At 43.9% G+C, this 72089-nt stretch overlaps 1 protein-coding gene and 1 long non-coding RNA gene across 2 annotated transcripts; both read left to right on the top strand.

Annotated features, from left to right (window-relative positions):
* The first annotated feature begins 18721 nt into the window (after positions 1-18721).
* Positions 18722-26073, top strand: LOC122939889. Its single transcript, XR_006390203.1, has 3 exons — positions 18722-18754; positions 25636-25785; positions 25915-26073. It is a non-coding gene; the product is annotated as an uncharacterized LOC122939889 (long non-coding RNA).
* A 346-nt stretch (positions 26074-26419) lies between these two features.
* Positions 26420-63052, top strand: LOC122942335 (zinc finger protein 84-like). Its single transcript, XM_044299896.1, has 3 exons — positions 26420-26475; positions 32922-33024; positions 61228-63052. The coding sequence occupies exon 3, from the start codon at positions 61374-61376 to the stop codon at positions 62661-62663; it is 1290 nt and encodes a 429-aa protein (XP_044155831.1). The 5' UTR covers positions 26420-26475; positions 32922-33024; positions 61228-61373; the 3' UTR covers positions 62664-63052.
* The last annotated feature ends 9037 nt before the right edge of the window (positions 63053-72089 follow it).

The raw sequence follows: 72089 nt of genomic DNA, 5'->3' as shown, positions 1-72089 counted from the left end.
ACAACCACATATGAGGTGTTTCTGTAAACTACAGAATCAGGGCCATAAATAATGAGTTTTGTTTGGCTGTTAACCCTTGCTTTGTAACTGGAAAAAAAATATTAAAATGGAAAATCTGCCAAAAAAGTGAAATTTTGAAATTGTATCTCTATTTTCCATTAAATCTTGTGCAACACCTAAAGGGTTAACAAAGTTTGTAAAATCAGTTTTGAATACCTTGAGGGGTGTAGTTTCTTAGATGGGGTCACTTTTATGGAGTTTCTACTCTAGGGGTGCATCAGGGGGCTTCAAATGGGACATGGTGTCAAAAAACCAGTCCAGCAAAATCTGCCTTCCAAAAACCATGTGGCATTCCTTTCCTTCTGCACCCTGCCGTTTGCCCGTACAGCGGTCTACAACCACATATGAGGTGTTTCTGTAAACTACAGAATCAGGGCCATAAATAATGAGTTTTGTTTGGCTGTTAACCCTTGCTTTGTAACTGGAAAAAAAATATTAAAATGGAAAATCTGCCAAAAAAGTGAAATTTTGAAATTGTATCTCTATTTTCCATTAAATCTTGTGCAACACCTAAAGGGTTAACAAAGTTTGTAAAATCAGTTTTGAATACCTTGAGGGGTGTAGTTTCTTAGATGGGGTCACTTTTATGGAGTTTCTACTCTAGGGGTGCATCAGGGGGGCTTCAAATGGGACATGGTGTCAAAAAACCAGTCCAGCAAAATCTGCCTTCCAAAAACCATGTGGCATTCCTTTCCTTCTGCACCCTGCCGTTTGCCCGTACAGCGGTCTACAACCACATATGAGGTGTTTCTGTAAACTACAGAATCAGGGCCATAAATAATGAGTTTTGTTTGGCTGTTAACCCTTGCTTTGTAACTGGAAAAAAAATATTAAAATGGAAAATCTGCCAAAAAAGTGAAATTTTGAAATTGTATCTCTATTTTCCATTAAATCTTGTGCAACACCTAAAGGGTTAACAAAGTTTGTAAAATCAGTTTTGAATACCTTGAGGGGTGTAGTTTCTTAGATGGGGTCACTTTTATGGAGTTTCTACTCTAGGGGTGCATCAGGGGGCTTCAAATGGGACATGGTGTCAAAAAAACTGTCCAGCAAAATCTGGCTTCCAAAAACCATATGGCGCACCTTTCACTCTACGCCCCGCTGTGTGGCCGTACAGTAGTTTACGGCCACATATGGGGTGTTTCTGTAAACGGCAGAGTCAGGGCAATAAAGATACAGTCTTGTTTGGCTGTTAACCCTTGCTTTGTTAGTGGAAAAAATGGGTTAAAATGGAAAATTAGGCAAAAAAATGAAATTCTCAAATTTCATCCCCATTTGCCAATAACTCTTGTGCAACACCTAAAGGGTTAACGGAGTTTGTAAAATCAGTTTTGAATACCTTGAGGGGTGTAGTTTATAGAATGGGGTCATTTTTGGGCGGTTTCTATTATGTAAGCCTCGCAAAGTGACTTCAGAGCTGTAGTGGTCCCTAAAAATTGGGTTTTTGTAAATTTCTGAAAAATTTCAAGATTTGCTTCTAAACTTCTAAGCCTTGTAACATCCCCAAAAAATAAAATATCATTCCCAAAATAATTCAAACATGAAGTAGACATATGGGGAATGTTAAGTCATCACAATTTTTGGGGGTATTACTATGTATTACAGAAGTAGAGAAACTGAAACTTTGAAATTTGCAAATTTTTCCAAATTTTTGGTAAATTAGGTATTTTATTATGCAAAAAAATTATTTTTTTTGACTTTATTTTACCAGTGTCATGAAGTACAATATGTGACGAAAAAACAATCTCAGAATGGCCTGTATAAGTAAAAGCGTTTTAAAGTTATCAGCACTTAAAGTGACACTGGTCAGATTTGCAAAAAATGGCCTGGTCCTTAAGGTGAAAATGAGCCTGGTCCTTAAGGGGTTAAAACAATAAAAGGCTTGAACTACTTCAGTTGGTGTGTAATGAATCTAAAATATATGAAAGTCTAATGTTTATCAATACATTACAGAAAATAATGAACTTTATCACAATATGCTAATTTTTTTAGAAGGACCTGTATATTTGTGTGTGCTTGTGTGTATATGTGCTTTACCTTGTGCTCGCACCATGTGTGCACATACGCACATACTGATGTATCTATACAATTTTAGTTTCACATTGTAGTAGTTTTAGTTTTCATTTTAATATTGGTTTTATTTTAATTTCGTTTTCATATATTTATTTCATGAGAATGGACAATCCGGTGACTACTATATACACTCACCTAAAGAATTATTAGGAACACCATACTAATACGGTGGACCCCCTTTTGCCTTCATAACTGCCTTAATTCTACGTGGCATTGATTCAACAAGGTGCTGGCCCATATTGATAGGATAGTATCCAGGGCACGAAGCTCCCTTTCCACCACATCCCAAAGATGCTCTATTGGGTTGAGATCTGGTGACTGTGGGGACATTTTAGTACAGTGAACTCATTGTCATGTTCAAGAAACCAATTTGAAATGATTCGAGCTTTGTGACATGGTGCATTATCCTGCTGGAAGTAGCCATCAGAGGATGGGTACATGGTGGTCATGAAGGGATGGACATGGTCAGAAACAATGCTCAGGTAGCCCGTGGCATTTAAACAATGGCCAATTGGCACTAAGGGGCCTAAAGTGTGCCCAGAAAAAATCCCCCATACCATTACACCACCACCAGCCTGCACAGTGGTAACAAGGCATGATGGATACATGTTTACGCCAAATTCGGACTCTACCATTTGAATGTCTCAACAGAAATCGAGACTCATCACACCAGGCAACAGTTTTCCAGTCTTCAACAGTCCAATTTTGGTGAGCTCGTGCAAATTGTAGCCTCTTTTTCCTTTTTGTAGTGGAGATGAGTGGTACCCGGTGGGGTCTTCTGCTGTTGTAGCCCACCTTTCTTTCCCATTCTGACATTGAGTTTGGAGTTCAGGAGATTGTCTTGACCAGGACTACAACCCTACATGCATTGAAGCAACTGCCATGTGATTGGTTGACTAGATAATCGCATTAATGATTAGGTGTTCCTAATAATTCTTTAGGTGAGTGTATACATGTTACAACTTACCTCAACTTTTCTTGAATCGTATAGGCTCGGCTTCGCTTTTGGCTTTTCAGACTCATGAAGAATTTGCATACATTTTTTATTTTTTACACATGATTGTATGGTATATTTTATTATGAATTAATGCTCTTTTTATATATATTATATTTATATATATATATTTATGATCACATTCAATTAGTATTATCGTATTTTATTTTCAGCACATTAGTTATAGTTTTTATTTTTTATAATATAATTTTAATTTCATAATTATGTATTCAGTGATGGTTAGGATGTAATGGTTATAGGGTTAATATAATTTATTTAATCATGATTTTGACATAATGAATTTATTTACTCCATTCACTCATTGCATTTATTCCCTTACACTTTGTCTTTTGTTGCATGTTCACTCTCACTTTATTCTTTTTCACCATTGCACTTGCACTTTATGTTTTAGTCAATTTGAATCACTCATCAATAACATTTGTTTTTATATATGAAGTTATATTTCCTAAGTTGAACGCAGTATTGCACGTTTCTAATCTGTGTACCGTTGCTAGGGATGAGCGGTTGGCTTGTCTCCACTGATGTCCACGAAGTCTCGCGATACCTCGGGGGCGCCGCTGTGGAACGCACACCTGAAGTTCGGGTGTGCATTCCACAGCTGAGCGCAGCTCGGTGGCATATTGACCTTTTTATTTGGGGCTGATTTATTGTTTATTCAATTATATGGGGCAATCGGAATGTGTAGTCAACCTAAATATTCACTTCGGTATCTATATATGCTAATATAAAAACATTGTGTATAATCCACTGGCCATGGATAATTGGGAGGAAGTGACATGCGCTCCAATGTGGAATGCATGTGTGATCACATTCCTAGTCCAATCACAGTCCACCTCTCTCATCTGTTTTTAATTAAACAGCAATTAACTAGGTATATAGAGGCATAGGAACCAATATTCTGTTATCCCCTGAGGAAGCTAACAAGTGAAACGTACGTCGGGTCGAGGACACACTGGTCTGTCTACTATATAGGGTTATACTTGGTTTTCCTGATATGTGCAATTACTTTGATCCTTTATACTATCCCTGTCTTCATCATTATTGTCTGGGAATTTGAATTTTTCCAGCAGCACTAAGCAGTTTATATTCAATGAATTATGTGTACCTATTGTGGATGACAGACTTGAATAATCTAATCAAGACTGTAAACCCTTGATATATGGGACTTTTCACTACAGGACCATTGTTATCCCTTTTTCATATGTGCATGTCGTTGCTGTTACTGATTTTAGATGTCTATTATTTTGTTGTTAAATTAATAAAGATATTGTTACCAAGTATCTATTTATGACTCATTGTGGGGGTTTGGTTCTCCGTTTGGTGTTTGACATTTCACATTGGGGAGCTGATAAAATTCTCACAAACTGATCCCAGGATGGCATTTTTGCTCAGGAGGAATACTCAGGCACATGCTACAGGACCAGTTATGGGAGGGGAAATACTGTAGAACTTGGTAAGATTGTAAGCTGTTGTGCTGCACCGCAGGCTAGCCCGTACCACACACCTATACAGTGGTTCTTGTTTTTAGGGTAATAACACGTAAGATGTGGCAGTTACTTGTGTCCGCCAGTAGGTAAATTACTGCTCTTTCCTCCTTCATCCATCGGAGGGTGCCGTGCTGTGCAACACAAGGGTCTCAGCTTTCGGGCTGGGTGTATGTAAATTTATTGTATGTTGTGTTTTTTTCAAATATCATCTTTATTGAGATTGACAAATCTTATATTTTCAGTGCAGGTTGTTACATTTCCATAAGTAAACTGTGCATGACACATGTAACATAGTAACATAGTACATAAGGCCGAAAAAAGACATTTGTCCATCCAGTTTGGCCTGTCATCCTGCAAGTTGATCCAGAGGAAGGCAAAAAAACCCTGTGAGGTAGAAGCCAATTTTCCTCACTTTAGGGGAATGAAAATTCCTTCCCGACTCCAATCAGGCAATCAGAATAACTCCCTGGATCAACGACCCCTCTCTAGTAGCTATAGCCTGTAATATTATTACGCTCCAGAAATACATCCAGGCCCCTCTTGAATTCCTTTATTGTACTCACCATCACCACCTCCTCAGGCAGAGAGTTCCATAGTCTCACTGCTCTTACCGTAAAGAATCCTCTTCTATGTTTGTGTACAAACCTTCTTTCCTCCAGACGCAGAGGATGTCCCCTCGTCACAGTCATCGTCCTGGGAATGAATAGATGATGGGATAGATCTCTGTACTGTCCCCTGATATATTTATACATAGTAATTAGATCTCCTCTCAGTCGTCTTTTTTCTAAAGTGAATAACCCTAATTTTGATAATCTTTCAGGGTACTGTAGTTGCCCCATTCCAGTTATTACTTTAGTTGCCCTCCTCTGGACCCTCTCCAGCTCTGCTATGTCTGCTTTGTTCACAGGAGCCCAGAACTGTACACAGTACTCATGTGTGGTCTGACTAATGATTTGTAAAGTGGTAGGACTATGTTCTCATCACGGGCACCTATGCCCCTTTTGATGCAACCCATTATCTTATTGGCCTTGGCAGCAGCTGCCTGACACTGGTTTTTGCAGCTTAGTTTGCTGTTTATTAAAATTCCTAGATCCTTTTCCATGTTAGTGTTACCGAGTGTTTTACCATTTAGTATGTACGGGTGACTTGCATTATTCCTTCCCATGTGCATAACTTTACATTTGTCAGTGTTAAACCTCATCTGCCCCTTATTTGCCCAAGCCTCCAATCTATCCAGATCCCTCTGTAGTAGTATACTGTCCTCATCAGTGTAAATTACTTTACACAGTTTAGTGTCATCTGCGAAAATTGATACTTTACTATGCAAGCCTTCTACAAGATCATTAATAAATATATTGAAGAGAATAGGGCCCAATACTGACCCCTGAGGTACCCAACTAGTGACAGTGACCCAATCTGAGTGTGTACCGTTAATAACCACCCTCTGTTTTCTATCATTGAGCCAGTTACTTACCCACATACAGACGTTTTCTCCCAGTCCGAGCATTCTCATTTTATATACTAACCTTTTATGTTGTACAGTGTCAAATGCTTTGGAGAAGTCCAGATACACGACATCCATTGATTCGCCGCTGTCAAGTCCAGAACTTACCTCCTCATAGAAACTGATTAAATTTGTTTGGCATGACCGATCCCTCACGAAGCCATGCTGATATGCCGTTATTTGCTTATTTCCGTTAAGATGCTCTAACATAGCATCTCTCAGAAAACCTTCAAACAGTTTACCCACAACAGATGTTAAACTTACCGGCCTATAGTTTCCAGGCTCTGTTTTTGGCCCCTTTTTGAATATTGGCACCACATTTGCCATGCGCCAATCCTGTGGGACATTCCCTGTCAATATAGAATCTGCAAATATCAGAAATAAGGGTCTGGCTATGACATTACTTAATTCCCTTAGGATACGGGGGTGTATGCCATCCGGTCCTGGCGATTTGTCTATTTTAATCTTTTTAAGTCGCTGTTGTACTTCTTCCTGGGTCAGACAGGACACTTTTAAGGGGGAATTTATTTCAACATTCGGCATGTCATCTGACAGTTTATTTTCCTCAGTGATTACATTGGAGAAAAAAATATTTAACAGCTTTGCTTTCTCCTCGTCGCTCTCTGCGACTCCCCCTCATTACTCTTTAATGGGCCGACACCTTCAGATTTATACTTTTTAACATTTATATAATTGAAGAACATTTTACGGTTAGTTTTACTCTCTTTGGCAATTAATCTCTCGGTCTCTAGTTTGGCCGCTTTTATTTGTTTTTTACATGTTCTATTTTTTTCCTTATAGTTTTTCAGTGCTTCCGTGCTACCCTCTTGTTTTAGTGTTTTATATGCTTTCTTTTTGTCATTTATTGCTTTCTTTACAGTTCTGTTTATCCACATTGGTTTCTTTTTGTTCCTTAACCTTTTATTCCCATACGGTATGTACCTCTCACAATGAGATTTTAGGATGCTTTTAAAGATATCCCATTTTGTGGCTGTATTTTTATTTGTGAGGACTTTATCCCATTTAGTTAGGCCTATGGCCTCTCTTAGTTGGCTAAATTTAGCTTTTTTGAAGTTTGGTATTTTTGTTCCTCCCTGTAGAAACGCTCTTTTGAATGATAATTGGAAGGTTATTACTTTATGGTCACTATTTCCCAGGTGTCCCCTAACCTGCAGGTCTGTTGTTCTGTCAGGCCTATTGGTTAATACTAAGTCCAGTATGGCCGTCCCTCTAGTCGGGTCCTGAACCAGTTGGGAGAGGTAATTGTCTTTGGTTATTGCCAAGAACCTGTTTCCTTTATGAGATATACAAGTTTCAGTTTCCCAGTCTATATCTGGGTAGTTGAAGTCCCCCATAATAACCACGTCATTATGATTTGCCGCCTCGTCTATCTCGTTTAGTAGTAGATTTTCTGTGGACTCTGGTATGTTAGGTGGTTTATAGTAAACTCCTATTAGTAATTTATTATTGTTTTTAGCGCCATGTATCTCTACCCACAGTGACTCCACATGTTCATATCCCTCACTTATATCTTCACGGAGTGTGGGCTTTAGACCGGACTTTACATAAAGGCAGACCCCTCCCCCTCTCCGGTTTTGACGATCCTTTCTAAACAGACTGTAATCCTGTACATTAACTGCCCAGTCATAGCTATCATCCAGCCATGTCTCAGTTATTCCCACTATGTCATAGTCCTCCTCACACATCACTAATTCCAGTTCCCCAGTTTTATTAGTCAGGCTTCTGGCATTAGTATACATACATTTGAGAGGTTTTTGTATATTTTTTACTCTACACCTTTCCTTCTGAACTGTTCTAGTCCCTCCTTCCATTCCTCCCCCAGTCTCACTACCTTGCCCCCGGTCTCTATCTGCACTATCTTCCCATTCTATAACATAATTACCCTCCCCCCCAGTCCCTAGTTTAAACACTCCTCCAACCTTCTAGCCATCTTCTTCCCCAACACAGCTGCCCCTTCCCCATTGAGGTGCAGTCCGTCCCTACGATAGAGCCTGTAGCCGACAGAGAAGTCGGCCCAGTTCTCCAGGAACCCAAACCCCTCCTTACTACACCAGTTCTTGAGCCACTTGTTAATTTCCCTAATCTCCTGCTGCCTTTCTTGTGTGGCCCGTGGTACAGGTAGTATTTCGGAAAATACTACCTTTGAGGTCCTTGCCCTCAGCTTTTGACCTAAATCCCTGAAATCATTTTTAAGGACTCTCCACCTACCCCTAACTTTGTCATTGGTTCCGATATGGACCATGACCGCTGGATCTTCTCCAGCCCCTCCCAGTAATCTGTCAACCCGATCCGCGATGTGTCGAACTCTAGCGCCAGGAAGACAGCACACTGTTCGGCGATCACGGTCTTTGTGACAGATTTCCCTATCTGTTCCCCTAATAATTGAGTCTCCCACTACCAGCACCTGTCTGGCCTGCCCTGCTCTCCTGGGCCCCTGCTTACCGGAGCTGACATTCCCCTGACTGGCAGAGAAAGTGTCTGGCTGCGGCAGTGCCATCCCTGGACTGACATCCCCCTCATCTGCCAAACGTGCAAACTTGTTGGGGTGTGTCAGATCAGGGCTAGCCTCCCTGGCACTCTTCCCTCTACCCCGCTTTCTTAATGTTACCCAGCTAGCTACCTCACTTTCCTCAGCCTCCTCTCTGTCACCCTCCCCCTCATCTACCCCAAAGAGTGCTTGTTCAGTGAGAAGCAAACTCTTTTGCAAATTGTCAATGCCTCTCAGTGTTGCAATTTGCCCATTTAGAGACTCGATTTGTGATTCCAAACGGGTAATTTGCTCACATCCTGAACAAAGATATACACCCTTGAACGGCTGTTCCAGGACTGCATACATCATGCAAGATGTGCACTGGACTGCGTTGTCAATTGTGCAACACATACTAAATGGGGATTACACAGCAAAGCAAAAATACAATATAATGTAGTACTAAGAAACTGGCTAATTGCAGTCCCCCACTGAAGTCCCTGAATCTAAAGTCACTTAATCTTAAGTCACACACTTATGCAACCACACTTAAATCAACCACGCGTCGCGGTCAAACTCGCGTTATATATCTCCTTATATAACTAAATATAGATGCAGCTCACTACACCAGCCTGGTTTGTTTCCCCTCTGGAATCAAAGAGGCTGTGCTACTCACACTGCTGAGTTTTTATAGTCTCCTAATTAGACAACCACACCCGAATTAGACAGCCACACCCTAATTACTCACCTGTGCAACCCCTGGAGAAGGAAAAAAAAAGTCTTATCACAGCATACAATACAGTCAAATACATATCAAATAGTACATATGATAGATGCATCATTAATACAAGCCCCCACATTGGTGTGAAGTATTACGGATATGACATTATCTCCTTTCTCCTTTTATATTAGCTAACTATAACCAATACTAAACATCCCCGAACGACCCCCCCCCCTCCCTCCCCCCCTCTCACTTCGTGGTCCTTGATGCAATCAATCATCATCTCTAATGTCTGACAGTTGGCCTTTCTCCGTTAATCCATCTATCTGTAATTTTCCCAGGGAGTTTAATAGTTTCTTTTTCAGGTACCATTCCGAGTATATCAAGGGCTTCATTGTCTCTACTAATTCTTCGTTGCTTAGGGCTATTTTTATGAATACTTCCCATCTACTGAAGAAGGTATCAATACATTTCTCCTTGTATTGTTCTGCTTCCGCCCTCTCGTACAGAAAACATGACTTAGTGTGCAGAAAAACACTACTCATTGAAGGTACTATAGGTTTGAGCCATTCTCTAAAAATACATCTTTTAGCTGCTAGTAACAGGAGATGTATGAGTGGGGTTAGTTTTTGCCTCTCGGGGGCCACCTGAAATAGCAGAAGCTCTGGAGTGGGTGAGATTTCAACTTTTAGGTGATGTTTAAGTTGAGATATAACCAATGTCCAGAATTTTTTCGTCTCCGGGCAAGACCACACGACATGGTAGAGATCTGTACCTCCCTCATGGCACTTAGGACACTCTGTGAGCCTGTCTGGTTGAGGTGTTCGAGAGGCAAAACGAAAGCCATAAATAGCCTTATGTATCATCCTGAAGTAAGTCTCCCTCCAACCCTCATTCGGTGTTATTTTTCTAATTGTCTCCCACCCTTTCAGAATAGTCTGTCTTATATCCACTGATGGGAATTCTTTCCCCCCATTGTGAAAAAAGGCTTTCAGCTATTTGTCTCTGCTTCATATCTCTTATTCCCCCATACAACTCTGAGAGCGATTTTTTCCCGAGTCCCTGACCCATCAGTAGATCGAAATCCTTCATTCCCATTTCCCTTGTTAGGTTTAAGGCCCAATTAGTTAGAAATTCCTTTTTTTTTTTTTTTTTTTTTTTTTTTTATCAATTGTCTTTTTATTGACGATTTTTCCAAGAATAAATATGTACATACACAAAAGAAAACATGACTTTGGTGTACATTATTTCTCATATAAAGATACAATTGAAGTCATTTTAACAGGAAAGAGAAAATTAGCATATATCCTATTTTCGTGTATGCATATTTCCACATTGAGTAGTTTTAAAGAAGTACATACATGGTGTTTAACCATGCACAGCTATATACAGTATACTGTATGAAGGATTCAGACACACATAGGGGAATGACAAGACTCGACACACTAGGGTTGGGATGGGTAAGGTAAGGTATGGATTAGATCAACATGAGACGTCAAACACCAGGTCCCACTGCTTCCAGACCCGGTCAAACTGGTCAACTGAAGCAAGCACCGTAGCCGACATATGTTCGAGACGTCTCACTTCCAGTATACTATTTATGAGTTCAACCCGTGATGGGCAATCTACTCTTTTCCAGAATCTTGCCAACAAACGTCTAGCCGCAGTCAGGACATATAACATTAGCTTTAATAAATGTTTCTTCAAAGGTATGTGCGGAACATTTAATAAGTATATGTAAGGGTCCAATGGAAATCTTATTTCAAACAAGCTGTGTAGAATTTCCTGTACCATACTCCAGAATGGATTTAAAATCTGGCATTCCCAAAAAATATGGATATGTGATCCCACCTCCGCGTTACATCTCCAGCAACGGTCCGAAATATCAGGGTTAAACTTATGCAATAACTGGGGGGTGTGGTACCAAAACATCATTATTTTGTAAGTATTTTCTCTATGTATAGTACATGTTGATGTCATCGCAGCTCTTTGCCAAATTATCCTCCATTCTTCTACTGAAATAGAACGGTGCAAGAGCAATTCCCACTTAGACATATATAGATGACGCACAGAAGCTGGAGAGGCCGGGGAGGAAAGGAGCACATATATCTCAGATATAAGACCCCTAGTAGACTCCGAAAGTTTACATGTCTTCTCAAAAGACGTAGGGATAGATACCTGTTTTGAATGAAACAATGTAGTGAACAAATGTTGTATCTGCATGTATTGATATTCAGTGACTTCCGTAAGTGACCTAGAACTTCTAAGCTCATCTAGTGAAAGTAATTGTAACGTTCTATAGTCGATCATATCCGCAAACCTAAATATCTTCTTTGAAAACCAAGGTTTAAAAAAAGAGATTTGAGTTCCCGCATCAAAAAGCGGTGTAAACAGAAAAGATGTCATGGAGGACTTCTCAGAAACCAAGGAGAAGCGGTGTTTACAATGCTGCCATATTTTGTATGTATGCAACATTGGTCCTAATAGCTCCGGTAATTGAGCGTGTGATATTGGGGACCATAACAAAGAGTTAGGATGTAACGGAGCAATCCACAATTTTTCAATTTCCATCCACCTGGAATAGGCATAAAGTTTAGACCATGCTGGTATCCGTCTAAGATGTGTGGCCCAGTAATATTTGGTAATGTCTGGAACTGCTAACCCCCCTTGAGATTTCAGGGCCATAAGGGTACTACTTGCTATCCTATGTCTCTTCCCATTCCATATGAATTTAAATATACCAGCCTGTAATGCTCGTAGTTCCGTCCTTGGTACATGTACCGGGAGGGTCTCAAATAAATAGAGTAATTTTGGCAGAATGGACATTTTAACTGCCGCTATGCGACCAAACATGGATATGGGAAGAGACATCCATTTAGCCATCAAACGTTTAAGCTCTCTAAAAAGGGCAGGGAAATTATGGGAATATGTAGAAGAATATGTTGCTGCTAGATTCACTCCTAGATAACGCAGGGTAGCATCTTGCCAATGAAAGCGGTAGTTAGATCGTAACGGAGCTAATACATCTACCGGTAAGTTTAGGGGAAGGGCTTCTGTTTTCGAGGAATTAATCTTATATCCGGAGAGTCGACTATACAGTGTCAACATGTTAAATAAGTTGGGCAGAGTAATATGTGGGTCTGATAAGGTAAGCAAAACATCATCCGCAAATAATGATATCTTGTATTCTACTCGGTTAACCATAATTCCATGAATATCTGGGTGGGACCTAATTGCTGCGGCTAAAGGTTCAATGCAAAGCACAAACAGGAGAGGAGAGAGCGGGCATCCCTGCCTGGTGCCGTTTTTTATCGGGAAAGGAGCTGAATTTGCATATGGTAATTTAATTGTCGCTGTAGGATGACTATATAACGAGTTGAGGGCTGAGATAAAAGGACCAGAGAATCCAAAGGCCCGCAAGGTGGAAAACATAAACGGCCAGCTTAAGCGATCAAACGCTTTTTCAGCGTCTAAACTCAATAATAGTGCCTGTTGATGTTTCCTATTGACAATATCTATCAGATTAATAAGTCTTCTCGTGTTGTCTCCACCCTGCCGGCCCCTCACAAAGCCAACTTGATCCGAGTGTATCAGTCGCGGGAGCCAATATGCCAACCTATCTGCCAATATCTTGGTGAATATTTTTAAATCCGAGTTTAGAAGAGCAATAGGGCGGTAGTTTGCGCACTCTAGAGGATCTCTTCCCGGTTTTGGAATGAGCGTTATATGGGAATGCAGCATGGTCTCTGGTATGGCTGAGCCTTGTAGAAATGAGTTAAAAAGTGTATATAGATGAGGTGTAAGGAGAGATGAGAAAGTCTTATAATAAGAATAGGGCAACCCATCTGGTCCAGGCGACTTGCCATTAGGTAATTTGGAAATCACACTCTGAATCTCCTCAGCCGTGATCTGAGCATTAAGTGCAGACCCTGCCTCTGGTGATAATTTGGGTATATTACTTTGAGCCAAAAAAGAGTCAAATAGTGCTTGGCGGTCGACTGGGTCAGAGGGCGCCTGTGGTGTAAGAGAATATAAGGAAGCATAGTATTGCTGAAATTGATCAAGTATCGCTTTAGGGTCATATACCATGTCTCCACTGTTCGCTCTCAGAGACATTAGAGCATTAGTCGTGGTTGACTCTCGCAACTGGCGAGCTAAGATAGTATGTGATTTATTCCCCCACATATAAAACCGTTGGCGTGAATATAATAGGAGTTTGCCAGTTTTTTCAAAAGCCATTTCACGCAAACGAGCACGGAGAAGTACTATACGCCGTAATAAGTGACAAGAGCGATGAGTCCCCAAACGGCTTTCTAACTGTTTTAATTGGCCAAGGGTGTTATTATATCGGAGATTATAGTCTCTTTTCAATCTAGTGCTTACACTAATACATTTGCCTCTGAAAACGGCTTTATGTGCCCCCCACAATATAGCTACAGACGGGGCCGTGGATTGATTAAAAGTAAAATATTCCTCTAAGGAACTTCCCAGTTCCTGTCTGGTCGGCAATTTAGTTAATAAAGATTCATTAAGCCGCCAGTGGCATATCCTAGTACGAGCATTCTTTGGGTTAAACGTGACCGAGATTGGCGCGTGATCTGACCACGTGATATTTCCCAATTCCGCATCTGTTAGCATCCTAAGGGCAGGTGCATTCCCAAAGAAACAATCTATTCGAGTATGAGTTCTGTGAGGGTGAGAATAAAACGAATATGTCCTAGCCGAAGGATTATTGACCCTCCACAAATCATATAGGGCATATTGTCTAATGAGTTTTCTAAAGAGACGTGATAATTTTCGCTGGGCTCTAGATGGTGTCGCCTCTCCTAGTGTCAGTCTATCCCAATGCTCTGAAAAAGCGACATTAAAATCTCCGCCTATAACAAGTGTTGCCGGCAGATATTTTTCCAATTCTCGAAACACCTTCCTCAGGAATGGAATCTGGTTTGAATTTGGGGCATAAATATTGCATAAAATAAATGGAGCACCATGGAGAGAGGCCTGAAGTATTACATATCTACCATGATCATCAATCTGTGCAGTTTCCACTTGTACAGGACATGTAGTGGATAAAAGGATAGCAACTCCAGCAGTTTTTGTATCAGCATTAGCTGAATATATTCGCGGGTAGGATCTAGCCGCAAACTTAAAGGAGCCCTCTCTATCAAAATGTGTCTCCTGCAGGAAAACAACGTCTGCTCTGTGGGATTTACACTCAGTGAGAGCTAGGCGTCGCTTTGCATTAGAGTTGAGTCCCTTAACGTTCAAGGAAATGCACTTAATCATGAGTGTATGTGGTGTAACAGTACTTGCCAATGACCAGAGTGACATCCCCTAACGAACATCCATCTCCATATACTGAAATCCGTCCCAATATACCAGCAATAAGGATCCTGAAAGGAAAAAACATTGGGGAAAAGGGGGAGACAAAAGACAACATATACAACAAAGAACATGGTATACAATTCTGAACAATGGGTGTGACCACCCAGTCAAGACTCAATATGATGTGAGCAAAAACGAACAGTAAAGCCCACGTCCGTCCCACCTCAAAATCTAGAGTGAGGGATAGAGAGAGGGCAACAAATAGAGTCCTGTTGGTAGGGACCTGACTGAACGCCATAGCAGGCAAGGCCAGAATGATAACTCAGAGAATATCTGAGATAAGAAAGATCAAACAAAAAGAGAAAAACAATGCAATGAAAATGCTGCTCAAAAAATCAGTTAACTGAAGGCCTCAGAGGGATTCAATCCCTTAAATATAAGCTTTCAAGGAGGCGCGTCACGTAGGGGAGATCCATATACTCCCGGTTGAGACGGAGGTCGGTTTCATTTCCTCTGTACCCCAGCTTCTCTACCTCCCGTGCGCGCGCTCCACTATCTTCATAGTGGAGCGCGCGCACGGGAGGTAGAGAAGAGAAGCAGGCAGGAACCACGTACGGCGCATGCGCTATTCTCTTACATGGTTGCGCTTGTGTCCGCAAGAAAGACGGGAGCGAGCGGCGAATGAGGAGGACGGCGCATGCGCAGGATTCAGAAGCGCCGTCCCTGCGAGTGAGCCTGCTGTCAATTACATGGCATAGAGGTGGCGTTAGGGCAGGGGCGGTACGGCCAGAGGAGAGGAACGGGCTACCCCCTTGACTTGTTGCTTGACTGTTACAGCACAAAATTTGAACTTTATAAGCCGATTTCTGGATGAATAAAGAGCGCAGGAAAGCGCACCTAACATGGATAACAACACACTAAAGGTAATCTATAACGTACTGTTGATAGTTTAAAAAGTGAAAATGAGGTGAAAGGTTCGCTTTAACGATTACTTGACGTGCGCTGGCGTTGTTTCTAGGAGCGTTTGGAGCCTTGTCGCGTCTGTCAGACCCATAATGCGGGTTAAATGGACAAACTCTATGCGCTCTCTCAACTTTGCAGCTAGACTCGAGGCCCAGAGCCTTTGGAATTTCACGGGTGCAAATGGTCTCCACCTCCTTGGCCTAGAAGGTTCAGGGAGGCCCACTATACGTAGACTGCTCCTTCGAGAGCGATTCTTTAGGTCGTCCACTTTATCCCATAATTTGGAATTTTCCGATAGAGCTCTTTTCAGCTGTTTGCGAATCTCCTCATATTCACTTTCCACCATCGCCATTCTCTTCTCCAGCATTTCCAGCCGCGAATCGTGCTGCACAACTTCTGCCTTTAGCTCGTTGAACGAGTGTACCACATCCTCTCACTGCTTACCAGAGTTGATGTCTCCTCATCCGGTGGCTGCGCCATATTGCTGTCAGTTTGCGCTTTACCAGGCTTCACCGGGTTTTTCTTAGATTTGCTCCCCATCTGGACAACGTATCGGTCCATAGACCGTTCATGCACTTAGGTGGTAATGTGGTAGTCTGGTCTGTGTCTCTGACCAGTCCGTTTGCAGGGGATTTGTGCGGAAAACGGTGTATCTCGGGACAGAGCTTTCAGTGCACGCTTCTCATAATGTCGATGCCGGAACCGGAAGCCAAATTTATTGTATGTTATCAGCATTTGTGGCTGTGTTTATTGTCACATTTAAGTAAAATTATGTTTTGGCAAAAGCTGGTGTTGGGGTTGCTTTCCTCGTTCGTGACTTCACTGTATCCTGGGGAGTCCACCCCGGTACATGGCTTACAGCTGCATGGAGAAGAATCAAAGGCGCCCATACATTCTAGCATACCTCCCAACCGTCCCGATCCAGTGGGATAGTCATGCCCAAAAAAACTGCCATGAATAAAGAATGGTACCAAAACACCCTCCAACAGCAACTACTTCCAAAAATCCGACAACAGTTTGGTGAAGAACAAACAGCATTTTCCAGCACGATGGAGCACCGTGCCATAAGGCAAAAGTGATAACTAAGTGGCTCGGGGACCAAAACGTTGACATTTTGGGTCCATGGCCTGGAAACTCCCCAGATCTTAATCCCATTGAGAACTTGTGGTCAATCCTCAAGAGGCGGGTGGACAAATAAAAACCCACTAATTCTGACAAACTCCAAGAAGTGATTATGAAAGAATGGGTTGCTAATTATCAGTCAGGAATTGGCCCAGAAGTGGATTGAGAGCATGCCCAGTCGAATTGCAGAGGTCCTGAAAAAGAAGGGCCAACACTGCAAATACTGACTCTTTGCATAAATGTCATGTAATTGTCGATAAAAGCCTTTGAAACGTATGAAGTGCGTGTAATTATATTTCACTACATCACAAACAACTGAAACAAAGATCTAAAAGCAGTTTAGCAGCAAACTTTGTGAAAACTAATATTTGTGTCATTCTCAAAACTTTTGGCCATGACTGTATATCCGTGCTCTTTTTTTCTAGCGGTACTTCCGCATGTCTACCCCTCACTGCGTCCACAACTGCATCTCGTCTCCCACAAAGCGGCACTAGTCTGATGAAGGCACGGATGTGCCGAAACGTCACTTCGCCGCAGCAACCACCATTGTGTATGCAAAATAAACAAAATTGCACAAAATACTACTTGGCTGGAGTCTTTGAATTGATTGTATATCCACTTAAAGGGGTTGCCCAGGTTCAGAGCTGAACCTGGACATACCTCCATTTTCACCCCGGCAGCCCCCCTGACATGAGCATCGGAGCAGTTCATGCTCCGATGCTCTCCTTTGCCCTGTGCTAAATCGCGCAGGGCAAAGGCATTTTTCTGAGTTCCGGTGACGTACCGGGGCTCTCTATGGGGCTGACAGGCAGCCCGGTGACGTCACCGGCACTGATGGGCGGAGTTTGGCTCTGCCCTAGCCAGTAAAACGGCTAGGGCAGAGCTAAAGCCCGCCCCTCAGAGCCGGTGACGTCACCGAACACACTGCTGGGCGGAAGTTACCGCCCGGCAGTGTGTTATTGTAAACACAAGAGCTTGTGCCCTGCGCGATCTAGCGCAGGGCACGGGAGCGCATCGGAGCATGAGATGCTCCGATGCTAGGCTCAGGGGGGCTGCCGGGGTGAAAATAAGGGTATTTCCGGGTTCAGAGCTGAACCCGGACAACCCCTTTAATTACATAAAAATCTATGTACACAATATATAACAAGATAATAGTAATAAAACAAAATGACAGATGTATGAAGGTGCCAGAATCACCTGACTTATGCTGCTACTACCCAATATTTATTAGGGAGTGTCATTATACACTTTCTAGAAGTGAACTTAATATAGGTATCTGCCCGTACTGAGGGATATACCCATGCATGGAGTAATAGGTAGGCCGTTTTGTGATATTCATATTTTATAGTGTATATTTTTGGGATATGGTGACACTTGACATGTGGAAGATCTTTTTGGGGGTAGTAGCAGCATAAATCAGGTGATTCTGGCATCTTCATACATCTGTCATTTCCTTTTATTGTTACTATTATATTGTTATACATAGTGTACATGGGTTTTTATGTAATAAAGTGGATATATTTTTGACTATATTCGGTATGTCTTTGTTGTTTTTGAATAAGCAACAATATAGGTAAATGTGTCCCTCTCTGTTCTGGGATTTCAGCTCTGAAGCCGCTAGACTGTATGGGCTGCAGTGCGAGACTCCCAGAACTGGGCACATTCTAGACACGTCACTGCTGAACTGCCTAGAATGTATGGGCTGCGGGGAGCAACCCAACCAGCACAGCAGGCTCCTGGGGAAACTGGTCATGTGACCCCCGACTCCTCCCACACATGGTCACATGGCCATGACATCACAGGTTAGTTTATCTCCTCCAGCAGTACAGCCTGGAGCCTGACTCCTCCCACAGACAGTCACATGGTCAGCCATCACCACAGGTCCTTTACCCCCTCCAGCAGCACATCCTGGAGCCTGACTCCTCCCACACATGGTCACATGGCCATGACATCATGAAAGGTCCTTTAGCCCACCAGTCTCTGGTCTCCAGTGGAGGTATGTGCACTTTCCTCCTGTCTGTCAGGATTAGGCCTCGGTCACACAGTCAGTGTTTGGTCGGTGACTTCTCTTCCGTTAGTTTCACACTAGAGGAACATTCTGCCGGAGCCCAGTGACTATAATGGGACGGGCAGCGATTGCCTTTATTTCCAGTGTCAGTGCTGGGATTGGGCTGAACCCCCCCAGGTCCTATAGTTAGGGCTCGTTCACACGACTGTGTGAAGCCTGTGCCGTGGACTGCAAATTGTGGTCTGCAATGCACAGGCACCGACCGTGGCCCAGCCGTATTGGGATCGTGGACCTATTCACTTGAAAGAGTCCGCAATCCCTCCGTTCCGCAAAAAGATAGAGCATGTTCTATCTTTTTGCGGTGCGGAGGCACGGAACGGAACCCCAGGAAGCACTCAGTAGTGTTCCGTACCTCCGGATTTGCGGACCCATTGAAGTGAATGGGTCCGCATCTGTGATGCAGAATGCACACGGAACGGTGCCCATGTATTGCGGATCCGCAAATGCGGTCCGCAATACGACAACGTGCAGCACACATTTGTGTGAATGAGCCCTTAGTGAGGCCTGGGGGTGCTCTTGCCTTTTCCAGCTATTTCTAGCAGGATGATGTCTAAATATACTATCAATGGCCGGCTTATCACAAATCTGCAAACATATGTAGACAAATCTAAAACCTCGAACATATATACTAAGAATATGTATAGTTTCACCACGCATGGATTACGTATAAAGACAACTTCAAGTCACGATCCCTTCCTCCTATCTTCTGCGGAGCTCACGCAGCTGCTTTCACTCTTTATATGGCGGTCTTATATACATGGACAATCCTGCAATTGCAGTGTTTAATGTCCCGTTGTGTAATGATTAATGCAGCCCCTTGAGATGTTTAGATGCCTCCAATAGAGTTGGCACTTTGTGTACCAGCATGTGCAGATTTGGCACAGTGTATTATCGCTCAGTAACACCAAGAGTCACTTGTAATAGTAGTCTCGCTTACCAGCGCGTGGACCCGATCAGATGGTGTTCTGATACATACGTGGCTGCGCGTCTCTCACAGCTGCTTCGTCTCGTAGCTGGTCTTCAGCGCTAGTGTCGACACTTCATCGCTCATGCGGACTCAGAGTTCTGAGATGCCTGATTAGCTGTATATATCGGTATCTATGTTCTTTAAAGAGAACCTTTCACCAGAATAAAACTTCTAAACTAACTATACAGGCATGTAGAGCGGCGCCCAGGGATCTCCCTGCACTTACTGTTATACCTGGGCGCCGCTCCGTTCTCCCGGTATTGCCTCCGGTATCTTTACAGTTAGGCTCCACCCAGGGGAACCTGCCGGCTCCTCCTTCTCCCATGCTGCAGCGCTGGCCAATCACAGCGCTCAGCTCATAGGGGGGTCCCTGGGCGCCGCTCTACATGCCTGTATAGTTAGTTTAGAAGTTTTATTCTGGTGAAAGGTCCTCTTTAATGTAAGGGGTCTTTTCCACTTGGATTCCAATGTGTTGCCGCCAATGTCACCATGCGCTTTTCAAAACCTATACTGGTTTCTAGTGAGGAGCGGCATAGGCAATATTCGAATTTGCGATATTTAGCTAATTTTTGGCTGAATATTTGCCATAAATTGGCAAATTTGACAATTCGTGATCTCCAGTCGTTGTTTACTTGATTGCGAAAATCGGCAATGTAATATGTTCATGATTAGAATATTCAACACTATTCGCGAATACAAATATATAGCACTATATTATAAATATTCTCGAATTCTCGAAGTGGCGATATTCGCGATTAAAATTCTCTATTCGAATATTCGCGCTCAACACTACTGGTTTCTTCCTCAGTAGTATTTTTGAAATATATTTAGTTCACCTCTTCATCTAAAATCGATGATTGGACTAAATTAACTGGATATATTAAACTGGACCGAACCATCATTCACATTAACTTATTACCATTTTTGTCCATATGCGCCATATAGTAGTACACTCCCATTCATACGTTGCAATTTCTTTATGTACTATAATTTCCCATTATACCCTCCTATTTAGTGTTGGAGACCGATATATGTCACCATACACATATTGCAATTTTCCTGGGGAAGGGTCTATAGAAAATGTTGTATATCGCTATTCACATATTGCGATTTCTTCACATATTGCGATTATATAGAACATGTTGAGCAATTTGTGTATATATGAAAGGGACTGTGACTAGTGTTGAGCGAACTTGTGTTTTAAGTTCGGAGTCTAAAGTTCGGGTTATCGAAGAATCGCGTTATGGATTCTGCTACCACGGACCATAACAGAATTTAGAATCCATAATGCGATTCTTCGATAACCCGAACTTGAACTTTAGACGCCAAACTCAAAACACAAGTTCGCTCAACACTAACCGTGACTATCGTTCAATTACAGGAGTTAAATAGTTTTTATAATCCATGCGTGGTGAAACTATACATATTCTTAGTATATATGTTCGAGGTTTTATATTTGTCTACTTATGTTTGCAGATTTATGATTTAATAAATAATTGATATTAAAGCCGGCCGTTGGTTGTATATTAGAATATCGTAGCTAAGTGGTAAAGCAGGCTCTGCTTGTGTCCCGGTTGAGCTCCTTTGAACACGTTGTGTATAATTATAGATCATATCTAGAATGTACAGGCTCCCCTGAGGTCATGTGACTGTGAGGTCAGTGTAGCATTCAGGTTCTGGCTCTCAGTGATTGGGTAGAAGGCTTGTATAAGGAGCCGTACAGTCGGCTTCTAGTGACCGGGACGAGGCTGCCGGACTCAGAATAGGGGGTATTAGGAGACAGGAAGATGCCGGATGGCGCCAGGTGAAGGTGCAGACTTGTAGGACGGGTGAATAAAGAGCAGTTTGGAGGGTGACATGGGACCAGGACAGTCAACTCCAAAATTATCATTAATGAGTCATTTTCCCTGATTTCCCCGTCTTTCCACCAGCCTCGGCTTCTGCTGTTGTCTGTCTGACATTTATGGAGATCACCAAACTCCAGTCCTGTCCATTCTCAGTGCAGCAGTCAGTTCCCTCCAGATGTACCGGGCTGAGAACCAGAGAGCGAGGGCCCCTTTCAGAGACGGGCGTGTCCTCTGCAGAAATCACGCTCCATTTGTCAGCGTGATCTCCCATTCTGGACACTGCTTGTTTCCCAGAAGCGCACGGCATTATACTGATTTATAATGCTGTGTGTCTCTGCCTGACCTGTATCTACTGAATTATACTGATTTATAATACTGTGTGTCTCTGCCTGACCTGTATCTACTGAATTATACAGATTTATAATGCTGTGTGTCTCTGCCTGATCTGTATCTACTGAATTATACTGATTTATAATGCTGTGTGTCTCTGCCTGACCTGTATCTACTGAATTATACTGATTTATAATGCAGTGTGTCTCTGCCTGACTCGTATCTACCGAATTATACTGATTTATAATGCTGTGTGTCTCTGCCTGACCCGTATCTACTGAATTATACTGATTTATAATGCTGTGACATTCGCTTCTACTAAACGCCTATTGTCCAGAACAAGGAAGCACGCTCACACATGGAGCATGATTTCCGGCCTAAGGCCCCTTTCACACGAACGATCTGGATTTGGTCCAAAAACTCGCACCATTTCGCAAGCAATTTCAGTCAGTTTTGTCTGTGATTGCGTTCAGTGGTTCAGTTTTTGTCGCACGGGTAAAATGCGCATTGATGCGTTTTTCATGCACATGATAAAAACTGAATGTTTATAAACAACATCAGTGAAAAACGCATTGCATCCGCACTAGCTTGTGGATCCGATACGTTTTTCACACAGCCCCATTCACTTCTATAGAGCCAGCGTTGCGTGAAAAACACAGAATATAGAACATGCTTCAATTTTCACGCAACGCACAAGTGATGCGTGAAAAACAACTATCATGTACACAGACCCATTGAAATTAATGGATCCGGATTCAGTGCGTTCGCATTGCGCATTGTACCCTTGCGGAAAACTCGCTCGTGTGAAAGGGGCCTAACCCTGGGTTCACACCTGAGCGTTTTACAGCGCGTTCAAACGTGCTGTAAAATGCTTAAGACATGAAAACCAATGCTTCCCTATGGGAAGGGTTCACACCTGGGCGTTTTACAGTGCGTACGAACGCGCTGTAAAACGCCCGACGCTCAAACAAGTACTTGAGCTTCTTTGGGGCGTTTTGACGCGCGTTTGTGGCCATAGGACACTGCAGTCAATGACACAAACGCGCGTCAAACGCGCGTTTACTATTATGAAAAACGCACATAAAAACGTGCGACAAAAACGCGCGTAAAACGCGCGTTTGAGGAACGCTTAGGTGTGAACCCAGGGTAAAAGATTTACAAATCCAAAAGATCTGCCAGATTGTCCTTTGGTTTACTTTGTACCAAAATTTAGTGCTAAAATTTTAGTGCTCCTCTTAAACCTTCACCATGAGGTCACACCCATTTTCCGCAATGCCGTTTTTCATAAATATTATGAGATCTGCCAAAATGTGTCCTAAATGCAGCAGATTTTGATGCCAATTTTGCCAGAATTCACACCCAACATAGGAATTGTGGGACGTGGTTTATGTGATTAAATTGCCCAGCAGTCAAAAAAAGTGTCAGCTTTATGTGTGTTAAAGAGGTTCTGCAGTTCTAACACCCCAGACCATTATTTTAACTGATCGGCGGGTGTCCTACACCCGGTACCCCCTCCGATCATCTGTTTGAGAAGCCAGCGGTGCTCCCGGAGCACTGTGGCTTTCTCTCTGTTTCCCTAAGGCCCAGTGACGTCACGACTAGTACAGTCCTGATCAAAAGTTTAAGACCACTTTTAAAATGGCAAAAAAATCATATTTTACATTGTTGGATCTTAACAAGGTTCCAAGTACAGCTTCAACCTGCAACAAGAAGAATGAGAGTGAGACAAAAAAAAATTTGAGCATTCAATTAATTGAAAATAACGATTAAACTGAAACAGGCTGTTTTTCAGCTGATCCAAATTTTAGAACTACATGCCTTTAAAAGGTCAAATCTGTGCAAAGATGTGGATTCATTGTCATTTTCTGTCAGGTAGTCACACGTTGTGATGGCAAAAGCAAAAAAACTCTCCCTTTTTGAACGTGGTCGGGTTGTTGAACTGCATAAGCAGGGTCTCTCACAGCGCGCCATCGCTGCTGAGGTGGGACGCAGTAAGACAGTCATTTGGAATTTCTTAAATGATCCTGAGGGTTATGGAACAAAAAAGAGTCAAGTGGAAGACCCAAAAAAATTTCATCAGCACTGAGCCGGAGGATCCAATTGGCTGTCCGTCAAAACACTGGACGATCCTTAACCCAAATTTAGGCCCTTACTGGTGCTGACTGCAGCCCCATAACCATCTGACGGCATCTGAGACTGAAGGGCTTCAAAAACAAAAAACGTCTTCAAAGACCTCGTCTCCTTTAACGCCACAGAACTGCTTGTTTGGACTTTGCAAGAGAGCACCAAACATGGGACATTCAAAGGTGGAAGAAAGTTTTATTCTCTGATGAGAAAAAATGTAACCTTGATGGTCCTGATGGTTTCCAACAATACTGGCATGACAAGCAGATCCCACCTGAGATGTTTTCTACGCGCCACAGTGGAGGGGGCGCAATAATTGTCTGGGGTGCTTTTCCCTTCAGTGGAACAATGGAGCTTCAGGAAGTGCAGGGGTGTCAAACGGTTGCTGGCTATGTCCAGATGTTGCAGAGAGCATTCCTCATGACCGAGGGCCCTCGTCTGTGTGGTAACAACTGGGTTTTTTAACAGGACAACGCTACAGTACACAATGCCCGCAGGACAAGGGACTTCTTCCAGGAGAATAAAATCACTCTTTTGGCCCATCCTGCGTGTTCCCCTGATCTAAATCAAATTGAGAACCTTTGGGGATGGATGGCAAGGGAAGTTTACAAAAATGGACAACAGTTCTAGACAGTAGATGGCCTTCGTGCGGCCGTCATCACCACTTGGAGAAATGTTCCCACTCACCTCATGGAAACGCTTGCATCAAGCATGCCGAAACAAATTTTTGAAGTGATAAACAATAACGGCAGAGCTACTCATTATTAAGTTCATGTTTTGGGGGGGCTTTAGTTTTTTTTTTGGAGGTGTGGTCCTAAACTTTTGATCAGCTGAAAAACAGCCTGTTTCAGTTTATTCGTTGTTTTCATTAAATTGAATGCTCAAATTTTTTTTGTCTCGCTCCCATTTCTTCTTGTTGCATCTTGAAGCTCTACTTGGAACCTTGTTAAGATCCAGCCATGCTAAATATGATTTTTTGCCATTTTTCAAGTGGTCTTAAACTTTTGATCAGGACTAGCATCAGTGGCCTGGGAGGGGCTCGGCTCTGTTCACTTGAATGGGGTTTAGCCGCGCCCAGGCCAGTGATACTTGTCATGTCGTCACTGGGCCTGAGGGAAACAGAGTGAGGGCCGCGGCGCTCCTGGAGCGCTGCTGCCTTCTCAAACAGATGATCGGCGAGGGTCCCGGGTATCGGACCCCTACTGATAAGATTCTGATGATCTATCCAGAGGATAGCTCATCAGTTGAAAAGAACTGCAGAACCCCATTAAATCCCTCTCCGTTCCTGTGCTGATGCTTCCATGGATCCTTTCAGTTTCTTCACATCGCTGCAGTGACAACATTGGTTACATAGATGTCAGTATGTATGAACACCTCAAAGATGGGACCAACACCTCGTTATTGTGGAGTCCTGAGATGTAGACACATTGACCACTATCAGGGTCTATTCACTGCTGATGTGTCCTCTTATTATTTCCAGTAATTGTATTTTATATGGGATTTTGTAGGCTTTTACATCGTCTCATCTCCTTTCCATTCAGGTTCCTACACTATAGGATCTGCTCAGTGGATATCTTCTATATAAGATTCTTCTCCTGATTGACCCATCAAGGAAGAATAGGAACAGAGACAAGATGGCGGAGAGTATAATAAATCTTACCCTAGAGATCCTCTTCCAGCTTACTGGAGAGGTGAGAGATTCTGATGATGTCACATTGCATCATCTTATCTATGTTACTAACAGATGAACATGACTGGAGAGGTGAGGGACTCTGGAGATGTATGGAGTGATATTTATTACTGTGTTTCTCCATAACCAGGACTACACAGTAGTGAAGAAGACCTCTAGTGAGAGCTGTCAGGTCCCTGTCTCTGAAGGATGGGGAAGAACCCTGAGCCCAATCACAGGGCCTCCACCTCACCCCCATAAACATGGGGAAATCAATAGAGAGAAGATCCTAGAACTCACCAACAAGATGATTGAGCTGCTGACTGGAGAGGTGACATTACTAGGACATTGAGCAGGAACGTTATGAAGGGATCTGGGTGATGACTGTATCATTGTGTTGTCAGGTTCCTATAAGGTGTCAGGATGTCACCATCTATTTCTCCATGGAGGAGTGGGAGTATTTAGAAGGACACAAAGATCTGTACAAGGACTTCATGATGGAGGATCACTGGCCTCTCACATCACCAGGTAATAGACATGACAAAATACACACGTCCTCCCATTATCTGTATGTAAGGAATGAACTCAGTCACTGAATGTGTTTCCTACAGTTAGATCCAGTAAGATGACAACACCGGAGAGATGTCCCAGTCCTCTTCTTCCACAGGATGGTTCAGAAGAACATCACAATGTCCCACGGAATGATGATCAGGTAGATGGAGATAATGTCTCATGAAATGTTCTCCATGATCTGTAGAAAGGCTGTAAAGATCTCGTGTTCAGTCTTGTTTTATGTAACATGTTTTTGTTATGGTGGCGCTCCATGTCCACTGCCATCCCGCCATCTGGGGTGGACATGGGCGCTGCATCACTCACCCTATCACTGTCTGGTGGCCAAGCCACGATGATACTTTCTTGCCGCCAAGTAACAGGGCTGGCCGTTGGAGTTTTGTGTCCCTCATTGGAGGCTGCAGCCAACATCTGGCTGCCAGGCCACCTTAACTGACCCATAAGGTGCGTGAGCACCCTGCCTCTTAAAGAGCCAGTGCACCTGTACTCCACTCTTTACCAGCCAATGGCTGAAAACCTGTGGATACTTAAAGGGGTTGTCCGAGTTATGAAAAAAAAAAATATAGCACAGAAAATCTGATATATAACTGAGCTAAGCAAGTTTTATGCAAAAAAAAAAGTATATTTCCTCATTTCCCTGGTGAATACAAGAGCTGTCCTGAGTGACCTGTCTGCCTGCTGGGAGACTCTGCAGCAGGTTGTATGTGTAGGACTACAAGTCCCAGCTGTATAATGACACTGCTAAGGGAGTGGATACAAGTGCTGCCCTGAGTGACATGTCTGCCTGCTGGGAGACTCTGCAGCAGGTTGTATGTGGAGGACTACAAGTCCCAGCTGTATAATGACCTGCTAAGGGAGTGAATACAAGAGCTGCCCTGAGTGACATGTCTGCCTGCTGGGAGACTCAGCAGCATGTTGTATGTGTAGGACTACAAGTCCCAGCTATATAATAACACTGCTAATACACACAGGATCTTCCCCCTACCTTCTTGTGTAATGCTCTCTCTAGTATCTCAGCTCCAGTGCCCAGCATTTGTCTCCTCACTGCCTGCAGAGCTGTGCAGCTGGAGGGGTTAAGAATCCTAGCAGAGAGTAGACGGCAGTGGAGGGGGCGTGGCCAGCACAGTGACGTCTCGTTTACAGGCTTGTAAACGACCTTTATCAGAGCAGGGAGAGAAGCTGACATCACAGGTCATGTGACCCTCTGTGAAATCTGAGAAACCAGCCACTGGAGATAAAGTGAGTGAATTGGAAAGCTGTTACATTTGCTTAGTTAGGAACATAGAAAGAACAAAAAAATAACTCGGATAACCCCTTTAAGGCACCTTTTCCAAATGCCTCCACAGTGGCACGATGGACAGAAGGATTACCCTGCCTCCCCAGGGACAGGAAACAACGTGGAGATCTTTAAATAGCCCCCTCCCCTTACCTGCTTCAGTTGTTTCCTGTCCCTCTGGGGATACATGGAGATCCTCCTGCTGGTGAGCTCCAGCAGTAAACCTTTATTGCTTTGCCTGGCTGAAAATCTGCAAAAGAAAGTGTGCGGGGCAGGAGAGCAGGGTCGCGGGGCTCGCGGTGCAGTCCTTCCTGCATCTCAGGCCTAAGTCCTCCGGTGGAGGCAGTCTTGGGCAGCGTCCATGCGAAATATTGCGTTAGGATGGGTGGCTCAGGTGGCAGGCGAGATCTCGCGGCAGACCGGAATTGCAGGGACGCATCTACATGACGTACTTCCCCTTAGACAACGAGCAGTTTATAAGGAAGGAGGGAAGTGTTCCAGTGTCCTGCTGAACAGCTGCGCTGGTAACATGTCAGCACCAGGGGAGTCAGACAGCGTCCGTAAATCTGCAGACCCATCTAAAGCCAACAGCCCGGTAAGCTCTGCTACTCTTGGGAGGTTTTTTATGATGTGTGTTCACGGATTCTCACATTTGGGCAGAATACAATCTTTTTCACCAGGGGTGAGGGTCTATCCATCAATCATTATGACTAAGGCTGTTGCTTTCTGTATGCACTTTTTTAATATATTCCCCAGGTCAGCGAGACTCAAAAATCTGCTGAATCTTCTCAGTGTGTCAAAAAGTGCTCCACTTGTAAAAAAAGACTGCCTTCCGGTCATAAGAAACCCCTTTGTGTGAAATGTCTGGAAAAGATTGTGTCTGAAGAATCTCCTTCTCTTCTGGATAATATTAGAAACACTATCAAAGAAGTGAGCAAGCGCTGTGGACCTTAAGTTAGCATCCACATCTCAAAAACCATCTACTTCCATGTCTGTTATGTCCGCACCCTCTAAAGTTGATCTACAATAGGATGATTTTGATGAAGGAGAGTTACCTTCTAGGACCGACGAGGACGAGTCTGGTCGTCCACTTTGTTCCATACAGGACACTGACTCCCTACTAAAAACAATAAGGGCAACATTAAACCTAGAAGAATCTAAACAGTCAAAATCTGTGCAGGACCTTATGTTTAGGGGATTGGGAGAAAAAAAGGAAAATAGTTTTCCCCCTACATTCAAATATTACTAAACTTATTAATAAGGAGTGGACTGACCTAGAGAAAAGACCCGCGGTCTCCAGGATCCTAAAAAGGAAATATCCTTTTTCGGAAGAAGACACCACCTTTCGGGATAAATGTCCAAAAGTGGATTCCCCTGTAGCAAAAATAACAAAAAAATCGGTACTCCCCTTTGAGGATCTAGATCTCTTAAAAGACCCCATTGACAAAAAGAGTGAAGCTTTCCTAAAAAAATCCTGGGAAGCATCTATAGCTATTTTAAGACTAGGTGTAGCGTCCACTTATACGGCAAGATCTATGATTATGTTAACCAACTAGAGGAGCATTTGATGACAGGAACCCCAAGGGAGGACATCATTGCTTCCTTACCTATGTTTAAACAGGCGGCCAATTTTTTAGCCGATGCTTCTGTTGACACTATAAAATTGGTAGCTAAGTCCTCTCTAATGCCACTAGAAGAGCAGTGTGGCTGAGATCCTGGTAAGGGGATTCAGCATCAAAAAAATAAATTATGCAATATCCCCTGTGAAGGTGATAGGATTTTCGGATCCGTATTCGATGACATCCTAGAGAAAGCCACAAATAAGAAAAAAGGATTTCCATCAGAACCCAGAAATTTTCGTCAAAAATGAAATTTCAGCTCATCCACAAGGGGAAGACAGGATAAGAAAAAAAGTTTTTTTCATCCAGATGGCAGACAGGTAGAGGAAGAGGCAAAGGTTTTCTCTTTAACCCAACAAATTCCTCCCAGAAATTTACAAACCAATAATGCCAGAAGCCAGGTGGGAGGAAGACCAAAAAAAAATATTCCAGCTTGGGAGAAAATTTCCAGGTCCCCTTGGGTATTAGACGTAATATCAGCAGGTCTAAAACTAGAGTTTTCTTCCCTACCTCCTAGATGTTTTCCAGATCACCAAAGTTCCGAAAACAGTTCAGCCTTTGCTCTTAGACCAGGTGATGATTCTGCTTCAAAAAGAGGCCATTGTTCCAGTCCCTCCAGGAGAAGAAAGAACAGGTTTTTATTCTCCAGTATTTCTGGTAGGAAAACCAAATGGCTCCTACAGAGCAATTATAAATCTAAAAGGCCTAAAACGTCATCTCCAGTACAAAAGTTTCAAAATGGAGACGATAAAGTCCACGATAAACCTGCTAAGGAAGGACGCTTTCATGGCGACTCTGGATCTGACCGATGCATATTATCACATACCAATATGCAGCGGTCACCAAAAGTATTTAAGATTCGCAATTCAAAAGAGAAAAGAAGTGTTCCATTTCCAATTCCAGGTCCTTCCTTTTGGCCTCACATCTGCTCCGAGGGTCTTTTTAAAAATAATGGCAGAGGCCGTAGCAGTTTTACATCAAAAAGGGATACTGATCATCCCCTATTTAGATGATTTTCTTATTGCTGCAGAGTCAGAAGAGACACTAGAAGAACAATTAAATATTGTACAGCAGGGTCTGAGACTAGGATGGATGATAAATCCAGAAAAATCAAGTCTTCGTCGCGAAAGAAGGAAATCAACCAGGAAATTTCTGTATTCCGCAGCAGGGGAAAAGTGACGATTCGAATAATAATGAAGATATTGGGTCTAATGTCTTCGTCAATTCCAGCTGTAAAATGGGCACAAGCGCATTCCTGGACTCTTCAAGCGTTCATGTTAAAGAATTAGGACAAAAGTATATCCTCATTAGAGAAGAAGGTAAGAGTTCCCCAGTATGTAAAAGACTCCCAGAGAGTACCTTGGCGACAAACGAACACCATAACAATTAAGACACATGCCAGCAGAATCTGCTGGGGGGGTTCATCCAGACCGGTCCTATTGTACAGGGAACATGGCAGAAAAATCTAAGTCTATCTTTCTCCAATCTAAGAGAATTATCTGCAGTTTGGGAGGCCTTAAAAACACTTCAATCGGAAATAAAAGGAAGAGAGATATAAATTTTATCAGACATCATGGCGGTCACTTATCTGAACAGACAGGGAGGTACAAAAAGTCTGTCCTTGGCAAGAGTTTCAGAAAAGATATTCCGATGGGCAGAAAAAATATACTTTCAATCACAGCAGTCCATATAAAAGGAAAGGACACCAGAGTCGCAGACTTACTAAGCAGAGATGTTCTGAAGAAGGAGAGTTGAGTCTCAATCGACAGATTTTTTCTTCAAATAGCACAAAATGGGGCTTTCCAAACCTGGACTTGTTTGCAACACTACAAAACAGACAAAACAGAAAAATGTTGCTCCCTATCGTATAGAGATCGCCCATTCTTCGTCAATGCACTTTCCCAGCCCTGGCCAAACAAGACCCAGTATGCGTTTCCCCCATTTGCATTAATACTGAAGATCCTGCTAAAGATGTTACAAGAAAAACCCAGGTTAATCCTAATAGCGCCTTACTGGCCAAAAAGGTAATGGTTTCCCCTACTATTCAGGATGTCAGCATGAGATTTCTGGATCCTACCGAATATTCCAGACCTTCTTCATCAGGGCCCAGCTTTACACCCCAGGTCAACGCAGCTTCAATTGGCAGCCTGGAACCTGAGCTGGAATTATTAAGAAGAAAGAGACTTGCAGAGGTGGTAATTTGTACAATACTATGCAGGCAAAAATTTATAATAGAATCTGTGAAACTTTTTTAAAGTTTACAAAAGATAACACAGCAGGCCCCTTTATGGTTTCTAATATTTTAGATTTTCTGCAGGCCGGTTTAAACAAATGTTTGAAAGTCAGCATTAGAGTCCAGATATCGGCCCGGAGTGCGTTTTTAGATACTAAACTGGCAGAAGTAGATCTTATAAAAGGATTTGAGAGGGGCCCGGAGAAAGGAACCTATAGTCAGATCCACTGTTCCTCCATGGGATTTAAATATGGTTTTATCTACTCTAATCGAGTCCCCCTTTGAGCCGTTACCTGAAATCTCCTTGAAATTGCTATAATTAAAAACAGTTTTTCTCGTGGCAATTACTACAGCTAGGAGATTTGGGGAGATACAGGCTTTTCATGTAGACCTCCATATCTAACTGTTAGAGATGATAGGATAGTGTTAAAACACTCCCTCTTTTTTGCCCAAGGTTGTCTCGAAATTCCACTGTTTTCTGTAAGTGTCTCTACCATCATTCGGATCCCCAACAGAAGCGTTTCCATAATCTGGATGTGAGGAGGTCGGTGTTGGCTTATCTTAAGGCAACGGAAGAATTTAGGAAGACAGATAGACTGTTCGTTCATTTTGCAGGGCCAAACAAAGGAAATGCAGCAAGCAAAACGACCATCGCCAGATGGATCAAATCAACGATTTTGTTTTGTTATAATTTGAGAAAGGTCTCTCCTCCAGAAGGACTTAGAGTTCATTCAACGCGGTCAGTCACAACTTCCTGGGCAGATTCAGCGGACGTCCCTCTTGAACAGATTTGCCAGGCAGCTACCTGGTCTTCACCTTCCACTTTTTTCAGACATTATCAGTTAGACGTGTTAAATAATAAGGCCTTATACTTTTCTCGCAGAGTGTTATCTGCCGTAGTCCCTCCCTAAATATTAATTTCTCTGTTATTCCTCCTGTCAATCATGCCGCTGTGGAGGTGTTTAAAAAGATTGCAATTACTTACCGGTAATTGTTTTTTTCCTCTAGCCTTACTGGAGCAGGTAAGGGGAGGGGGCTATTTAAAGATCTCCACGTTGTTTCCTGTCCCTGGGGAGGTGGGGTAATCCTCCTGTCAATCATGCGCTGTGGAGGCTAGAGGAAAACCCTTGGTAGATCCTGTTTGTCTGTGTACTGACATATGCCTGATTCCTGGATTCTGAATCTTTGCCACCTGACCTGAGAAAGGTGGAGATGGCAGGATTACAGCTGACCATAGACATTACATGTCGTCTGGATCGTCTCAATTTTCTGACTATGGTTACTGCTGTTTCGAGCAAACAGGTTGGAGTTGTACAGGAGACCTGCAGATATTTGGGTCAGATAACTCCTGCTGTCCGGTCATTTTTGGTCGTCATTCTAATCACTGATGTTTTCTGGTCATATAAAACCTTCAACATGACTTCAACCGTCTGATTAATTTTACAATATTTCTTTCACAGCTTGTCAATCCGGGTAAAGATCTGAACATTATATATGTTACAGAGACACGTGTGAGGGGTAATGAGCAGATTAGAGAGGATATTCCTACAGATATCCGCCCAGGTGAGTAGTAACCACTAAATAAAACAGAGAAGACTCTACTCATTCAGACTTTACTCATTTTCTTAAGCTCAATTTTCGAGCATCTTAGATGATAAAACTTGCTGATCATTTATATTATGGACATGAATATGGATATAAAATATACCTATGTGAACAAGGTCTGTTCCATTATCATCTGCGTCAGAATTATTTGCCAATTTTTCAACTAAGGAACCATTAATTCCTTCAAAATAAGCCTAGTTCACATGTCATGTAAAGATACAAATAAGAAGAAGAATGGGGCGCCACACTGGCTTTATCAGTAGTTAACCAATAGGTTTTAGAAACACGCAATTGTGCTTACCGGACAATGTTGTGAAAAGTCACAACTGTTGTCGGTCGCTTGACCAGTAATTTGTAAACCCGACCGGTGGGTGGTTATCCTAGGCTGCATCCGTGGTCCTCTGTGTTGCCCCCAGGACAAATGACAGGTGAACACGATAACTTGTAAAAAAGGTCAGGATTACTTGAGGCGATGCCGAGGTTCAGGTGAATGATACATCAGAGGTGGTGTAGTTGATGCAGGGTATCTTTACTCACAGGTAGTCTATGCGTTTCTGGGGCTAGATTGTCCCCTTTGTCAGGACTATATAGTTTACATGTCAGTTTTTGGTGATCTGCAGTGACTGTCAGCCAATACCCCATGCAGGTCAACAACACAGAAGTGGTGAAAATCTTTCCATTATACCTTATCTCTGTTTTGGCTCCATTCCTGGTTTGACTAAATCAATGGGCGGTTTGCCTAATGGCCAAATATTTTCTGTATAGAATATTATTTTTCTGTAGCTCTATCTAGGTGATCTACCATGGAGCTGAGGACAAACATGTTTGTGCGTTATTTTGTGTGCCCCATTTTCAGATATTCCAGTGCCCCCATAGTACTGATGGCAGCCACAAGTATTATTCATAAGGCCAGTGTATATGCTAGGCTATTAGTATAAGCAGTTCTTGGTGTTATTTGTCTATGTAGATGGTTTAGCCAATACTAGGAATAGATTATGAAGGCAGGAAAAGTCTAAAGAACTTTTTTATACAAAGGAAAAAAAATTAGATATCAGCCTTACACTTGCTCTAAAGCCATGGCTTCTTTGAGACAATACTGCTCCTCCTCTCTGCTTTGTTTTATAGCAAAGTGCATGCAGCCATCAAGAAGTGTGTGACACAGACACCACTAATATCACTGATTCATATGTATTATTCTCCACTAACAGAAGGACCCGGCTTCACACGGGAATATTTCATCTACTTCATTTAATGTTTCTGTTTGTTGACAGTATCCCCCATAACAGTGACCTTATACAGCACCCTGCCCCTTTAACAGTGAACTACACAGTCCCCCACCACTTTAAAATGGGACCTCCACAGCAGCCCATCCCCTTAACTTTGACCTCCACAGCAGCCCATCCCCTTAACTTTGACCTTCACAGCAGCCCTCTCCTTTAACAGCGAGTTTCACAGCACCCCAGTCCCTTGACAGTGACCTCTTCAGGGCCCCGCCCCCTTAACAGTGACCTCCACAGAAGTTGCCCCTTTAATCCTAGGGCTACAGGATGACATGTTTTGTGTGTTATTTTGTCTCAACAAAACTGCGACATGTGACATGCTGCGACTGCGACACGAATAGATTTTTCTGTGACTGTCAGGTTGCAGCATGTCACAGTCCAAAACCATAGACTATTATTATAAAAATTGTCGCGCGACATTGGTGCAATATCAATGTCGCGTGACACATGTAGCAGTGTAGTTGTGTCGTATGTGGTTTGCGACACATGTCGTTGTGTAGCCCTAGCCTAAAGCTGACCTACAGCAGTGAAGAAAAATGGCTGGGTTGTTATGAAACCTGGAGTAAAACTGTGTATGTGGAGACTAAGGGCCTGCGAGCTTCCATTGGCTGATAAGGGACATGTGACCGTGTGTATGGCAGTTGGGATATGAAGAGAGAGACTTGCAGGCTTGTATTGGCTAACGCAGGAAATTTTTGGGGAATATCTCAGGAACTGTATGTCCTAGAGAGCTGAGACACAGTCTAAAAACCTTCCCAGACACCTGATGTACATGTGTGCCATGAAGATCGATCCATTTGTTTGGTCGCGCATAAAGAACAGACGTCAGGACAGACACAAACTCATTGTTTACCGGCATGTTACCTCCACAGTATTCTTTCCCAGATAGTAAGTGATTACTAAGCTTAGTAGAAGTTTATCGATGAGTTTTTCAGTTACAGAGCAATATGTGTGTAGAAAAAATAGTTGAAGCTTACAAACTCCATGCAGCTGCTGTGTAGGGGCGTATGACCTGCACAAGATTTATTTGCAGATAACAAGGAATGTGTATACCAGGTTTAGTTTAAATCGATGGTTGCGTTTTTGAGTGATCGCGGAACATACATACAGATGCAGTGTCCGGAAAAACACTGCTTAATACCGTGATTGTGTTTCATGAAAATGTGCTTGTGCCTGAGTTCCCATAGAGTTGCACAGGGAGGGAGAGGTTCTAACAAACCTCCCAGGGCTGACTCCACCCTGCTCTCTGGGACAGGAGAAGAAGAAGGCGGAGAACGTGATGTTTGTAGGGAAAAGCTGCACTTCAGCAGCCATTTTGCAGAGTTATCAAAATTCCAGAGTTAGTTCCATGTACCAGCCCATAGAAGAGAAAGATTACAGAAGATCCAGGCAACCCAGAGAGGGAAGTGAGAATATTGGCAAAGTAAGGTAATTGTCATGTATAAGGCTCTAGTCTCCTTTGCATTAGGTGGAGAGATTCTAAGCTACCAGCTGTCCACCATAACCAAAGACAGAAGGGCCACCTGTCAGGGGATAGTATTCCTAGAGAGGATATAGAAGTATATGATTATACAGTACAGCAAAGATAGTACATCCATCCAGCCTGGAGAAACAAGGGATTGTTTGTTAAAGAGGGAAACTACCCCTTATGCAACTTTTGGGAACTAACCTGTGCCATTTTAGAAGCCGCATTGCTGTAAATGACTTTTGTGCACATTGATGACCTTTGGATCAGCTTCAGTAACTTCAATATCTGAGGGCGATAGAAAATTCTATTTAGCTGTGGACAAAATGCCGGATCTTTTAAAAGCGGTGAGGGCCACTATGGGGGTGGAAGAAGTGCAGAAAAACCATTCCATCCAGGAGGAAATGTTTGGGGGTCTAGGGGTTAAAAAAGCCTGAGTATTCCCTATTAATGAGAACAAAAGAGACATGATTTTAGAGGAATGATCTGACCCTGATAAATACCTGGGTGTGTCGAAGGATTTCAAAAACCATCTATTATTTGATCCGGCTGAATCTAAAATATGAAATGAGATCCCTAAAATTGATGTGCAAGTGGCAAAGGTCAATAAGAAGACATCATTGTCTTTTGAAGACACATCCCAGTTAATGGATCCCATGGAAAGGAAAGCTGACAATCTGTTATGAATATCATGGGAAGCAGCGATGTTTACCCTTAAATCAAATATCACCGGAACATCTGTCGCTAGATCTATGTTCCTTTGGCTAAACGAACTTGAAAACCATATTAGGGCTAAGATCCCTAGAGAGGAGATTCTAAACTCCATCCCCTTGCTGAAATCAGCCACTGCTTTCCTGGCGGATGCCTCTGCTGAGTCGGTAAGATTCGCAGCCAAAGATGTTGGCCTCTCCAACGTGGCACGCAGGGTCCTTTTGGATGAAGTCTTGGTCAGGAGACAAGACTTCAAATATGAAGCTGTACTCCATTTCCTTTTCGAGGGAATATGTTACTTGAGGCCGTGCTAGATAGGATCTTGGAGAAAGCCTCAGACAAGAAAAAATGATTTCCCTAAGACGTACCATATAGGAATAAACCTTTTGTTCTTCCTCGGGCCAGGATAGATTACATAGAGTAAAGGGAAAATCTGGACTCTGAAGCTACCCCAAAGGGGGCAGAGGAAAGTGTTTTCTCCTTAACCCCCAGAACAAACCCAGCGATAAACAATGATGCCGAACAATGACGCCAAACAAGTTCATTGTGTTCCGTCTCAGATCTATGACAGCTCAGAACAAGATTGAGCAGGGAGTGCAAGACCTTTTAAAATGGAAGGGGTAGTTAAAGTTCCATTTCCAGAGCAAGGAAGAGTATTCTACTCCAATCTATTCCTAGTAAAAAAGAAAGAGAGCTCATTCCGAACCATAATAAATCTAAAATCCCTGAACAAATTCATATCTTACCCAAAATTTAGGATGGAGTCCCTAGGGTCCATAATACACTTGATAGGAAAAGACTCCCCAAAATTCCTGCGGTTCACCATCAGAGACCACAGAGGGTTAATACATCATTATCAATTCACGGCACTTCCATTTGGAATTTCCTCCGCTTCCAGGATTTTCACCAAACTCATAGTCGAGATGGTGGCATATTTGAGGGAAAGTGTCACGGCTGTTTAAGGGTAACCAGAGCATACACAGTAAGAAGAGCTACTGACCGGACCCAAACTAGGGAAGAGAAAGGGTGACCCCTGTCAGACCCTCAACACTCTCCCTATGCTGCTAAAGCACATGCCCGGATCCAAATGGTGGCACAAGGCATGCCCGCGTACCTTAGACTGATGAGCCCTGTAACCCCTACAATAGTGGAAGGGGCACGGCCACCGATGCCCTGCTCAGAATATGGAGGGAACCGTGGCCACCTCAGATCCAGTCAGGAAATCACCAGGTACACAACAAAGTCTGCACACTTAGCTGATGGAGCTGCAGCCGCAGAGAAGACGGATCCAAGGGCCGCTGGCAATATCCGGAGTGCTTGCAGCAGCAGAACACAGGTCCAGAGAACTAGTAGCTTAACAAGTGAAGATACTCAAGGCAGAGCTACAACTGAAAAGAGAAATATAATCCACGCCCTGCAATAGGAGGAGGGGTGATTTAAAGGCAGGGAAATCAAACGCAGGAGAGACAGCTGGGAGTAAAGACCTCATCACAGGGGCGGAGAAACAGAACAGTGAGAACACCTCCAAACTCTAAGTGACATCATCACAGGGGTGGAGACACAGAGCTGTGAGAACGTCTCAAAGCTCTGGTAGTGACAGTACCCCCCCCCCCCTCTACGGGTGGACTCCGGACACCCAGGACCCACCTTCCCAGGATGAGCCCTATGAAATGCCCTGATAAGGCGAGTGGCTTTAATGTCCGACATCGGAACCCACATCCTCTCCTCAGGACCATAACCCTTCCAATGAACGAGGTACTGAAGAGAACCGCGGACAATGCGAGAGTCCACAATTCTGGAAACCTCAAGCTCCAGATTGCCATCAACCAAAATCGGAGGAGAAGGCAAAGAGGAGGGTACCGTGGGCTGGACATATGGTTTTAAGAGAGATCTGTGAAATACATTATGTATCTTCCAAACCCGTGGAAGATCAAGACGGAAGGCAACAGGATTGATGACTGACCAAATTTTATAAGGCCCAATAAACTTGGGCCCCAATTTCCAGGAGGGAACCTTCAGTTTAATATTTCTTGTAGACAACCACACCAGATCACCCACATTCAGGTCCGGACCAGGCACACGTCTCTTATCAGCCACACGCTTATACTTCTCACTCATCTTTCTGAGATTACTCTGAATCTTTTGCCAAATGGTAGACAAAGACGAGGAAAATCTCTCCTCCTCAGGTAAACCAGAAAGAGCCCCTCCCGAGAATGTCCCAAACTGCAGATGGAACCCATATGCACCAAAAAATGGTGACTTATCAGAAGATTCCTGACGACGGTTGTTCAAAGCAAACTCAGCAAGAGGGAGAAATGAACACCAATCCTCCTGGTTCTCCGCCACAAAACAGCGCAAATATGTCTCCAGATTCTGATTGAGGCGCTCAGTCTGACCATTCGACTGCGGGTGAAAAGCAGAAGAGAAGGACAGCCGAACCCCCAGGCGAGAACAGAAAGCCTTCCAGAACCTGGACACAAACTGCGTGCCTCTATCGGAAACAATATCAGAGGGAATGCCGTGCAATTTAACAATATGGTCGACAAAAGCTTGCGCCAACGTTTTAGCATTGGGTAAACCAGGGAAAGGAACGAAATGAGCCATCTTGCTAAAACGGTCCACGACCACCAGGATCACCGACTTCCCCGAGGAACGAGGAAGATCCGTGATAAAGTCCATGGACAGGTGTGTCCAAGGACGGGAAGGTATGGGTAACGGGAGAAGGGAACCTGAAGGTCGTGAACGAGGGACCTTAGCGCGAGCGCACGTCTCACAAGCAGCCACAAAACCCTCCACAGACTTACGAAGAGCCGGCCACCAAAATCTCAGAGCAATGAGATCTACCGTGGCTCTACTCCCGGGGTGACCAGCAAGAACCGTATCATGATGTTCCTTAAAGAGTTTGTGACGTAGCTCAGGAGGCACGAACAACTTCCCGGAGGGACAACGGGCAGGTGCCTCAGTCTGGGCAGCCTGGACCTCGGCCTCCAAATCGGAATATAGAGCAGAAACAACTACCCCCTCCGCCAAAATGGGACCCGGGTCCTCGGAGTTTCCTCCTCCCGGAAAACAGCGAGAGAGAGCATCAGCCTTCACATTCTTGATTCCAGGGCGGAAAGTAACAACAAAATTGAATCTGGAGAAGAACAGAGACCATCTGGCCTGTCTCGGATTCATACGCCTGGCTGACTCCAAGTACGCCAGATTCTTATGGTCGGTAAAAACGGTGATAGGGTGCCTGGCCCCCTCCAACCAATGGCGCCATTCCTCGAAAGCCAACTTGATGGCCAACAACTCCCTATCTCCCACATCATAGTTTCTCTCTGCCGGGGAGAGTTTTCTAGAGAAAAAGGCACAAGGTTGCCATTTGGCAGGAGAGGGGCCCTGGGACAAAACTGCACCCACACCCACCTCGGAAGCATCCACCTCAACAATAAAAGGTAAGGAAACATCGGTATGCACCTAGATGGGAGCAGACGCAAAACTCTCTTTAATCTTAGAAAAGGCTGCAAGCGCCTCCTCCGACCAAGAGGAAAAATCCGTCCCCTTTTTTGTCATGTCAGTAAGGGGTTTGACAATAGAGGAATAATTCAAAATGAACTTTCTGTAGTAGTTAGCAAAACCCAGAAAGCGCATCAATGCCTTCTGATTTTCAGGAAGCTCCCACTCCAGCACAGCACGGACCTTCTCCGGATCCATGCGAAAACCAGAAGCAGAGAGGAGAAAACCCAGAAATTGAATCTCTGATACCATAAAAAGACATTTCTCCAGCTTGGCATACAGTTTATTCTCCCTCAGTATCTGCAGGACCTGAAAAAGATGATCCTGATGGGTCTGAACATCAGGGGAAAAATCAAAATATCATCAAGATACACCAATACAAATTTCCCCATTAAATGATAGAAAATACTATTAACAAAATGCTGAAAGACGGCCGGAGCATTCATCAGGCCGAAAGGCATAACGAGATTCTCGAAATGCCCGTTAGGGGTATTAAAGGCCGTTTTCCATTCATCCCCCTCTCTGACCCTGACCAGGTTGTACGCGCCTCTCAGATCCAATTTGGAAAACACCTTGGCCCCAACAATTTGGTTGAAGAGGTCCGGGATCAGAGGAACGGGATAGGGATCGCGAATCGTGATACGGTTCAGCTCCCTAAAATCTAAACAAGGTCTCAGAGAGCCATCTTTTTTTTTAACAAAAAAAAACCTGTGGCAACAGGTGACTTTGAGGGACGAATATGCCCCTTCTCAAGACTCTCGGAGATATAGGTTCGCATTGCGAGTCTTTCCGGTTGTGAGAGATTGTAGAGGCGTGCTTTTGGCAGCTTGGCGCCGGGAATGAGGTTAATGGGACAGTCAAACTCCCGGTGAGGAGGTAGCTCCTGAACACCGCTCTCGGAAAACACATCCAAGAAATCAGAGAGAAATGATGGCACAGTTTTAGTAGACACCTCTGCAAAAGTCGCTGTGAGACAATTCTCTCTACAAAAGTCACTCCACTCATTTATTTGCCTTCCTTGCCAATCAATAGTGGGGTTATGTCTAGTGAGCCAGGGTAGCCCCAAAACTAGAGGAGAAGGCAATCCGTTAAGGACAAAACAAGATATCTCCTCCACATGAGTGTCACCTACAGCTAGCCGGATATTGTGAACAATGCCTTTCAGAGATCTCTGCGAGAGTGGAGCAGAGTCAATAGCAAAAACAGGTATATCCTTTTCTAATGTACAAACCTGAAAACCATGCAAGGCTACAAATTGAGTGTCAATAAGATTGACAGCCGCTCCACTATCGACAAAAATCTCACAAGGAATGACTTTGCTCTCTAGCGCCACCCTGGCAGACAGGAGAAAACGGGAACTGCAGGTCAGAGGAATAACATCAATTCCCACCTCAACTCTGCCCAAAGTAGCAGATGAAGCAGAACCTGATGATCTACCTCTTGAGGTTTTTCTCTTATTATCGCTCTTAGTACAGTTCAGGAATCTCCTAGACGGACAAACATTTGCCAAATGACCTATGCCCCCACAACAAAAACACACCATATTCTGAGGACTAAATCCTCTTTTATCAGGGGCAAGTCGGCCTAGCTGCATGGGCTCCTCCTCAGAGGGGAGCGAGACAGGATGAGACCCCTGCATACTGAATGAGTCCGCACCATTGCCCCCTAGACTGACAATGGCTGGACGGAGAGGTCTTGTTTCTTTCCCTTAGACGCCTGTCAAGGCGTACCGCCAATGACATGGCAGACTCTAAGGACGTTGGTCTCTCATGGAAAGCAAAGGCATCTTTCAAACCCTCTGAGAGACCATGACAGAACTGACTTCGGAGTGCAGCATCATTCCAGCCTGAATCAGCTGCCCATCTCCGAAATTCAGAACAATAAAGCTCCGCAGACAGTTTGTTCTGGCATAAAACACGTAAGTTCGATTCTGCCAGAGCAACACGATCCGGGTCATCATATATCTGCCCCAGGGCCACAAAAAATCTTTCCACGGATCGAAGGGAGGGATCCCCTGATGACAGCGAAAAAGCCCAAGTCTGAGCATTACCCCTGAGCAGGGAGATGACAATCCTCACCCTCTGTTCCTCATTACCAGAGGAGTGGGGACACAAACAAAAATGGAGTTTATATGCCTCTCTGAAGCGAACAAAATTCTCACTGCCCCCGGAGAACGTTTCCGGAAGTGAGACCTTTGGCTCGCAACAGACTCCATGAGCCGGAGCAGAGCCCAATGTTTGTAGCTGAGTCACAGATTGACGGAGATCCGCTACTTCCAAAGAAAGACCCTGCATGCGGTCAACCAAGCCAGAAAGCGGATCCATGTCAACAAGGACGGTTTTGGTGGATTATAATGTCACGGCTGTTTAAGGGTAACCAGAGCATACACAGTAAGAAGAGCTACTGACCGGACCCAAACTAGGGAAGAGAAAGGGTGACCCCTGTCAGACCCTCAACACTCTCCCTATGCTGCTAAAGCACATGCCCGGATCCAAATGGTGGAACGAGGCATGCCCGCGTACCTTAGACTGATGAGCCCTGTAACCCCTACAATAGTGGAAGGGGCACGGCCACCGATGCCCTGCTCAGAATATGGAGGGAACCGTGGCCACCTCAGATCCAGTCAGGAAATCACCAGGTACACAACAAAGTCTGCACACTTAGCTGATGGAGCTGCAGCCGCAGAGAAGACGGATCCAAGGGCCGCTGGCAATATCCGGAGTGCTTGCAGCAGCAGAACACAGGTCCAGAGAACTAGTAGCTTAACAAGTGAAGATACTCAAGGCAGAGCTACAACTGAAAAGAGAAATATAATCCACGCCCTGCAATAGGAGGAGGGGTGATTTAAAGGCAGGGAAATCAAACGCAGGAGAGACAGCTGGGAGTAAAGACCTCATCACAGGGGCGGAGAAACATAACAGTGAGAACACCTCCAAACTCTAAGTGACATCATCAAAGGGGTGGAGACACAGAGCTGTGAGAACGTCTCAAAGCTCTGGTAGTGACAGAAAGAGGACTAATCTTAGTCCCATACTCAGATGATTTTCTCCTAATTGGCTATACTGCAGACCACCTATTAGCAGATTTAGACACCTTCCTGTCAACACTGGGAAAACTAGGGTCGATAGTGAACATCAACAAATCAAACCTACAACCGTCAACAAAAATACGTTTCCTGGGGGTGATTCTAGACTATCATATTCAATCCACTTTTCTTCACCAAGAAAAAATCTAATCGCTGCGGGAGAAAGTCAGAATGTTTCAAAAGAAAAATATGTCAATAGGGGAATCAATGAGTTTACTGGGCCTACTCACATCATGCATACCCTCAGTACCTTGGAGTCAACTGCATTTTCAACCTCTACAGATTTGGATTCTCAGAGTTTGGAACAGGCAACAGATTACTCTAGATTAGAGTGTCCATTCCTCACATGGTAAAAACATCACTATGTTGATGAACAGTCTCAAGGAACTTCTCCAGGGGAGTAGTATAGAAGAGAACTCTCTATGTACAAATCATGGCGGATGCAAGTGGGGAGCGAAAGTAGGAGATTATTACTACCAGGGCTCCTGGCCCCAGTCGATCAGCTCTCAGTCGTCAAATTTCAGAGAACGGAAGGCAGTATGGGAATCCCTAAAGATAGCGGAAGAAAATCTTTGGGGTTCCCACCTAAAACATTCTTTCAGACAACACAACGACCATTGCCTACTACTCCCATCTGGGAGGAACAAAGTCGAAAAATCTCCTGTCCTTATCCACCAAAATCTTCTACTGGGCAGAACAAAACTTAAGATCCATTTCGGAGATCCATCTCAAGGATTTGCTGAATCTAGAGGCGGACTATCTCAGTCGGGGGAAGTTAGACCAGACAGAATGGTCTCTAAATACAGACGTCTTTCAAATGATAGTAGACAAATGGGGCATTCCAGAAGTGGACCTGTTTGCTTCAAGGGAGAATACGAAGGTGGCAAGATTCTGCTCCATAAAACCCTGGGACAATCCCTGGGCATTAAATGCATCTGCCCTAGCATGGGACTGGGGTCTCAGTTACGCCTTTCCACCGCTTCCACTCATTCCAAAAGTGATTCAAAACATCCATCAAGACAATACAACAATAATTCTAATAACCTCATTCTGGCTGAAGAAGCTGGTTTTCCTCCCTCAAGAAACTCTCTACTTCGGATCCTGGGCCTCTTCCGTCCAGGAAGAACCTTTTTCATCAGGGACCGATTTACATCCCAATCCAGAGTTTCTGAGACTAACAGCTTGGATCCTGAGATCCAGATACTGAAGTACCAAGGTCTTTCAGATAGAGTGATAACCACGCTTAGAGCATGCAGGAAAAAAGTAACATCTGCCATCTACCTGAAGATATGGTAGAAACTCTGTTCCTGGTCGGGGAACTCGTCCGTGAATCTGAAAGGACCAAACATCCAGATAATCTTGGAGTTCTTACAGCTGGGGCTTAGACCATCCACCCTTAAAGTCCACGTGTCGGCTCTTGGCTGTTTCTTCGACTCTTATCTGTGAATAACCACAGATGGATAAAAAGATTCATGAGAGCAGCTTCCAGGCTTCGACTGACTCTAAAATCTCGTGTCCCCTCCCAGTATCTTAATATGGTTCTTACTGGCCTAACACTATCTCCCTTTAAGCCACTAGATGATTGTTCTAAATGATTGTTCTTTTAAAACAGCACTACTAATCAGTTTTTTATACCCTGGACGTCAGACATACAGTTTTTAATTATATTGAGGCTACCAAACGTTTCAGTAAGTCTGATAGCCTTCTGGTTCAATTCTCAGGGAGAGAAAAGGGTTAAAAAAATTGAAGTCTTCCTTAGCCAGGTGGATTAGGAACACTATTTACCTTTGCTATTAGATTCAGGACCTCCCCTGTCCTGACAACTTAAAAGATCATTCAACCAGGGCCATGTCCTCTTCTCAGGCTGAGAAAGCAGGAGCATCCTTAGAAGACATTTGCCGGGCTGCTACATGGTCTAGTGTACATACATTCATATAGACCAGATTTTTCCAAAACTTCAGACTTGTCATTTGGACGTAAAGTCCTTCAGTCAGTGCCCCCCCCCCCCCCCCCTTGATATACAAAATTATATATCTCCTTGTGTGCCCTCGTGGTGATTCAGTTTACCAGTAATTCAGTTTCCATGAGATCACCACAACGGCACATTATTCCCTCCCATTTTTATTTATTTTTTTCCAGGAGGACTTTCTGGTGGTTATGATGTAATACCTTCTAGGTTATATTATCCTTTGTCCCACTATGTGTTAACCACCATCTTTTACACTGTAATTTTGGAAACACTGGTGTTGGTGGTGGGAGGGGGGGATTTAAACCTTTCGCTGTTCCTGCCCCGACAGAGGTCAGGTGTCAATCTCCTTGTGTGCCATCGTGGGGATCTCATGGAAACTGAATTACTGGTAAAACTAATTCAGAATTTTCCTAAAATGGCTGCCGCACATGTGAGAACATGGAAAAAGGAACTCTGGGAAGGCGAGCTCACCCATAATGCCATGCATGCAGCCAATCAGCAGCCAGCCCTGTGATGTCACTGCCCTATCAATACCCTTAGCCATCTTAGATTCTACCATTTACCAGTGCATTTAGTGCAGGGAGAAACGTCAGCAAGCAGGACAGTGCTAGAAAAAACTTCATTGTGCTAAAAAAAAAAAAAAAAAGTCACAACCAGACAGCTGAGAAGCTCTGACAGAAGCCTTTCAGAACCTCCTCCTTGAGTTTTCTTTGTTGTGCTGTTCAGTTCCTCATCTCGTTAGCCTCTCTCAGCTGTCATGTAGTTGGACTGATTGCTTCCCTTTTAAATTCCGCCCCATAATGCATTACTGGGCGGCTTAGACTTCTTCCTGGAGTGTGTGTGCATGCTGATCCCATGTCCCAGTCTGCTACTAAAGTTAAGTGCTGTACTTTTATCTGTTATTTTCTGTTTGCTGGATCCCAGGTGACCCTGACTCCCTCCGTGTCTGGTGTAGGGAGCCGGTGGTCGTGTCCCCTCACTATTGTAGGGTGTTCAGGGGTTATATAGTCGAGGTACGTGGATATGCAACCATCCACCTCTGGGATCTTTGCATAGGCTGAGCAGCCAGGGAAAGTGCTAGATCTTGTGCAGGGGTCTCCCCTTGGTTCCTTAGCTTTGGATCCAGTGAGTCATATATGCATGTTGCTTTGTCTTGTTTCCTGTACACCGTCCGTGACATTATAAGCCGCCAAAACCGTCTCAAGCATGGATCCGGTTTCACTTTTGGCTGAACGCTTCCAGGGTCTTTCTTTGGAGGTAGCTGATCTTCATAAGACTTTTTCTCAGCTTCAAGTGACCGGTTCAGCTTGCGTTCATGGAGTTTGTTCTGAGCCTAAGATCTCGCTCCCGGATACGTTCTCCGGGGGTAGTGAGAATTTTGTGCGTTTTAGAGAGGCTTGCAAACTCCATTTTCGCCTACTTCCCCATTCCTCTGGTGATGAGGAACGGAGGGTGGGGATCATTATATCGCTGCTCAGGGGTAACGCTCAGTCTTGGGCCTTTTCGCTGCCGGAAGGGGGCACGGCCTCTCCGTTCAGTGGATGAATTCTTTTTAGCCCTGGGTCAGATATATGATGATCCGGATCATATTGCTCTGGCTGAGTCTAGACTACGTCTATTATGCCAGGGTAAACAATCCGCAGAGATATACTGCTCAGAATTTCGGAGATGGGCAGCTGATACCTGTTGGAATGATGCTGCACTCCAAAGTCAATTTTGCCATGGTCTTTCAGAGGGATTGAAAGATGCATTTGCCTTTCATGAGAGACCAATTTCCTTGGACTCTGCTATGTCTCAGGCCGTTCGTATTGACAGGCGTCTTAGAGAGAGAGGAGAGATATCTCCTTCCTATCATACTCAGTCCCAGGACAGTGCAGCGGTCTCTTTCTGTGTGCAGGGCTCTCGGTCGCTGTCAGCCCCTTCTGAGCAGGAGCCCATGCAGCTGGGGTTGATTGCTTCTGACAATAGAAGATTCAGCTCGCATGGGAGGGTTTGTTTTTGTTGTGGAGGTATAAATCATTTGGCAAATGTTTGTCCCTCTAGGAGATTCAGGCAGTTTTCTGGGAGTAATAAAGAAACAAACAGGAAAAAATCTTTTAAAAATGTTCCGTCTGTTACTATTGGCAGAGTTGAGGCGGAAATTGAAGGTTTTCCGTTTGCTTGTAGTTCCCGTTTTGTCCTGCCTGCTAGGGTGGCGCTAGAGAGCAAGAGCATTTTTTTTGAGATTTTTGTGGATAGTGGAGCAGCGGTCAATCTCATTGATAGTCAATTTGCAATAACTCATGGTTTCCAGGTGTGCACTTTGGGAAAGGATATTCCTGTTTTTTCTATTGATTCCGCTCCACTTTCTCAGAAATCATTAAAGGGCATAGTTCACAATATCCGTTTAATTGTGAGTGATGCTCATGTTGAGGATGTGTCATGTTTCGTCCTTAGCTGTTTGCCTACTCCTCTAGTGTTGGGGCTACCTTGGCTCACTAAACATAATCCCACCATTGATTGGCAAGCAAGGCAAATAAATGGTTGGAGTGACTTTTGCAGAGAGAATTGCCTCACGACATCTGTTTCTGAGGTTGCTACTAAGACTGTACCATCTTTTCTCTCTGAATTTTCGGATGTCTTCTCTGAGAGTGGAGTTCAGGATTTGCCCCTGCACAGGGAGTACAATTGCCCTATTAATCTCATCCCAGGCGCCAAGCTGCCTAAATCTCGTTTATACAATCTTTCCCAACCTGAGAGGATCGCTATGCGTGCTTATATCTCTGAGAGTCTGAGAAAAGGACACATACGACCCTCGAAGTCACCTGTTGCCGCTGGTTTTTTCTTTGTTAATAAAAAAGATGGTTCTTTAAGACCTTGTCTGGATTTCAGGGAGCTGAACAGTATCACTATTCGTGACCCTTATCCGCTTCCTCTAATCCCGGACCTGTTTAACCAGGTTGTTGGGGCTAAAGTCTTTTTCAAATTAGATCTAAGAGGGGCATACAACCTGGTCAGGGTCAGAGAAGGGGACGAATAGAAGACGGCCTTCAATACCCCTGAGGGCCATTTAGAAAATTTGGTTATGCCTTTTGGTTTGATGAATGCCCCAGCCGTTTTTCAGCATTTCGTGAACAGCATTTTTTATAATTTGATGGGAAAATTTGTATTAGTGTATTTGGATGACATTTTGATTTTTTCTCCTGATTTCAAAACTCATAAGGAACATTTACGTCAGGTCTTGCTCATTCTGCGGGAGAATAAATTATATGCGAAACTGGAAAAATGTGTGTTTGCGGTTCCAGAAATTCAATTTCTGGGGTTTCTTCTCTCCGCTTCTGGTTTTCGCATGGACCCCGAGAAGGTCCGCGCTGTGCTTGAGTGGGAGCTTCCTGAGAATCAGAAGGCGCTGATGCGTTTTTTGGGCTTTGGCAATTATTACAGGAAGTTTATTTTGAATTATTCCTCTATTGTTAAACCACTTTGATATGACCAGAAAGGGGGTAGATTTTTCTTCTTGGTCGGTAGAGGCGCGTAAGGCTTTTTCTAATATCAAGGAGAGTTTTGCTTCCGCTCCCATCTTGGTGCAACCTGATATTTCTTTACCCTTCATAGTTGAGGTTGATGCTTCTGAGGTGGGTGTGGGTGCGGTGTTGTCTCAGGGTTCCTCTCCTGCCAAATGGCGACCGTGTGCCTTTTTCTCGAAAAAACTCTCCTCCGCAGAGAGAAATTACGATGTGGGAGATAGGGAATTGTTGGCCATCAAATTGGCTTTTGAGGAATGGCGCCATTGGCTGGAGGGAGCCAGACACCCTATTACCGTGTTTACTGACCATAAAAATCTGGCCTACTTGGAGTCAGCCAAGCGTCTGAACCCGAGACAGGCCAGATGGTCTTGTTCTTTTCAAGATTTAATTTAGTTGTCACGTTCCGCCCTGGAGTTAAGAATGTGAAGGCAGATACCCTGTCACGTTGTTTTCCGGGAGGCGGGAATTTTGAAGACCCGGTTCCCATTTTGGCTGAAGGTGTGGTGGTCTCTGCTCTTTTTTCTGAATTGGAGGCAGAGGTGCAGGCAGCCCAGTCAGAGGCTCCTGATCTTTGTCCTCCTGGGAGGTTGTTTGTGCCTCTCGCTTAAAGACACAAGATTTTTAAGGAACACCACGATACGGTCCTTGCTGGGCACCCGGGGGCAAGAGCCACACTGGATCTCATCGCTCGGAGATTCTGGTGGCCTGCGCTTCGTAAGTCGGTTGAGGGTTTTGTGGCAGCCTGCGAGACTTGCGCTCGTGCCAAAGTCCCTCATTCACGGCCATCAGGTCCTCTCCTTCCCTTACCAATTCCTTCCCGTCCTTGGACACATCTGTCCATGGACTTCATAACGGACCTGCCTCGTTCCTCGGGGATGACGGTGATTCTGGTGGTGGTGGACCGTTTTTAGCAAAATGGTGCATTTCATCCCTTTTCCTGGTTTGCCCAATGCTAAGACGCTGGCGCAGGCATTTATTGATCACATTGTCAAATTGCACGGTATTCCTTCAGACATAGTCTCTGATAGGGGCACGCAGTTTGTTTCCAGATTCTGGAAGGCTTTCTGTTCTCGCTTGGGGGTTCGGTTGTCATTCTCTTCTGCTTTCCACCCGCAGTCGAATGGCCAGACAGAGCGCGTCAATCAGAATCTGGAGACATATCTGCGCTGTTTTGTGGCGGAGAATCAAGAGGATTGGTGTTCTTTTTTGTCCCTTGCTGAGTTTGCTTTAAATAACCGTCGTCAGGAGTCCTCTGATAAGTCACCATTTTTTGGTGCATATGGGTTTCATCCGCAGTTTGGGACTTTCTCGGGAGAGGGGTCTTCTGGTTTACCTGATGAGGACAGATTCTCCTCGTCTTTGTCATCTATTTGGCAAAAGATTCAGGATAATCTAAAGAGCATGAGTGAGAGATATAAGCGTGTGGCAGATAAGAGACGTGTGCTTGGTCCGGACCTGAATGTTGGTGATCTGGTGTGGTTGTCTTACCAAGAATATCAAATTGAAGGTTCCCTCCTGGAAGTTGGGTCCTAGGTTTATTGGGCCTTACAAAATCCTGTCTGTCATCAATCCTGTTGCCTACCGTCTTGATCTTCCTCAGACTTGGAAGATCCATAATGTTTTTCATAAGTCCTTATTGAAACCTTATGTTCAACCCATTGTACCCTCGCCTTTGCCTCCTCCTCCGATTATGGTTGATGGGAATCTTGAATTTCAGGTCTCTAGGATTGTGGATTCTCGTCTTGTCCGCGGTTCTCTTCAGTACCTTGTTCATTGGGAGGGTTATGGGCCTGAGGAGAGGATGTGGGTCCCAGTGACGGACATTAAGGCCTCTTGTCTCATCAGGGCTTTCCATAGGTCCCATCCTGAGAAGGTGGGCTCTGAGTGTCCGGAGTCCACTCGTAGAGGGAGGGGTACTGTCACAACCAGACAGCTGAGAAGCTCTGACAGAAGCCTTTCAGAACCTCCTCCTTGAGTTTTCTTTGTTGTGCTGTTCAGTTCCTCATCTCGTTAGCCTCTCTCAGCTGTCATGTAGTTGGACTGATTGCTTCCCTTTAAATTCCGCCCCATAATGCATTACTGGGCGGCTTAGACTTCTTCCTGGAGTGTGTGTGCATGCTGATCCCATGTCCCAGTCTGCTACTAAAGTTAAGTGCTGTACTTTTATCTGTTATTTTCTGTTTGCTGGATCCCAGGTGACCCTGACTCCCTCCGTGTCTGGTGTAGGGAGCCGGTGGTCGTGTCCCCTCACTATTGTGGGGTGTTCAGGGGTTATATAGTCGAGGTACGTGGATATGCAAGGTCTCCCCTTGGTTCCTTAGCTTTGGATCCAGTGAGTCATATATGCATGTTGCTTTGTCTTGTTTCCTGTACACCGTCCGTGACAAAATATTTACCAGTGCAGGGAAAGATTATTCAAGCTGTAGGGAAAGGATAGGGAGGAATCATTACACAGCATTTATGTTGAACAGGGTTCAGTATGGGAGGTAACAACCTGGGAACAATCCTATTACACCTTGCTGCACTGAATGAGGATCCAAATTGCCATTATACAGCTCTGTAATTCTAGCAAACCTATCTTATTAGGAAGCAAGTGCTGTTTAAAAGAGGCATTAACAGGGTTTATTACAAGGAAATATTTTTGTCTTATTTGCCCTTATGCGGTGCAGTTATATGTTCTAAAGCATTTTTGGGCTTGTATTAGTGGGGGAGTGTGGTGAAGTGCTGAAATTACAGCCCTTTTTGTTGTGTATTAGTGGAAAAAGAAAATATATATTTGCCAGTCAGCAGTGCAGTTATGTTTTAACGCCTTTTGTGACATGTATTAGTTGAAAAAGAAAAATATATATTTTCCAGTCAGCGGTGCATTATCTGTTCTAAAGCCCTTTTTTGCGTGGCACAAAAAAGTATTTGCTGTTGCGTGATAAAGTGAGAAAATGACAGCCCTTTTTGGCATGTATTAGTGGGGAAAAAAACTGCTTATTAGCCGTTGTGTGGTAAGGTGAGAAAACTACAGCGCTTTTGGCGTGTCTTAGTGGGAAATAAAAGGGCCTATTAGCCGTTGTGTGGTGAAGTGAGAAAATTAAAATTAGACATTTTTGGGCAGTTTTAATGTAATTTTTATTTTTGATCTAACAGTATGTCAGACAGAGACCTGCCATGCCCTGCACAGAGGGGTGGCAGAGGCCTAAATGTTTCTGGCACAGGTCGCAGCAGAGTAAGGGGGCGTGGCAGCAGGAGTCGCAGTTAGAGTCATGATCTCCCAGTGTCATTGGTCGTGTCTTGACCAGCAACCCAGTGGATCTTAAATGGTTGACTCGGTCATCCACTTCGTCCCAAGTGACATCAGACACCCTCAGCCAAGAGCCAGTGGGTTCGTCAGACACAACCCTTAGTTGGCATAGCCCGGGAGCAGGCCCTGTGCCCTCACCTGTCCCCAACCTGCCTCTGTCCTCTTCCGTTCCCTCAGCCAGAGAAGTATTATATGCTGTGGGCTCTGCCCCACTATACAGCGAGGACGAGCTACTAGAGGAAAGTCAGCAGCTACTGGCCAGCCAAGATGTGGAGGAGACATCCGCCACTTCCTCCGCTAGGCGGGCAAGTAGTGATGAGGAGAGTGGCGTGGGAGCAGGTGTTGCGAGCGGTTTGAGGCTCCTGACCCAGAGACGGTTGAGGAGGACATCAGTGACATGCAGACAGTACTCGATAATGTAACTGATCGCACTTGGGAGCCAAGTGATGAAGGGGCTTTATCATCGGGAGATGAGGGTAGCAGCTTGCCCGTGAGGCAGCGGCGGAGCCAGCAAGGTGCTAGCATGGCCGGCAGCCAGCAGGGTGGCAGCAGTGGGAGGTCCAGAGCCAAACGTGCCGGGATAGACCACCCGCTTTGCAGAAGCCTACCTGCCCGGAAAGTAGTGGTGCAGAGGCAGCAGCGGTAGCAGTCATTGCATAGTGTTGGGGGTAAAATCAACTGGTCGGCAGTGACAGTTTATTGTTAAACCGCTGGAGGAGGTAAACATGGCCATATGTAGAATCTGTGGGCATAAGGTGAAGCGTGGCCAGGGTGCCAATGTTGGCACCATGACCCTGCGTAAACATATGCAGCGTCATCATAAAGTGGTCTGGGAGAACCCTGCATGGCACATGTGTTCAATCTGGTTGTCAAGCGGTTCCTCAAGTCTTCCACCCATCTGCAAGACATCCTAAAAATGGCCAGGAAACTCTGCATGCACTTCAGCCACTCGTACACTGCAAAGCACACCCTCCTTGAGCTGCAGCAGTAGAACGGCAACCCCCAACATAGGCTGATATGCAACATTTCCACCCGTTGGAATTCCACCCTTCATATGTTGGCCCGACTGTACGAACAGAAAAAGGCCATAAATGATTTCTTGATGATCCAAGCGGACAGGAGTACTCCTCTGTGTAACTTCGATCTCAGCCAGGGCAGCTCATGCGTGACACCTGCCGTTTGCTCAGGCCCTTTGAGGAGGCCACGTTATTTGTCAGTAGCCAGGACTACAGGATGAACAACTTCATTCCACTGCTTCATGTCCTGGAACAGATGCTGGTAAATATGGCTGGTCAGGGGACTGGAGACGTGGCGTCTAGATCTCATGGCCACATGAGCCCTGTGGGGCTGAACTGGAGGAGGAGGACATTAGAGCACAAGTAATGTGTAGAGAAATGGGTGGTTTTTCTATACAGGTGACAGGAGAGGAGGCGCATGAGAAGCCAGAGGAGCTACAGGGCAATGAGGAAGATGAGGCAGAGGACCCAGCCACACCGTGGCAGTATGCAGTAAAGATTGAGCCAGGAAGTCCCTCCGATTCACTTGCACAAATGGCCCGGTGCATGCTTACTTGCTTACATAGTGACAGCCGAATTGTCACCATTTGGCAGAGGGATGACTTCTGGCTCTCCACCTTGTTGGACCCTCACTACTGGTCCAAAATGGGGGCCTTTATACACCCGCTAAGAGGGAGGACAAACTGAACTACTATAGAGACATCCTATGTAGTCAGTTGGCCGCTGCCTATCTGCGTCCATCCTCACAGGTCTTACCGGGGGGGCCCTCTGCGCTCACGTTCTTCTGCTATGGCAGGGTGGGAGGTAGAAGCAGTTCCAGCTCCATCAGCAGCAACTTGAGTCTAGAGTCGCTAATGAGCAGCTTTCTTCACCCGCCTAATAAAGAAACTACTCACCAGCAGAAGCAGCTAGATCTGGAGCAGGATCCTGAACCAGCAGGTGGTGGCATGGACAGCACCGTGCCACCCCACATTGAAGGTCCGCTGGACTACTGGGCAGCCAAACTGGATTTGTGGCCGCAAGTAGCAGAGTTTGCCCTGGAAAAGCTGTCCTGCCTGGCCAGTAGTGTGGCATCAGAGTGGGTGTTTAGTGCGGCGGGGGCCATAGTTACCCCAAGAAGAACTCGCCTGTCCACCCAAAATGTGGAGAGGCTGACCTTTTGTCAAGATGAATCAGGTGTGGATCAGCCAGGATTTCGACACACCAATGCCTGATGCATCAGACTAGATCATCCATGGTGCCACACCAACACTTTGACAAAAGAGACCTGTTTCTTCTGGCTACCTGCCTCAGCCACTATTCTGAAGCTATCACCCTCCTGCCTCCTGATGCCACACATCTGATTCCAAGTGCGCCTTCTTTCACCCACAATCTTCAGCGGGTACTGGTATTGCCACCCACCTCCACACTGTCACCTTGCCACTCTGTGGTCTTCTCATGCTGCTGTCATCTCCACACTGTGACCTTGCCACTCTGTGGTGTCTTCATGCTGCTGTCACCTCCACACTATGTCACCTTGCCACTATGTGGCCTCCCCATGCTGCTTCCACCTCCACACTGTCATTGTGCCCCTCTGTGGCCTCCTCATGCTGCTTCCACCTCACCAATATGTCATAGGGCCAGTCTGTGGACTTCTCATGCTGTTCCCACCCTCCCCACTACTTGACTGGGCCACTATTTTGCCTTTCGGCCTGGCTGACATGATTATTTATTTGACCCTTCTTCTGATCTGTCAGATGGAAGGAAAAATGAGCTGCCTGTGTAGCAGCTGTAAGGCCTGTATGGTCCCATCAGAATTGGCTTGTGATATGGTAGCCAAAAGCAGGAGTGGGTGCAAAACACAGAAGACATGCAAATATTTAATTCAAGTGTCATCTCTGTTTTGGATCCACTCCTTTTTTTTTTTTGCATTAGCGATACTGATGGATTACTGACCAAATGCTGACCTGAACCGTTCCGCAAACAGGACAGTTTTTTGGGGGGTAATTGTTCTCACTGATCAGAGGAAGGGCAAAATAATCAGTGGCATCAACACAAACTTACTACTGACACCCTTTCCATTCTGTTTTGGGGGCTCTACTTGTATAAGCGTTTAATAGAACAGGTTCTGTAGACATCTATGTGGAATCAGCTGACTACGGTGTAAAAGGGGTGCTCTTCTTGGCGCTAACATCGACCTGTAAGGCTGAATTCATACTTGAGTTATTTGGTCAGTTTTGGCCCCAAGACTGCCCAAATAAGTGGTGTGCAGTGATTCTAAGAGTGAAGACATGTCATACAAACATGTCATACAGTATTATTTCACTACCAAAGCAGACTCCCTGTGTGTGTTACTGCAAGGCACATTGTTCTACACCACTTTAAAGGCTGTCTGCAGCCAGGATTCACTGCGAATGAATTTGGATCGAACAAAATTTTTCCCAATACAACAGGCAAATTGAATTTTTGAAAAATTCGCTTATCTGTAAACACGAACACCAGGGACACTGCCACCACGGCACCTTAAACCCACACCATCAAGTGTGGCAGGCGCAGCACTATGAAGTGCCTTTTGCGCTGTGGCATTAGAAGATTTTTTTTGTGATATTTTAGTCTAACCAGACTGTATATTACTCTAGCACACCAAATGCTTAATATAACTTCTTTATTAACTTCAACTTTTCTTCATATATAACACTGCCGCCACCGCAGCAGATAGTCCATGTACAAAACACGTGTTGAAAAGATATCACAAAATGGTGGTTCAACTGTTCAATCTTATCATTCAACATAAAATGGTGGATATATTTCTCTCTTGAGTAACTATACTGTCACTTTAAATTATTTAAGTCCTTTATGATCTCTCTGACAGGTATATCTGAGGTCTAACTAATAGTTCTACTTGCAGTATGCAGTTAGCAGTAGTGATGTACGAACATCGCGCGACTGTTCGCGAATGCGATCAAATGTTGCGAACCGCAAGTATGCGGCGGGTCTCATTCATTTTAATGGCAGTCGATCCTGAAAAACCTTCAGCTCATGTTTGCAGCCAAGAAATAGTTTCTAGAAGTGCACAAATAGTCCCACAATATGGGCAGTGACATATCAGATGTATTATTCGAATTTGCAATCTCCATTCATAATTTTTTTTCAATGAAAAATATTGGCAATATAATTTTCGCATACTCGCTTGCGCAAATGCATTATACAGTACCCAAATGCACTATAAAGAAAGTATATTATATATACTTATATTATATATAGTATATAACACCCCGCTTCAATCAGTTTTTTGGGGGGGCGACTGGTATATCACACCAGTAGAAATAATTTCTTCCAATAACGCTTGTCCCTCTATATAGCTGCAGTATCGCAGCAGAACCGCACACAACTGCCGCACAATACAAATGCACTATAATATACTGTCTAACATAGAAAGTATATTATAACATTGTACAAGGAAGGCAATCCATTAGAATATACATAAAGGTAAAACGTAACCTTTAATAATGTTACTATGAGGGTCCGTTCACACGTCCGTAAGTGTTTCGCAGATCCGCAAAACACGGACACTGGAAATGTGCATTCTGCAATTTGCGGACCGCACATCGCCGGCACTATAATAGAAAATGCCTAATCTTGTCTGCAATTCTGGACAAGAATAGGACATGTTCTATTTTTTTGCGGAAACGAAAGCACGGATGCGGGAGTGCGGATCCGCAAATCCAGATGCAGACAGCACATTCCGGCCCCATTGAAAATGAATGAGTCTGCACCCGTTCCGTAAAATTGCGGAACGGATGCGGACCCATTTTGCGGACGTGTGAATGATAAAGATATCCCTCAAAATGAAAATAAATTAAACGATTAAAGTTAAGCAAAAAGCATAGATGTGGTAGGCAATAACAAGTGCTCGGTGGCACTAAATCAGGTGCTCGGCAGCGCCAAATCAGAAACCATATGTCCTACCACAATCCGGGGGGTTCCAGTGCACATCCATGAATTCCGGAGGGAAAGCAAAAAACATCTATCCCTGGGCTAGATGATGATGTGGTATTAAAGGACAGGGTGGGCAAAGAACTGTCCCTGATATTGCCCTACGGGGGGTGCTATTCTGGCCCTGATAGCCTAACCACAGACCACCCGCCCTGATAAGAGCGACCCCGTCCGGAACCTTGCCCTATATAAAAATGGCCCTAGTAAGCCCCTAGGCCCCGACTTACAGGTGATCACTATATAGATCTTTTTGTTTTTGACTCATTATAAAAGTATAAGTATATCGCACCCCTCTGTGTATCACACCTATTGATAGCACACCTATACCAGTCCTTAAAAGGACTTTTGTGGCCCTATTAGCTAGCGTTTCGTGTCCCTAACAGCCTGTCCCTGCTCCACACAGCAACCTCTCCCTACACTGGCAAAACACTGAATGTAAAATGGCAGCCAGATTAGGTTTATTTATAAGGTAGGGGGTATGTCCATGTGCTGAAACGTCTCAATTGGCTGTCCTGTACCACCTAATGGATGTGTCATGGGTCAAAGTTCTTCACAATGTAAAAGAATATGGCGGGCGTGAATATCTCCATATGTTCACATGTTCGGTGAATTGCGAACAAGTTCGCCGCAAAACGACCGCCGGGTGAATATGGAATCTGAATGCTTGCAATTTGTAGCTTGTAATTTGTATTTGCAATTGTATGGTTGCAATTGGTGGAACTGTAAGTTCCACAATACTAACAATATGAACATTATATAACTGTTTTAACTACCTATATTGGCCTCTTGTTCCCATAAAACTCAGCTCTCAGTGGAGTGAATGTCTCTTCAGCTCCTGTCTCTGATTCTAGCAGCAGGAGCTGGGGGAATTCCCAGACAGGCTGTGTGTGCGGCTGGCTGTGATTGTTGAAAACTCTAGCTGTATGAGAAGCTGGCTGTAATTGGTCTAGACTTTTGCCCAGTAACAACAGATTAACACTATGCTTTCTGCTGTGTCACTAAGCTTACCTTACACTACAAAATGAATCTTAACCCCTTCAGGACACAGCCTTATTTCAACTTAAGAACCAGGCCATTTTTTTTGCAAATCTGACCAGTGTCACTTTATGTGGTGATAACTTTAAAACGCTTTTACTTAACCAGGCCATTCTGAGATTGGTTTTTCGTCACAAAATATCATTTTTATTTATAAAAAAATACCAAATTTACAAAAATTTGGAAAAATTAGAAAATGTCTAACTTTCAGTTTCTCTACTTCTACAATACATAGTAATAACTCCAAAAATAGTTATTAATTTACATACTCCACATGTCTACTTTATGTTTGGATCATTTTGGGAATTATATTTTAATTTTTGGGGATGTTACAGGGCTTAGAAGTTTAGAAGCAAATCTTGAAATTTTTCAGAAATTTTCAAAAACCCAATTTTTAAGGACCAGTTCAGGTCTGAAGTCACTGCGAGGCTTACATAATAGAAACCACCCAAAAATGACCTATGAACTACACCCCTCAAGGTATTCAAAACTGATTTTACAAACTCCATTAACCCTTTAGGTGTTCCACAAGAATTACTGGAAAATAGAGATGACATTTCTGAATTTAAATTTTTGGGCAAATTTTCCATTTTAATCCATTTTTCCCGGTAACAAAGCAAGAGTTAACAGCCAAACAAAACTCAATATTTATGGCCCTGATTCTGTAGTTTACAGAAACACCCCATATGTGGTCGTAAACTGCTGTACGGGTACACGGCAGGGCGCAGAAGGAAAGGAATGCCATACGGTTTTCGGAAGGCAGATTTTGCTGGACTTTTTTTTACACCATGTCCCATTTGAAGCCCCCCTGATGCACCCCTAGAGTAGAAACTCCAAAAAAGTGACCCCATTTTACAAACCGGATTCCAAAAAAGTTGGAACACTAAACAAATTGTGAATAAAAACTGAATGCAATGATGTGGAGATGGCAAATATCAATATTTTATTTGTAATAGAACGTAGATGACAGATCAAACGTTTAATTCGAGTAAAAGTATAATTTTAAAGGAAAAATACGTTGATTCAAATTTTCACTGTCAACAAATCCCCAAAAAGTTGGGACAAGTAGCAATAAGAGGCTGGAAAAAGTAGATTTGAGCATAACGAAGAGCTGGAAGACCAATTAACACTAATTAGGTCAATTGGCAACATGATTGGGTATAAAAAGAGCTTCTCAGAGTGGCAGTGTCTCTCAGAAGCCAAGATGGGTAGAGGATCACCAATTCCCACAATGTTGCGCAGAAAGATAGTGGAGCAATATCAGAAAGGTGTTACCCAGCGAAAAATTGCAAAGACTTTGCATCTATCATCATCAACTGTGCATAACATCATCCGAAGATTCAGAGAATCTGGAACAATCTCTGTGCGTAAGGGTCAAGGCCGTAAAACCATACTGGATGCCCGTGATCTCCGGGCCCTTAAACGACACTGCACCACAAACAGGAATGCTACTATAAAGGAAATCACAGAATGGGCTCAGGAATACTTCCAGAAACCATTGTCAGTGAACACAATCCACTGTGCCATCCGCCGTTGCCAGCTGAAACTCTACAGTGCAAAGAAGAAGCCATATCTAAGCAAGATCCACAAGCTCAGGTGTTTCCACTGGGCCAGGGATCATTTAAAATGGAGTGTGGCAAAATGGAAGACTGTTCTGTGGTCAGACGAGTCACGATTCGAAGTTCTTTTTGGAAATCTGGGACGCCATGTCATCCGGACCAAAGAGGACAAGGACAACCCAAGTTGTTATCGATGCTCAGTTCAGAAGCCTGCATCTCTGATGGTATGGGGTTGCATGAGTGCGTGCGGCATGGGCAGCTTGCATGTCTGGAAAGGCACCATCAATGCAGAAAAATCTATTCAGGTTCTAGAACAACATATGCTCCCATCCAGACGTCATCTCTTTCAGGGAAGACCCTGCATTTTTCAACAAGATAATGCCAGACCACATTCTGCATCAATCACAACATCATGGCTGCGTAGGAGAAGGATCCGGGTACTGAAATGGCCAGTCTGCAGTCCAGATCTTTCACCTATAGAGAACATTTGGCGCGTCATAAAGAGGAAGGTGCAACAAAGAAGGCCCAAGACGATTGAACAGTTAGAGGCCTGTATTAGACAAGAATGGGAGAGCATTCCTATTTCTAAACTTGAGAAACTGGTCTCCTCGGTCCCCAGACGTCTGTTGAGTGTTGTAAGAAGAAGGGGAGATGCCACACAGTGGTGAAAATGGCCTTGTCCCAACTTTTTGGGGATTTGTTAACCCCATGAAATTCTGATTCAACATATTTTTCCCTTAAAATGGTACATTTTCTCAGTTTCAACTTTTGTTCCGTGATCTATGTTCTATTCTGAATAAAATATTAGAAGTTGGCACCTCCACATCATTGCATTCAGTTTTTATTCACGATTTGTATAGTGTCCCAACTTTTTGGGAATCCGGTTTGTATTTTGTCTTTACAACACTTTCTGTTTTCGACATCCAGCATTTTACATATTGAGCATGTCATAGGATCGTATATAGGTGTCCCGACGTTTCGGTTATTCATGACCTTTATTAAGGGATCTGCGGCCCATGTATCGGTGTATCCAGCCTCAAACACTGATACATGGGCCGCAGATCCCTTGATAAAGGTCATGAATGACCGAAATGTCGGGACACCTATATATGACCCTATGCCATGCTCAATATGTAAAATGCTGGATGTGGAATAATACAAAGTGTTGTAAAGACAAAATAATGAATTAAGGAATTAAAACCATTATCTTTAATATCAAAACGTGTGGTGTGCCATAGATTCCTATCTACTATTGCTTGATCCTCTAAGAGCACCCATTCTATTTAAATGTGTGCAGATCCCAATATTTGTAACTGCTTGATTAGAGCAGGCCTCACCTGCGATCACCTCAGGTGAAAGGGAATACCTGTGCCGGAAGGGTGTGGACTAGCCGATCCCACTACTATAGCTATCCGCCAATCCAAGTAAAATCCAGCCCAGAAGAAAATGTATACAAAACTGTCACAGTAAACTATACTTTGCTAAGACCACTGCAGCTTTCCGGATTTTAGTTATCTCGCCCAGCTGAGGTATCTGGGTGGGATACACATGCCTTCCCGCACTGTCCACATTACCACAATATATAGATAGATAGATTGAGCCTTTCACTAGAAAAGAGTGGTGGTAGACACATTGAAACCTATAAAGTTGCTGGCTTCAACCCAAAAGTGGGAAAGTACAAGAGAACAGCCTGATGACCTAACCTCATGATCTACTGGTCCTTGGTTATATTATTCAAAATTGTAAAGTATGTTTTCTTTTTGACAGATGACTGTAACAGGAGCTCAGAAGAACATCTGGTGTCTTCACATTTTAAAGCAGATGATCATGTCACACAAGATACCTATGAAAAACATGTCATTATCACAGATGTACCCTCTGACAATCACAGCAAAAATCCATCATCTGATGCTATGAAAAACACAGAGAAGCCATTTTCATGTCCAGAATGTGGGAAATGTTTTGCTTTAAAAAACACTCTTATTACGCACCAGAGAATTCACACAGGAGAGAAGCCATATTCATGTTCGGAATGTGAGAAATGTTTTGCTTGGAAATCAGATTTCGTTAGACATAAGAGAAATCATACAGGGGAGAAGCCGTTTTCATGTTCATATTGCGGGAAATGTTATAACCAGAAATCAGATCTTGTTATACATCAGAGATGCCACACTGGGTCAAGGCTATTTACATGTACAGAATGTAATAAAGGTTTCATCCAGAAATCGGATCTTGTTAAACATCAGAGAATTCACACAGGGGTGAAGCCATTTTCATGTTCAGAATGTGGTAAGTGTTTTACATTGAAATCAAATCTTCTTAAACATGAGAGACGTCACACAGGGGACAAGCCGTTTTCATGTTCAGAATGTGGGAAAAATTATAGTTCTAAATCAGCTCTTCTCATTCATCAGAGAATTCACACAGGAGAGAAGCCATTTTCATGTTTAGAATGTGGGAAATGTTTTAACAAGAAATCAAATCTTGTTACACATAAGAGAACTCACACAGGGGAGAAGCCATTCTCCTGTTCAGAATGTGGGAAATGTTTTAATAGGAAATTACATCTTGTTACACATCAGATAATTCACACAGGAGAGAAGCCATATTCATGTTCAGAATGTGGGAAATGTTTTCCTTGGAAATCAGATGTTGTTAAACATCAGAGAAGTCACACAGGAGAGAAGCCATATTCATGCTCAGAATGTGGGAAATGTTTTACTTGGAAATCAGATGTGGTTAAACATCAGAGAAGTCACACAGGGGAAAAGCCATATTCATGTTCAGAATGTGGGAAATGTTTTCCTTGGAAATCAGATGTTGCTAAACATCAGAGAAGTCACACAGGGGAGAAGCCATATGCATGTTCAGAATGTAGGAAATGTTTTACCCACAAGTCAGCGCTTGTTAGGCATCAGAGAATTCACACAGGGGTGAAGCCATTTTCATGTTCAGAATGTGGGAAATTTTTTACTGCGAAATCAGTTTTTGTTAGACATCAGAGGAGTCACACAGGGGAGAAGCCATATTCATGTTCAGAATGTGGGAAATGTTTCACTTTGAAATCAAATCTTGTTACACATCAAATAATTCACACAGGAGAGAAGCCATATTCATGTTCAGAATGTGGGAAATGTTTTAACAGGAAATCAAATCTTGTCACACATCAGCTAATTCACACAGGAGATAATTCATGTTCTTAATGCGGGAAATGGAAATCAAATTTTGTTACAATAAGAGAATGTACAAAAGGGAAAATCCATTTTTATATCCCGAATTTGGGAAATATTTACCCACAAATCACATCTTTCTAAACATCAAAGAACTCGCACAGGGAGAGAAGCCATTTTCTTTCGTTAAACTAAAGAAAAATATCACTTACAGTCAAAGTAAAGACCTATCACACCAAGATTCATAAATGATGATTATGAAATGTATGTACTGACCAATCAATGCCTCTTATCTAAAAAGCAAATAGAATACAGATAACTCACCTGTATATCCACCATGTGCAGAAAATATTTTACATTAATTTATTTAACTAAATATTAAAACTTGTTTCCAATTATTAAAAATATTTGCTTTAAAACTTGTATGGTTGTGTTTAAATTTCTTTTGTTATTTGTTGCATCAAACTTCCAAGTCTGGCATCATTTGGCACGGTGAAGTCACAGCTGCACATCACAACATGTTACATTAACACAAAACAATAAATTCTCACTATACAGAGGTTTTCCCTAATTCATCTCTAGCTCAGTGTTCACACTGCAGTATTCAGCTTCTCTCAGCCATGCGGTCAGACTGTGACCAATGCAACCCATTGGGGTCTCGGTCCACCAATCTTCCAGTTTCTGACTACGTGATGCCCCTCTTCTCCAGGCATCACCGGACCCTCCAAACTCAGGCCTTACTCAGCTTTTTGGCCCCCCAGCCCTCCTAGCTGGGACCACACAGATCCTCTGCAGGCTTCCTTCTCTCCTCCCACAAACACACACTGAGGATTGCTTTTTCCCTCAGTTATTATTGCAGCTGGCCAGGGGAATACTTGTACTGGACTGTGGGTGTGGACTGAGAGACTCCCACTACCAACCTGTCTCCCAGTCCAAAGAAATCCAGCCCATATAACTTAAACAAACCATATCCTGCAAGCTATGCCTTGCTGTACAAAAACAAATCTCTGGATTTCTGCTACCTCAACCAACTAAACTGGAGACCAGGTGAAATTTACACCCCCTACACACCTCTACTGTACACTTCCCCACACATGTTATGCAGTTGCCTCAGAACCTACAAGGTTAAGGGAGAGCATTTTGTATAAAAATAGTGATGTAAGAATTGAACCATGGATCCCAGACTTTGTGGACTCTGTTAGGGCACTTTCTGTTCTTGAAAACCATCTTTTCATATTACCAATATAACAATTATATCCTCCTGGTGGGAAATACAAAGCCTAACTAATTACATAAAACAGAGGATTGTTCCTAAGGGCCTACGCATCAACGTGGCTCCAGCCAAACGATGCAGGACCCCTAGCCTCATGAACAAATGGGAGAAGGAGGCGACTAGTAGCTCAATTAAATTCATGCCGTTATTAGAAGAAAAGAAGAACACATTAGAACAACTGGAAAATAGGTTACAAGAACAGATTGAAACAACCAAAAAGTTTCACCAAGAGCCTTATTTCTGCAATAAAGAGAAACAACTGCAGAATAGAGTGGAACGTTTTCAATTCCACTTAAAGGAGAGAAAACATCGACAATTAACAAGGGACCTACAGGATTTCAGGGATAACGAGGCATATCTCTTCCTGAGTTCTGAACCAAGGGACCGTGACCAAGAGGGTTCCTCAACGGAGGCAAAGGTTTCGGACTCAGAAAGAGATAATCCATATAGGGGGAGAAACAGAGGTCAGGAAAATAGATTGAAAGGTAAAAGGGGTGGTCAGACAGGAAGAACTACCACTACCTCTGTGGCACATTTTTTAGAACAAGAAACCCCTTATCCCCTTCGCAACAGAAACACAACTTTCCAACCCAGCCAAAAGCACCAGAATCAGAAACCTAAGTGATTAACCCATCGTCCCGCATTATTACAGACTCTGAAATGTCTGTCCTAATGTGGGGGCTGTCATTCGTACCCACGTCACACTTTTATTTAATTGGGTTAAGGATTTTAATTTGTTTGCGAGAAAACTGCGCTGGCACAAACATTTAAAAATAGAAAAGAGAGTCGAGAGTTGTGTATACCAGCCGAAATACTGGATGATGTGAGGATTCTATATGATCTGGACAAGGAACCGGCATGTATTTGAGGGGAGGGTCCATTTACAGAGCTGAGAAATAAAAGCTACAAAAAATGCCCTGCCCCCCCCCCCCCCCCCAAACAATATTTCCTGAATCGATATGTTTCTTAGAAATACTGTAAGGGATCTGAAAGAGCTAAATCCCTCCCCTACTTTCTTTAACATCAGTAGGGAGGAAGGTAAAGCCCTCGCTGCCCTAGAAAGGGAAGGATCCATCACCATCAAGCCCTCCAATAAGGGTGTTGGTGATGGATATTAAGATACATGTCGATATGTGTAAAACTATCTTAAAGTATAAAAGTAGACATGGGCGTAGGGATCACCATAGCAGCCATAGCAATGGCTATGGGGCCCAACACCACTGGGGGCCTGGGCCGCCGGCTAAGGATTATTATTATTTTTTTAATTCATGTGGCGTAGCTACAGGGGTCGCAGGCCCCTCCAGGACAGACAGAGAAAGCACTATCTGCAGGCTGTGGGCAGTGCGATAGGGCGCGGCCGGAGGCAGAAGGAGGCAGAGAGGCATACCTGCAATGAGGAGATGGAGTGGTCCCGCTCCCAGTCTGGGCGGCAGTCCAACTGTCCGGAAGTGGAGGAGGCGGAGCGTACAGCCAAGCTGCGTGCTGCTGGGCCTGGCAGCACTGCTGGAGTGTGGGCGCGCAGACGTTCAAGTGGCTGTGAGGTGAGGGCTGGCTGACTCTGGGACTGGTAAAACTTACTCTGGAGTCCTGGACCATTATATCTGGGGAGGAGGGGGGAGCAAAACCCTGGAGGTCTGGACCATTATATAGGGGAAAACAGGACACTGGAGGTCTGGACCATTCTATTTAGGGGGGAGCAGGACCCTGGAGGTCTGGACCATTATATAGGGAGGAGGGGGGAGCAGGACCCTGGAGGTCTGGACCATTATATATTGGGAGTAGGGGGAAGCAGGATCCTGGAGGTCTGGACCATTATATTTAAGGAGAAGAGGGGGGATCAGGACCCTGGAGGTCTGGACCATTATATTTAAGAAGGGGGGAGCAGGACCCTGGAGGTCTGGACCATTATATTTAAGGAGAAGGGGGGAGCAGGATCTTGGAGGTCTGGACCATTATATAGGGGGGAGCAGGACCCTGGAGGTCTGGACCATTATATTTAGGGAGGAGGGGGAAGCAGGACCCTGGAGGTCTGGACCATTATATAGGGAGGAGCAGGACCCTGGAGGTCTGGACCATTATATATTTGGAGTAGGAGGAAGCAGGATCCTGGTGGTCTAGACCATTATATATGGGGAGTAGGGGGAAGCAGGATCCTGTAGGTCTGGACCAATTTATATGGGGAGTAGGGGGAAGCATGAACCTGGAGGTCTGGACCATTATATAGGCAGGAGGGGGGAGCAGGACACTTGATGTCTGGACCATTATATCTGGGGACTGGCGGTGGAAGATTAAGGGTGGGAGGTCTAGGAGGGGTGTGGGGGTGTTTGGGTGGGCGCTCTGAAGAGGGTTGGGGGTCTGAGAGGAATGTGGGGGTCGGAGATCCGGGAGAGGGGGGCCCATAAATTTTTTTGCTATGGGGCCCAGTCATTTCTAGCTACGCCCCTGAAAGTAGATATGAATCCCTTGGGGCAAATACCATGGGTCTATACAAGGACGAGCTAAAAGTGATGCTTTTAAAGGCAAAACAGAATTGGCTGATCAGTGAAGATGAGTTAAATTTTCTCCTTCCTGCTCACCCTATTATTCCAACGTTTTACTGCCTACCAAAGGTCCACAAGGCCACCTCCCCCCTAAGGGGCCGCCCCATTGTTTGGGAATTGGGAGGTTTATCCCAGAACTGTGGGATTTATATTGACACGATCTTAAGACCTTTTGTATCAAGTCTATCATTATATATTCTCAAGACGGGGGACCTACTGTTGCGGTTTGAAGGGGTAATGATGGAAAAGGACTGGTGGCTTGCTTCTATCGATTATTCTTATTCTCCTCCATTGCACACGAGGGAAGGCCTAGGAGTACTGATGAGCAAGCATGCTCGGCCGAGTACCGGTTCGGCTCGAGCATCGTTATGCTTGGCACGTGGCGGTACTCGGCCAAATACCACGTGTGCTCGTCGCATTGCTCGAGTCTCCACAGCGCACGTTTGGCGCCTCATGAAAAATCCAATCAGTGTTCAGGTAAGTAATTCCCTCCAGTGTAATGCCATAGCCATGTTAGCTATGAGCCTTACACTGGTTGGCTGGTCGGAACATGTGGCACTAGTTTATATAGGAGCCGACGTCCCGCGCTCGGATCATTCAGCGTCAGGGAGAGCTGACAGTAGGCAGGGACATATAGTGGTTTGCTGAAATTACAACGATTGAGCTCCCAAAAAGCTCATGAAAGACAAAATAGTCCTCTTCAGGACTAAAGTGTGTGTTTGACAGCAGGGCATCATTTTTTTTTTTTTAACAAGAGTTAAATTCAGCAGTATTAGGGACTGGCATCTGTAGGAAAGGACAGATAGTGCAGGGCTGGAAAATCGCTGTGTTCAGTACCAAAAAGCTTTCAAAAGAAAGAAATATTACATTCAGTGAGATCTACAGTACACCATCAGAAAGCAGTGTTTTTAGCAGAAATTCTAAAAAGGGGCTTACTCACTAGAGTGTGCCTGCTAGTGAGTAGGGTTGAGCGAACCCGAACTGTAAAGTTCAGGTTCGTACCGAACTTTACGGTGTTCGGAACCCGAACATTTCAGTAAAAGTTCGGGTTTGGTGTTCGGGTAATATTAATATACCATCGGATCAGAGTTTTCTCCAATCCGATGGTATATTTTAACTTAAAGAGTCCCCATCACCATGGGAACGCCTCTATGTTAGAATACACCATCGGATTTGAGTTAGATCGTGAAAACTCAGATCCGACAGTATATTCTAACACAGAGGCGTTCCCATAGTGATGGGGACGCTTCAAGTTAGAATATACTGAGAACTGTGGACATAACGGCCCCCTGCTGCCTGGCAGCACCCGATCTCTTACAGGGGGCTGTGATCCGCACAATTAACCCCTCAGGTTCATCAATTTTCAGAAGAGGTAAATGTTTCTTTACAATTTTACACACTTCAGAATATTGTTCACTTTATTGTATGACAAACATGGTGACATTATCATTATTTTTCTTTTTATTACTAATTTTATTTTGATGTTGCTCTATTCTTTCCTGTGAGTGATTGCTCACAGGAAAAACCAGTGTCGATGAGTGAGGTGTCGATGAGGAGGAAGTTTCTCTCCAACCACGCCATGAAAATATTAGCTATGGAGGAAGACAACTTAGCCCCCATCGACACCCCAACACCTGTAAAAAAAATATGTTGTCAAACATAAAAAAAAATTGTGTCAGAGGAGGAAGTCAGTGACCATGCCCATATACTCCTGGAGCTCCCTTGTGTAGTCACTATATGTGTCTAAAAACCAAGACAGTGCCTGTAATGCCAATGTATGAGGAATATTAGTATAAAGAGCTACGACATCTGCCGTGATCCATTGCGGGTTTTGGAAGACAGGGATGACCTGATTATAAAAAACGCGGATAAGGGTGGAGCGATAGTTGTTCTAAACAGCTCAGTGTATAAGACACAGGTCTCTATTATGTTACAGAATAACGCAATATACGCTGAGCTGAGGAGTAACCCTCTCCCCCCTTTTCAAGTAGAACTTGGTAGGATTTTGACCCTAGGAATGGAGTCAGGATTTCTGACTAAAAAAGAACGTGATGATACACTCGCCTAAAGAATTCTTAGGAACACCTGTTCTATTTCTCATTAATGCGATTATCTAGTCAACCAATCACATGGCAGTTGCTTCAATGCATGTAGGGTTGTGGTCTTGGTCAAGACAATCTCCTGAACTCCAAACTGAATGTCAGAATGGGAAAGAAAGGTGGGCTACAACAGCAGAAGACCCCACCGGGTACCACTCATCTCCACTATAAATAGGAAAAAGAGGCTACAATTTGCACAAGCTCACCAAAATTGGACTGTTGAAGACTGGAAAAATGTTGCCTGGTCTGATGAGTCTCGATTTCTGTTGAGACATTCAAATGGTAGAGTCCGAATTTGGCGTAAACAGAATGTGAACATGTATCAATCATGCCTTGTTACCACTGTGCAGGCTGGTGGTGGGTGTGTAATGGTGTGGGGGATGTTTTCTGGGCACACTTTAGGCCCCTTAGTGCCAATTGGCCATCGTTTAAATGCCACGGGCTACCTGAGCATTGTTTCTGACCATGTCCATCCCTTCATGACCACCATGTACCCATCCTCTGATGGCTACTTCCAGCAGGATAATGCACCATGTCACAATGCTCGAATCATTTCAAATTGGTTTCTTGAACATGACAATGAGTTCACTGTACTAAAATGGCCCCCACAGTCACCAGATCTCAACCCAATAGAGCATCTTTGGGATATGGTGGAACGGGAGCTTCGTGCCCTGGATGTGCATCCCTCAAATCTCCATCAACTGCAAGATGCTATCCTATCAATATGGGCCAACATTTCTAAAGAATGCTATCAGCACCTTGTTGAATCAATGCCACGTAGAATTAAGGCAGTTCTGAAGGCAAAAGGGGGTCCAACACCGTATTAGTATGGTGTTCCTAAAAATTCTTTAGGTGAGTGTATATTCGTGTTGAATCCGGTCATCCCTGTCTTCCATGCCTTACCTAAAATCCATAAGGGCTCGTTTCCCCCGCCACTGAGACCTATAGTGGCGGGCATTAGATCCTTTTCAGAAAGGATGTCAGAATGGCTGGATTCACTTTTACAGCCATTGATTCCAATGATACCAGTTTTTTATTTATAAAGAACACTTGTTCTGTTCTACAAGCCTTTGCACATTTTGAGTGGAGAGAGAATTTTGTGTGGATCACGGCAGATGTCGTGGCTCTTTATACTAATATTCCTCGTACATTGGCATTACAGACACTGTCTTGGTTTTTAGACACATATAGTGACTACATGAGGGAGCTCCAGGAATATATAGGCATGGTCACTGACTTCCTTCTCCGATACATTTTTTTTAATGTTTGACAACAAATATTATTTACAGGTGTCGGGTTGTTGATGGGGGCTAAATTCTCTCCCTCCATAGCTAATATATTCATGGCGTGGTGGGAGAGAAACTTCCTCCTCTTCGACACCCACCCATTCTTTGATTGCGTGCAGTGGTATGGTCGCTACATCGATGACCTTCTGATTGTATGGTCTGGTGATATGGCGGCCATACAACTGTTTTGCAGATTATTTGAATCAATGTGTGGACTCTATTTCCTTTGAAGTTCAGAATGAGTTGATTTGCTTTTTGGAACTGTGCCTGAGGGGGAATGTCAGTTTGGCCAGTGTTCACACCAGGACATATAGGAACACGATTTTACATGCTACTTCTTGCCACCCACCGATTGTCATCCGCAACATCCCGAAAGGTGAGCTCATCAGAGCAAGGAGGAATTGTACTGATAAGGATTCCTTTGATGTAGAATCTAGTAACATATTGGAGAGGCTATCAAATAGGGCATTTTCTGTCAAAAAGGTGAAGGAGGAACAGAAGGTTGTTTCAAGTATGGATAGAAAAACACTGTTTTTCCTGTGAGCAATCACTTACAGGAAAGAATAGAGCAACATCAAAATAAAATTAGTAATAAAAAGAAAAATAATGATAATGTCACCATGTTTGTCACACAATACAGTGAACAATATTCTGAAGTGTGTAAAATTGTAAAGAAACATTTACCTCTTCTGAAAATTGATGAACAATGGTCGGACGTTGTGAGAGGTGGCATCAGATGTGTGGCACGCAGAGCGCCCACCCTTGGTGATATTTTGAGTCCTAGTTTATTCCGGAGCTCAAATAATCCCTAAACCAACATGGTTAAATTGCCGGGGTAATTTCAAGTGCGGACATGGCAGGTGCATATGTTGTGAGCATATGATAATCAGTAAATGTTTTAGATCTGAGGTTAAAAATAAAGAATTTGAGATGAAATCTTATGTAAACTGCAAAACTAAACACGTAATTTATTATGTCACCTGCAATATATCGGCTGCACTTCTAACCAACTCAAATCCAGGGTCTGCAAGCACATATCGGATGTGCACCATCAGGACTTTGCGGTTTGTCATGATGGGGACACATCCGAATTGTGTGCACAGGGTATAGAAAGAGTGATGGCTCCCGTCAGAGGAGGCGACCATAGAAGGAAATTATTAAACAGGGAGGCTTACTGGATGTTCCATTTGGCCACACACTATCCGTGGGTCTAAACAGAAGATGCGATCTTATTCTGCAATATTAATAGTATATTATATTTATGTAATCCACCTTTGTGCTGTGCCAATGCATTACTTATATGTATATGAAGTCTAAGTGAAGCACATCTACTTGTATAATTTTCTCCAGTATTACATGTGATTTTAAACCATGCTGTTTGTGCCTCCCCCTACACCTGTTCCTAATTGGTATGGATGTGGGGGGATGGTATATATATACCATGGTCAGTTAAGTTTTGAATCGTCATGAAGAAGGACCCCCACTAAACTGGTCCGAAACGCGTGACAATTTGTCCTGTCATTTTTACAAAGTCGCTGAACTAAAGATACTTTTCTCTACTTTGGCAATTGAAGCTGGACTTTTTCAAGTTGTTGAATTTGTGATTGCCGGCACTTTCCAGGGGCTGCGTCCGTGCTCATTGCAAAGGAACACAGGTGAGAGCTGCAGACGCACTTGTTTTTACAGTCCAATATAGTATAGCTTCCATGTTACTTATTATTTAGCTATAGTGGCCTGCCTACGGTAAATGTGCTGCCTGTGCCATTCATGCCGTACCCAACGCTGATGAATGGCAGGAAAACTGTAAGGCACCATAGACTTTTTCAAGAGTAAGGGTGCCCACAGAGATGGCTCTCAGTGTCGCCCTTGGCACCTGTGCAAAGGTTTCGCTGACCCTATAAAACATGGGTATTGTGCCACACAATATACAGTATACCGCTACACTGTGCCACACAATATACAGTATACCTCTACACTGTGCCACACAATATACAGTATACTGCTACACTGTGCCACACAATATACAGTATACCTCTACACTGTGCCACACAATATACAGTAAACCTCTACACTGTGCCCCACAATATACAGTATACCTCTACACTGTGCCACACAATATACAGTATACCTCTACACTGTGCCCCACAATATACAGTTTACCTCTACACTGTGCCACACAATATACAGTATACCTCTACACTGTGCCACACAATATACAGTAAACCTCTACACTGTGCCCCACAATATACAGTATACCGCTA

The sequence above is a fragment of the Bufo gargarizans genome, chromosome 6 (assembly GCF_014858855.1).
Source record: "Bufo gargarizans isolate SCDJY-AF-19 chromosome 6, ASM1485885v1, whole genome shotgun sequence".
Classification (NCBI taxonomy): domain Eukaryota; kingdom Metazoa; phylum Chordata; class Amphibia; order Anura; family Bufonidae; genus Bufo; species Bufo gargarizans.
The sequence above is the reverse complement of the archived record's forward strand: the minus strand, read 5'-3'. Positions and strand labels throughout refer to the sequence as shown.

What these genes read in the sequence shown, in the direction of transcription:
- LOC122942335 (XM_044299896.1), top strand. Translation starts at nt 61,374, where the DNA reads ATGAAAAACACAGAGAAGCCATTTTCATGTCCAGAATGTGGGAAATGT.